This window comes from Chelonia mydas, chromosome 11 (genome assembly GCF_015237465.2).
Source record: "Chelonia mydas isolate rCheMyd1 chromosome 11, rCheMyd1.pri.v2, whole genome shotgun sequence".
Classification (NCBI taxonomy): Eukaryota; Metazoa; Chordata; order Testudines; family Cheloniidae; genus Chelonia; species Chelonia mydas.
Window position 1 is genome coordinate 78927425 of NC_051251.2, and position 60948 is coordinate 78988372.

The 60948-nt window shown below is 50.1% G+C and overlaps 2 protein-coding genes, 2 long non-coding RNA genes and 1 other non-coding gene across 7 annotated transcripts; 3 read left to right on the top strand and 2 right to left on the bottom strand.

Moving 5' to 3' along the window:
* Positions 1-1149: 1149 nt before the first annotated feature.
* TRNAS-CGA lies at positions 1150-1231 on the top strand. Its single transcript has one exon. It is a non-coding gene; the product is annotated as a tRNA-Ser (tRNA).
* Positions 1232-5885: 4654 nt separating this feature from the next.
* On the bottom strand, positions 5886-26885 carry LOC119567375. Its single transcript, XR_005227389.2, has 6 exons — positions 26513-26885; positions 25712-25836; positions 20597-20687; positions 16459-20466; positions 7363-7443; positions 5886-6203 (listed from the first exon to the last, which is right to left on the bottom strand). It is a non-coding gene; the product is annotated as an uncharacterized LOC119567375 (long non-coding RNA).
* Positions 8103-14731, bottom strand: LOC122462386. The gene is made up of 3 exons (XR_006284897.1): positions 14601-14731; positions 13806-13926; positions 8103-8516 (listed from the first exon to the last, which is right to left on the bottom strand). It is a non-coding gene; the product is annotated as an uncharacterized LOC122462386 (long non-coding RNA).
* On the top strand, positions 15776-24755 carry LOC102940178 (zinc finger protein RFP). 3 transcript variants are annotated; one of them, XM_037912659.2, is made up of 8 exons: positions 15778-16391; positions 17718-17813; positions 18599-18829; positions 19089-19111; positions 19809-19924; positions 20623-20664; positions 22263-22327; positions 22704-24755. In XM_037912659.2, exons 1-8 carry the CDS (start codon positions 15867-15869, stop codon positions 23079-23081), a joined length of 1476 nt encoding a protein of 491 aa, XP_037768587.1. In that variant the 5' UTR covers positions 15778-15866; the 3' UTR covers positions 23082-24755. The 3 variants fall into 3 exon arrangements, with proteins under 3 accessions (XP_037768588.1, XP_037768587.1, XP_037768586.1); XM_037912658.2 differs by having other exon boundaries at positions 15782-16391; positions 22263-24755; XM_037912660.2 differs by lacking the exon at positions 18599-18829 and having other exon boundaries at positions 15776-16391; positions 22263-24755.
* Positions 26886-47172: 20287 nt separating the features above from the next.
* LOC119567374 (maestro heat-like repeat family member 5) lies at positions 47173-51886 on the top strand. The gene is made up of 4 exons (XM_043525109.1): positions 47173-47550; positions 48084-48227; positions 51039-51141; positions 51517-51886. The coding sequence occupies exons 1-4, from the start codon at positions 47437-47439 to the stop codon at positions 51666-51668; spliced, it is 513 nt and encodes a 170-aa protein (XP_043381044.1). The 5' UTR covers positions 47173-47436; the 3' UTR covers positions 51669-51886.
* Positions 51887-60948: the final 9062 nt, after the last annotated feature.

Consider the following 60948-nt stretch of genomic DNA (forward strand, 5'->3'; position numbering starts at 1 on the left):
TTCAGGTTGGGGGGCTGTCTGTAGGCAAGGACTGGCCTGGCTCCCAAGATTTGTGAGAGTGTTGGGTCATCCTTCAGGATAGGTTGTAGATCCTTAATAATGCGTTGGAGGGGTTTTAGTTGGGGGCTGAAGGTGACGGCTAGTGGCGTTCTGTTATTTTCTTTGTTAGGCCTGTCCTGTAGTAGGTGACTTCTGGGAACTCTTCTGGCTTTATCAATCTGTTTCTTCACTTCCGCAGGTGGGTATTGTAGTTGTAAGAATGCTTGATAGAGATCTTGTAGGTGTTTGTCTCTGTCTGAGGGGTTGAAGCAAATGCGGTTGTATCGCAGAGCTTGGCTGTAGACGAGGGATCGTGTGGTGTGGTCAGGGTGAAAGCTGGAGGCATGTAGGTAGGAATAGTAGTCAGTAGGTTTCCGGTATAGGGTGGTGTTTATGTGACCATCGTTTATTAGCACTGTAGTGTCCAGGAAGTGGATCTTAATCGCTTCTCTGCTAAGGCTGCGTCTACACTCCCCCTTGTGTCGGTAGAACGTATGTGGCTCGGGGTGTGAATAAGCCACCCCCGAGTGACACAAGTTACACTGACCTAAGCGCCGGTGTGGACAGTGCTATGTTGCTGGGAGAGCTTCTCCTGCCAACATGGCTATGGCTGCTCGTTGAGGGTGGAGAGCTCCCTCCCGTCGGCTTCCAGCCGCTCCACTAGAGACTACCACTGTAAACTCCCCAGTGCAGCCAGAGCCTCAGGGCAGGGACGATGCCCCGGGACTCTGGGGACACAGTCCGGGCCTGTCACCTCCAGGGCACTGGGGTTTTCTTCTGCCCAGGGCAGGAATGAGCAAACGTCTGTAGGACGTGATGACCGTTCAGAAACCGGTGAGGAATGAGCTGGTTTGAGGGGAGTTGATCTCGGTCCAGTTGCAGGTCAGTGAACCTCTCCCTGTCTCCATGTCCCTCTCTTTAAACAATTACAGGCCCCACAGGAGGGGGTTGGTTTGATGTTTAACCACATGGCTGAGCAACGAGAACCCCAAATCCCCTGTGCTTTGGGAGCCAGGTTTCCTGTTTGAATTCTGTGTTTCAGAGGACTTCAGGCCTGGGCACGGTGATTATTTATCAGTTTCTCGGGCCTTGGGGGTCACGTCACTCACAGCTGTGATGGCCAAGCGGTTAAGGTGTTGGACTCGAAATCCAAGCGGGTTTCCCTGCGCAGGTTCAAATCCTGCTCACAGCGAGGCCTGTGTTTTAGCCACACTTGCTCACAAGGGCAATACATCTCCACCGACCCTGGGACGCTCTCCGTACACTCCCCACCCCAAGTAAACCCTGTTCTGCTCCTTTCATGGGGATGCCTGGGATGGTGCCTCACGCTGTGTCCCTGCGGTCTCAGCTCCCGAGGCCTCTGCCCCTCACCCAGCGCCCCCGGCTAAGCCCCACTCCTGGGTGCTGCCCCTCTCCCGAGCGTGGAAGGAGCTGAGCACGGGCAGCCCGTAGAAGAGGCCAGGGGAGGCTGAGCCTCCCCCAAAAGGCTGTCCATGTGGGGGGGAAACACTGGGGATGTGGGGCGGGTCTCCCCTCCGGAGGCCCGTGGGCCTGTGGTCATCTTTTGAGCGCTGGAAGTGAAGCTCCAGAGAAGTGGGGGCCCCGCCTGCACCCCCCTCCCCTCTGCCTCTTAGCCCGATGCCCTGCTCTTGCTTTTCCTCATCCCATCCCCCCCTCCGCCTCTTCCCCCAAAACCTGCGCCCCACCCCCCCTCGGCCTTTTCCCCGCGGCCCCGTCTTCTCGGCCTCTTCCTGTCCTGCTCCACCTCCTTCCCCAAGGACCCCACGGCCCCCCGCTCACCAGAGACAGAGAAAAGGGACGGGTGCCTGGCCCATGGCCCCCCGGTAGCCCCCCTTAGGGGAAAGGGGCAGAGAGGAGCAAGAGGGGGTGAGTGGAGTCTTGGGGGAAGAGGCGGAGAGGAGCGAGGGGCAGGTCGGGGGACCTTGGGGGCCAGAGGAGTGAACAGTGGGTGGGGGGGGCCTCGGGGGAAGAGGATGACTGGGGGCGGGGCCTCTGTGGCAGGGCCACCGTCTAGGCACCGGTGGCCCCCCAACTTCTCGGGGTCATCGGAAACCCAGGATGAAGGTGACTCAGGGCCTGGTTCCTGTTTGGGCGAAGAGTCCATAACACCTCTCCCTTCCTGGCAGTGTGAAGGGGCTGGACAGGGCATAAAGCCCTCCAGACACCGCCGGAGACAGGGAAAGGGCCGTCAATGCGGAAGAGAATCAGGCCCAGAGTTAGACAAGGGGTGCAGAGAATATTCTGGATTCTGGTCATTGCACTTCGCCCTTGCTCAAAATGCTTCCTGTATTTTCTCCATTTCACTCCCTGACTCTCGGTCTCTGCCCCTTTCCCCGTTTCGTCCTCAGAATTAGCACATTCAGCCAGTTAATCGCAGCAATCCCGCCATAACACGGCAGCCTGAAATCTCAGCTCTCCCCCGCCCCTCGCACGAGACCTGCTGCCAGCTGAACTGGAGAAAGAATGGGGAACGTCTCTGGCCGAGGGTGTGAAACAGACCCCCGGAAAAGGTGAGTTTTCACAGGGATTTCCTCAAATTAGGAGAAACTTGGGGTCCCAGTTAGTGCCCAGAAAACCCTTCAGGGATCAAACAAACCAGAGGCCCAGCTCAGCCCGATCTGGGCTTCACGTGGGAGTGAGCAGGGGGCTGCTGAGACACACACAGACTGCTGGGCACGCACGGACTGTGGCTGGGGAGGGGGCTGCCAGGCCTCCCCCCACAGACTGCCACTGGGGCGGGGGGGCAGTTGCACAGACCTGTAGTGACCACGCGGATTGTGAGGTTTGCTCCACTCCTGTCTCCAGTGGCGCTGATGTTACTCCCTGAGCCTGCTGGGCTCCACCTCTAACTCTCTGATTCTCTCTCATCCCTACAGTGACCATGACCAGGGTCGGCAACCTTTGGCTCCCAGCCCGTCAGGGTAAGCCGCTGGCGGGCCAGGACAGTTTGTTTACCTGGAGTGTCCGCAGGCACAGAGCCCCGCAGCTCCCAGTGGCCGCAGTTCACTATTCCCTGCCAATGGGAGCTGCAGGAAGCAGCAGCCAGCACATCCCTGGGCCCGTGCCACTTCCCGCATTGGCCTGGAGCAGTGAACCGCGGCCACTGGGAGCTGTGGGGCTCCATGCCTGCGGATGCTGCAGGTAATCAAACCGTTCCGGCCCACCAGTGGCTTACCCTGACTGGCCACTGTGTCCATGTACAGATACGTTGCCAACCCCTGACTGTGACTCTGGATCCAGACAGGGATCCTCCCCAAATCGGCCTGTCTGAGGATTGGAAAAGTGTTAGATGGGGACACACCTGTCAGAATCTGCCCAACAAGCCAGAGAGATTTGACTCTAGGGCCTGTGTGCTGGGCTATGAGGGGTTCACCTTGGGGAGAGGTTACTGGGAGGTGGAGGTGATGGATGGGGAGTGCTGGGCTGGGGGTGGGGGGGAGCAGAGAATCTGCGGAGGAAGGAATGGATCAGACATTTCTCTGAGGAGTGTGACTGGGACCAGTACCAGGCTCTCACCTCCCCTCTCAGCCTCCTGCCCCTGCCCCCTGAGAGGATCTGGATTTCTCTGGACTATGAAGGGGGAATGTGGAATTTTTTGATGCTGATAACGAGGCTCCAATCTTCACTTTCCCAACAGCCTCTTTCAATGGAGAGAGAATCTGCCCCTGGCTCTGGGCTAGGGCAAAGTATCCCAGCTCAGACTGTGTCCTGAGACACCAGGGAAATATCCCATGGGGGACTATCAGCTGGTCTTCTGTAGTCTCTGGTGTCCACCTCACTATGATCTGGGAAGACTCCCATCTATCACTCTAGCAGAAACCTCTTCTATCCCCTTAGCTCCTAGCCTCTGTGATCCTGAGAGTAAATTATCTCAGTGGGTCGCTCCGTCCATTGTGAAGCCAGGTGCCTGTGGGAGGAAACAGGGCTGGGTCAATGTGTTAGGAGTCCACTGAACCTCCACTCAGAGCAGTGGGAAATAAAGACAAAACCTCGCTTAACTTTGCAGAAGGTTTTTCCCACTTATAAGTGTGATGGCGCCACTGTGGCCAGTTCACCGGGGACTGACCCAGCCATCTCTAGAGCTAGAGCCGGCACTGCTCCAGAGGTCTGACTCCTGAGCTGAGGCTGTAGCAGGCTCCCCCTCTATGGCCTGGGCAGGGAAAGGGGCTCCAACACCAGCACAGGGCACAATGAGCACAGCGCAGACCAGGAGGAGACAGTGCCCATGAAATCTGGTGAACAAAGAGACAAACACAGCCCCGGGCAGCCAGCAGCGAGTGGAACGTGTTCTTTGGCAACATGGAACATGGGGATCTTTGTTGGGGTGGGGAAGAATGAGTCAAAAGAAACATGAAAGCCCCAGTGTGTGTGTGACCCTTCTGCCAGGCCACGTTGATAGCAGCAAGGGCCGGGTTCAGTACACAGGGGTCCCCTCTCATCAAAGCAAATGCAAAACTGGCTCGAGCCCCCACCCAGTGACCTGGGAAAATCCTACACACCCCCGGGTGCCTCAAAGAGGCAATACTTCCCCTCTCGCAAGCACAGGGTCTCGGTGTAGCAGAGAATCTTTAATAACATGAGGTAAACGACATCAGCATTAAATTGGGAAAACACCACAACTAGTGTTCATTAACCAAACCATGAGCAAAGACCCACCCCAGCAAATTGGGCCACATCCTTTCCCTCGGGTTCTTGAGTCCCAGAACCCAAACGTCTCTTGAGTCCAGCAATCCAAAAAATCACCCAAAGTCCAAAAGGTCCAGCCCCAGAGTTCAAAAGTTCATCTGCAGAGTGTTACTCCCCAGTCCAGCTAAAAATGTGCCTGTGGGGGGGGAAAAGAGGTAAGGGGCACCTTACGTGTCCTGAAGCTGACTGCCCCACAGGGCTCTGCTGTCTCACAAACGGCTCTGCTCCGCTCCGTCATCTCACGAACAGCTTGGCTCCACTCGCCGTCTCACAAACGCTCCGCCAGCCTATTCACAAACAGCACCACTGCACCCTAGATCTTCCGGCTCCCCACTACTTGACACAGTGCTCAGTGATTTCAGCTCAGAGTAGTGGGAGCCTTAGTGCTGGGGCACCATAAGGCCAAAGTGAATTCAGCACAGCACCTGTAGCAAGACTCTTAATAGACCCAAAATTAGCTCTGTCATTCCACAGCGGAGAGAGACAGCAGTGCAATTGGTGTCAATCCTGCCACCCAGGTAAGCATACCTCACAAAGGGGCCCACACCACCAGATGCTAATGCCTGTCTCAAGCCTCTCTCAATTCACAGAGTTTTGGAGCCCATGTCCCTTGCCTAGCGAGTGCTACTTAGTTGATGCCGAGTCCCTCCATCATAACAAAAGGCCAAGTGCAGTTCCACTGTCCTTGTTTCCCATAATCAGGGTAATAACAATTTATTCTTCCTGCCCCAGTAACAGAGACCCTGGGGATCCCATAGAAGCCCAAGTGACCATTTGGGCAGCTATGGCCTCAGTCTAGGCGGGGTGGGTGTGCCTATGCAAATGAGATCAGCCCCTGAAGTTCTTTTCCACAACTTGCCACACCTCACCACCAGATGTCAGGGTGGAGCTCATCCTGACTCTGCTTACATATGTATTTGAAGATAAGAATTTGAGCAACCCAAATAAAAACATGAGGAGTTTGATCAGCCCCTCCCACCTTCAAATAGCTGTGCAGCTGATGGAAAGCCCAGAACTCACCACAAACCCCACACACCAAATCCCCTCTCACACATGGAGTCAGTCTCCGTCGTAGCTTAGGGGCACCCAGAGGCGTCTCTCCTCGGCTGGTCTGCGCCAGTCCTGGTAGCAGCACTGCTCCATCTTGTCCCACCCCAATGAGGAGCTACCTGATCCAGGTCTGTAATTTCAGCTCCGCTTTCCCAGCTGGCTGGGCTGGGGCGCTGTGAAGTCAGTTCTGCTCTGTGGTCACTGGTCCAGCTGCTCTCTGCTGGGGAGCCAGTGCTGCTCCAGTCAGTCCTCATGTAACCTCTGCTCTACTCCACCACCATCCAGCCAGGCCGATTCCTCCATGCGGGGCTGGGGGCAGGGGAAGAGGTTTTCAGAGAGCAGGGCTCTGGAGGAAGGAGAAGGCTAGAGACAGCTGTCAGGAAGCAGGACTATGTGGGAAAAGGGGGCTGGGAGAAGTGGGAGAGAGGTGAAGGGAGATCTCAGAAAGCTGGTCTCAGAAGGGAGACGGGAGGGCAGGGAATATTGGAGGAGGATTATTTCATGGGGTATTGAATTAATGATCATTAATTTCTGTGATAATTATAAATATTTATATATGATGGGCCAAAGATATTTATTTTATTGATTACATTATGTATTTGTATTTATTATATTAATTTCTTTAATATGAGAATTTATTTTTTATATTTTCAACTTGAAATTATCTCTGGAACATTTGGCAGGGGAGGCAACAGTTCAAAAAATCAAACATTCAACCCCAAACCAGAATTTTTAAAAATATGTATATCTTAAAATTCTCCTGAATTTTAGGCCAATCTCGTGATCGTTGGTGGCGTTTTGAACTCTGAGGCACTAGTGGGCAGAAGACAGTGGGGCTGGAGTGGGGAATCTGGAAATTGAATGGAACAAAATGAATAGAAGTGAAAAGGAAAAGGCCCCGATGGTCAGACATATTTAGGCACCTAACTCCCTTTGAGATCAGTGGGAGTCAGGCACTCAAAATCCTTTGAGGAACTGAAAAGGAGTACTTGTGGCACCTTAGAGACTAACCAATTTATTTGAGCATAAGCTTTCGTGAGCTACAGCTCACTTCATCGGATGCATACTGTGGAAACAATTCAAATAAATTGGTTAGTCTCTAAGGTGCCACAAGTACTCCTTTTCTTTTTGCGAATACAGACTAACACGGCTGTTACTCTGAAACCTGTCAATTTGAGGAACTGCTTGACCGTGAGATTTGTAGATTCCATTGAAAGTGATGGTGTCGTTTGTTATTTAAAGAATTCATCACTTTAATGCTTTAGTTGAGGAGAAATGTAGCCATTTCAGTGCCTTGAAAAAGTGCTTTGTAAAAATGTTGTTCCTGGTTTCTGTTCTGATTATTAAATGATCCCTTTCGAGGTATTCAAATCCTGCACATTTCCTATGAATCAGTTTAAAATAAAATTATTTTCTGCCTGGTGAATTTTCCACTTTTTTGTTTTGTTTTGGCCAGGAGCAGGTACGCTCAGGGGATTAGAATAGCCACTGACAGACAGAGTGGCTGTGGGAAGGGGGAAGACAGGAAGCTGAAACTGTGGTTGGTTGTTGCATCATTTTTTGTACCTCCCTGGCAGGAATGCAGCTGTGAGCATGGATGGGTGAGTTAAAAGCCTGGGGGGCAGAGAGAGCTTCCACCAACATGGCCTGGATGAAAAGAGCAAAAGGTGAAGAGAGGTTAGACCAACATGGCAGCACCCTGCCGGGACTCAGAACTCAGTTATTTAAATCCCCCTATTGAAGCTGTGTCATAATGTATTACGCAATACGTAATGGAAGTGGTCCCCTCTCACATTTGGGTTTCCGTCTGGTGGTTCTTCTGGCTGTGATTCAGCAAGATCTTGGGTCTCTGGGGCTGTGGCCTGGTCTACATGACAAGGTTAGCCTGATGTCAGCCTATTTGTACATGTCTCTGTCAAGCTGTCCTGCCATGGCTCCAGACCATGCGTACCAACCTTCAGGCAGACTGTTAGTCAGCAGGGCACAAACCCCACATTGGCAGGGAGTTCTATACTTAGATTTCACCAACCGATTATCAAATGTAACCTCCTCAAACATTACAACAGCTTTAGTCTGGAAACATAGGCAGTCCCCTTTAATGCCCCAGTCTATCCTGCCACCCAGGTAAGCATGCCTTTGTGATAGATGGTCCCTTACACCACCTATCACAGCAATATTCAGGTTATGCCCAGTCCCAAAGGACCAGTCGTTTACCCTAGATCAATTGCACCTTAGATCTTACACCAAAGACAATGCTTATACCCAATCTTATAATAAACTATCTAAAGATGTATTAACTAGGGAAAGGAAATAAGAGAGTTATGTGCAAGGTTAAAGCAGGTGAACAGAGATACACACAAATGAGTTCCAATCTTAAGTCTCAAAAAGTGAAAGAGGCTTCTATAATAAGCACACTCTAGATGTGCTTTAGGGCTAGTCCAGACCAAGCACTGGGGACCTTTTGCTTTACGCTTAGTAATCCTTGCCCCTCAGAGTCCCAGCAACATAAGAGATAAAGTTCCTCCTCGTCAGGGCTTTTTATTCCATCCCCCCCTTCTGCTTTGAATCGCAAATTCACTGATGGGAGGAATTCACTTGAACGTCTCCTCTTCATGGTGGGCAGAGCAATCAACAGTCTTTTGTCCCCTGATGTTGCAGAATGGTTTGTCTGGTGTCAATGGGCCTTCTTTGTGGGTGATTTAGAGTTACAGAGCAACCACCTAAATATCACCTTATCACACGGGACACAGATATTACGAGTGAGACTAACACATGCAGAAGCTTACAAGCTTTTCATAAAGTCCAAACACTAAACATATTCTTATAAACTCTAATCCCTGTTTTAACAATACTAACAGACTGGTGCACCAGATGGGTTCCAGCTCTGTGCTTGGCAATGTTCAGCTGACACCTAGGGGCCTTGGCATGAGCTGGCACGTGGTCTGCCAGCACCACAATAAACTTTCAAATTCCACTTTACAGGGGTCCTTATGACTGACAGCCTTGCTTCTCACTGCCCAGTGCATTCTGTGCAGCCATTGCTGTACCTGTAACCTGCTCCCTTTTCCCAAGTGCTCTATTCAGTAGGGATCCTCCCAGCACCCCTCCAGGCACTGTGAATCCTTCACACCCTGGAGACTGAACAGACCTCGGCTGTGTGTTCTAGATCCCGGGCTCTAGGGCAGGCCTGAGTTCCACTCCCACCACTGGGGAAGTGAACTGGAAGACTGTCTGGGCAACTGCAGAAGTCAAAGGATCAGGGCACAGGATACCTCTTGAATGGAAGAGATTTTGAAGGACTCTGCCCCAGAAGGGGAAAACATATACAGTGACCTGGCAAAGGGCCAGGTCACAAAGAGGCAGCAGCAGCTCCTGGAGTGAGAGAGGGGCTGCAGACTGAGACTGACAGGCGGAGATGCAGCGTGCAACTGCAAGAAGGAGCATCGGCCACAGGCAGCTAATCCTCATGATAGTCAGGAGACGGCACCAGACAGTGGTGACTAGAGCACACCATCATAAGGTGCCATTGGTGGAGCACAGAAAAAAAAGGTGCATTTAGCCTGAAACTCAAACACCCCCTTTCTGGGTGAGAGCGTCTAACCACTTCGACAGACATTATCAAAGAGGCTGCTCATCTCCGTCCCCCACCACACCTTTCCCAGGCTAAATTTCATTCCTGCTGGGATGGTGCCCCCCATAATGCTTTATGGAAATATGCTTATGAGTGTACATGTGACAAAACTGGAATATGTTTTATGCTAGATACACCATGTAACCTATCTTTGCAAAGGTTCTGATCTACTGAATGTATTCCTCCTATTCGTATGCATGGATCATTTGTATATCTGAAGTTACGAGCATTGGCTCTGTGCTTGTATTGAAAGTGTTTGCTGTAGGAAGCACATCAGGCAGATTTGGTCAACATAGTGTGAAGGGGTTGTTCACGTAATTGGGAGTACTTATCTAATTGGAAGTGATTATCTAATCACGTAATTGGGAGACGCCAATCCACATCTGAGCTTTCCTGGGAATGTTCAAACTAACACGTAAACAATGGCATTGGCCTGCCAAAAGCTGAATCATTCATAGACATGTGACTTGCCCAGGTGACTGCAAAACCATCTTGTTGAGGGATTTTACACAGGAGATCGGAGGGGTTTCCACTCAGAAGAGAAAGACTATATAAGCACCTGGAAACCCCTCCATTTGGTCTTCAGCTGGCTCAAATGATAGCCTCTCCACCCCAAAGAGATGCCTGAAAGGAACTGGAACAAAGGACAGTAACTACAGGGGTGGGAGTGATTGCTGGACCCAGATGAGGAAGGAGGCTAATCTGTCAAAGAAGCTTATTGGAACATCTCTGAGGGTGAGATTTCCCTGCATTTAGTTTCCTTCTGTATTAGGCTTAGACTTGCGTGTTTTCTTTTATTTTGTTTGGTAATTTACTTTGTTGTGTCTGTTATTACTTGGAACCACTTAAATCCTACTTTTTATATTTAATCACTTTTTACTTATTAATTAACCCAGAGCAAGTATTAATACCTGCGGGGGCAAACAGTTGTGCATATCTCTCTATCAGTGTTATAGAGGGCGAACAATTTATGAGTTTACCCTGTATATGCTTTATACAAAGTAAAACGGATTTATTTGGGGTTTGGATCCCATTGGGAACTGGGTATCTGGGTGTTGGAGACAGGAACACTTCTTAAACAGTTTTCAGTTTGCAGCTTTTGGGGGACATGGTTCAGACCTGGGTCTGTGTTTGTAGCAAGCTAGCGTGTCTGGCACAACCAGGCAGGGTACTGAAGTCCCAAGCTGCCAGGGAAAACGGGCTTAGAGGTAGTCTCAACACATCAAGTGGCAGTCCCAAAGGGGTTTCTGTGACACAACCCATCACAGTGGCGTAGTCGAGCAGGATCTGTGCACAGCTGATTGCTTTGAGACACTGGTAGTGATTTTAAGTGAGTTTCGGGTGTGGTGGCTGGAGAACAGACAAAGTGGTTACTGGTTTGTTATTTTCTGTTTGTTTATTTAGGGTGAGGGAAATAAGCACAAGAAAGCAGGAAAATGACTACCGGTGAGGCAGCTACAAAACTAGAGGTGGCCAGACTGGAAGCAGAAGAGAAGGCAAAGGACCGCAAGTTTCAACTGAAGCTCAAAGAAGCAGAGTCAGCCAGGGAGGAGACTGCACACACAAGGGCTACAGAGGCAGAGGCAGCCAGGGAGGAAGCTGCTCAAAAAAGAGCCATGAAACTCAGGCAGCTGGAGGCTGACCAAAAAGGCAGGAGAAGGAGTAAGCGAAGCAGCTAGCCATGGAGTTAAAAGACAGAGAAATACAGGCCCAGAGGGAGGCCCAGAAGCATGAACTGACTGTTATGGAGTGGAAGAGACAAAGCCCTCCAGCAGCTGGCTCCACTTCCCCCAAAATCCACAAATGGGAACGATTATATCCGCAGTATGGTGAGTCCAGTGATATTGCCAAATATTTCATCACCTTTGAGAGACTGTGCACCCTCCATGCAATCCCTGATGATCAAGAAATGACTACGTTGATGGCAAAATTGATTGGAAAAGGTCTGGATATATTCAATAAAATGCCTATTGATGATGCTTCAAACTGTGGTAAATTTAAGGAACTGATTTTAAAACAGTTTCAGATTACACCTGAAACCTAAAGGGTTAAATTCAGGAATCTTAAGAGGGGATCTGGATTGAGTAAATGTGGCCTATGTAAATGAAATGAGAGATTTGTTAGACAAGTGGGTGAGGGGAAAAGGCATTACAAGCTTTGAAGGAATGTGTGATTTGGTTACTCAGGAACAGTTCCTGAATATGTGCAGTGATGATGTAAAACAGTATTTGTGGGACAAAAAGGTGGATGGAGTGGGTGGATTGGCTGAGTTTGCAGACTCTTTTGAGCCGTCACAAGCTGCAATTAAACATGAACCACTGGCAGAGGGGTACAGGGTTGAGGGAAAGCAGAATCACCATTTTACCCCTGGGAAAAAGGAAGCGGGGCGTTCACCTCCCCATTCCCCTGTTACCCGTCCCAAATTTCCTGTGCAAGCAGAGGAGCCCAAGAGGTGCTCTCATTGTAAGTCCACTGAGCACCTGAGGAATAAATGTCCCTCGCTGAGGGAGAACAGGCAGCAAGTAACACATGAAGCTGCTGCTTCTCAGAGCCAGGCTACTGCTTCTTTCCACACAGGATTTGTAAAGGTTGCTTCTACACAACCAAGCAGCGTGCACATGCATGCTGTTAAACTTAATGGGAAAGTACTTCACGGTTTAAGAGACACGGGTGCAGAGATTTCTGTGGTCAGGAGGGAGACCAGGAGAAGGATTTGTTGCCAGGGAAAATGGCAGAATTAGAACTGGCGGGAGGTTACAAAGTCCTTGCACCTTTAGCTACAGTGCACATGGAAACTCGTGATTTGCAGGCTGAACTGACTGTTGCAACAGAGGCACGCAATTTTGCACCATTTCTACTGGGGAATGATATCTTTGATGTGGCAGAATCTGTCCTAGGGTTTGCTAGCAGTAAGAAGGAATCTTGTGCTGAAAGCTCCAGAGGGGAGGGTAAAGTCACATGTTCTGCTGGGGAAATAAGGGAGTGTCTCTTTAATTCCTCTATAAGAGTGGAAAATGCAGCTTTGAGGGAAGGGGTGGTCGAAAGCAGTTCCGGTAGCCCTGGGGCTCAAGGCAAGTCCCTGCGGAAGTGGCTGGATAAAGCCAGCTCCTGTCCTGTCATCTCTCTCGGGGCGGGGAGCATCCCACCGAGGCCGTCCCAGCTGCTGGCTGCCAGGAAGCTGCAGGTCGGCAGGGACGGGTCCTGCCCTGGGGTGCACAGAGGCATGTACCCCAAAGGTGGAAGTTGGGGTCCTGGTGACCGCTGCGGTGGGAACAGAGCCCGGGGACTCTGTAGCTGGAAGGAAGCCCAATCTGAGTTGGGGGGACGGGGGGGTTTGCTGGCCAGTGAAGGGTCTGTCACAGCTGAGCCCACAGCTGGACCAGGGTCACCTTCCCTATTTGGGGGACCACAGGAGTGTCTGACCCAGAGGGGAGCCCAGAGAGGAAGCCCAGACGGACGCAGCTCTGTGACACTGAATCGTTTGTACATTAGGTTGCTTTGGCATGTTTTGTTTTTCTTTTGACAAATCCAGGTGACTTATTATTTATCATGCTTTTATCCTCTAGGTGCTCACAAATGGATTGGGTAATAATTTGTTCCAGTATCTTTTCAGGTATCGAACTCAGGCTGACTGGTCTATGATATCCAGGGGCCGCCTCTTTGGTCCCCTTTTAAAATATAGGTGCTCTGTGTGCCCTTTTCCTGTCCTCCCGGACCTCACCCGTCCTCCTGGAGTTCTCAAAGATAATTGTTAATGGTTCCAAAATTGCTTAAGCACCCTAGGACGAATTACATCAGGCTCTTCTGACTTGAATACATTGAACTTATCTAGATATTCTTTAACCTGTTCTTCCCCTTTCTTTGTGGATGAGAGAGAGATGTTTGAATCTCTGTTTCTCTTTCTCATCTCTAGAAACAGCAGAGCCCCAAGGAGTAGCTGATCTGTGGATGCAGTCAGAACAGGAGAGGGGAATGGATGTGGGCCAGAGGGCTGAGTAGAGGCAGTGACGGGCATTCAGAGATATCCTGTATATTTTAGAACAGGCCTGAAAATTCATAAGTTTTTTACTTCATGTAATCAATTCTTGTCCACTATTTCCCCTCAGTGTGCATATGTCTGGCCTCATGATTGTGGAGAGGGACAGTGCAATGACTGTCGGGGTGGGGGAGTTAAGGGGGTAGTGAAAGAAGAGAGCAAACCCAGGTTCTATTCCTTGCTCTGTCAACATTTTTCTGTGCACGTTAAGCAAATCCTTATTCACTCCGTGCCTCACTGTCCTCATCTGTATAAAAAAGGGGATAACAGCCCTTCTCTGCCTCATGCAGGTGCTGTGAAGTATGTGCTCAGATGCTATGAGGACAGAGGCTTTCTACCTACCTTAGGCAGCAGTGCAGCCCTTTCCACATCAGCAAACATCTCGCATCGGTGTTGTCCCTGGCTCTTACCATTTTATCCCAGTTCTTTCCGTTCTTTTCTAAATGCCCCAGCTCTCGGTGTGCTGTGCTTAGATGAGAAGAGCAGTTTTCTCTAAAAAAATTTAGTCTAGCAGAGAATCTTGAGAATGAAACCACAGCAACACCCAAAAGCTAACAAACAAACAAAACTAAAATGTCAGTCGAATAAAGGAAAATGTAGGTTTTGTTTGTTTTGTTTTAAATCTCGTGAGAGTTCGGATCACAGAAACCCCCTGGGAGCTGCCACCTGATGTGCCAAGACTACTTCTGCTCCTGCTTTCCTGCCCTGCCAGCTTAGGACTTCAGTGCCCTGCCTGGTTTGAGCCAGACCCAGGTCTGAACCACATCCCCTAACAGCTGTAGGCTTAATTAAAAGCAACTTAGGAAGTGTTCCTGTCCTTGATACTCAGATGCCCAACTCCCAAAGGGGTCCAAACCCTAAATAAATCCGTTTAAAGCTTATACTGGGTAAACTCATAAATTGTACGCCCTCTATAGCACTGATAGAGAGATATGCACAGCTGTTTCTTCCCCCCTCCCACCCCCCCGGTATTAATATATACTCTGGGTTAATTAATAAGTGATTTTATTAAATACAGAAAGTAGGATTTAAGTGGTTCCAAGTAGTAACAGACAGAACAAAGTGAATTATGAAGCAAAATAAAATAGAACACGCAAGTCTATGTCTAAGAAAACTGAATACAGATAATAACCTCACCAGTTCCCGTAAGCTTTCTTTTATAGACTAATCTCCTTCTAGTCTGGGTCCAGCAATCACTCACACCCCTTGTAGTTACTGTCCTTTGTTCCAGTTTCTTTCAGGTATCTTTGGGGGTGGAGAGGCTCTCTCTTTAGCCAGCTGAAGACAAAATGGAGAGGTCTCCCAGGGGTTTAAATAGACTTTCTCTTGTGGGTGGCGACCCCCTCCTCTCTCCTGTGCAAAGCCCAGCTACAAAATGGAGTTTGGAATCAAGTGGGCAAGTCACATGTCCATGCATGACTGAGTTCCTTACCAGCCAAGACACATTCCTGGGAAAGCCCAGATGTGGATTGGTGTCTCCAAGTTCATTGTTGGCTTAAGGGCTTCTTGACTGGGCACTTACTGAGAACAGTCTTTTCTCAGGAAGCTGACCAACTGCTTCACTAAAACCTACTTAGAATCAGACAAGTATACAGCCAATATTCATAACTTCGAATACAACAATGACACATGTATACAAAAATAGGATGAATAGATTCAGTAGATCATAACTGTTACAGAGATATGTTTCATGGCATATGTAGCATAAAACATATTCCAGTTATGTCATATATACAGTCATAAGCATATTTCCGTAAAATCATATAGAGTGCGTCACAGTCTCATAAATCTGAAGCCTGGGGAACAATTTCAAGATTTTTGCTTCAGCCACAAGGGCTAGAAACTTCCGCATTTTAGAAACTGGCAGGCAAGATTCTCAGCTAGTCACCATGCTTCCAGGAGCTGGGTGTTAAAGCGCCACTAAATGGCCTTGACTCATGATAAAACCATGAGAGTTGGAGACACCGGGGCCCCTTGACACTGAGTCCCAGCAGCCTTGGTGCCAATGGCAAACAGGCCTTTCAAACACTGATTCCCTTTAACCAACTTTTCAGCTTGTGAATTTAATATCACCCCTTAGAGACACAGGGGGCTGATTGCAGGACCAGAGCCTTATTAGTTTCAGAGTAACAGCCGTGTTAGTCTGTATTCGCAAAAAGAAAAGGAGGACTTGTGGCACCTTAGAGACTAACCAATTTATTTGAGCATAAGCTTTCGTGAGCTATGCATCCGATGAAGTGAGCTGTAGCTCACGAAAGCTTATGCTCAAATAAATTGGTTAGTCTCTAAGGTGCCACAAGTTCTCCTTTTCTTTTAGCCTTATTAGTGCATTCCACTTTTGTGGAAACAAAAGCTTCTGGGGTGGAATGTTGCCAGGGGGCTGGTTCCAGCTGAGCAACCAGCATGAGTCAGTGCCAGGAAGGGAAACACCCTGTTTTTATTGCAGGGGGGGTCAGTTCCACTGAGCTAAGGAAAGTGAAACTAACTCAGTTCCACTGCCCAGAGGGAGCCATGGCTGCAGAGAGCCCCTTGGAAAGTCTCCAGAATGAAGCTGCTTGTCCCATCTGTTGGGAGCTTTTTAAAAATCCAGTGGTTATAGACTGTGGGCACAGTTTCTGCCAAGTCTGCATCACCCAGTGCTGGCAAGGATCCGATGCGAATTTCACCTGCCCCCAGTGCAGAGAAACAGCTCAGCAGAGAAACCTCAGACTGAACAGGCAGCTGGCAAATGTCCTAGCAATAGCCAAAGGTCTGAGTTTCCAGGCAGCAAAGAGAGCAGGAGGGAAGGGGGTGTGTGGGGATCACCAGGAGCCTCTCAACCTGTTCTGTGAGGAGGATCGAAGTCCCATCTGCATGGTGTGTGACAGATCCCGGGCGCACCGAGCTCACACAGTGATTCCCATCGAGGAGGCTGCCCAGGAGTACAAGGTAGGGAGTCACTGTCCTGTCTGATTGATTCTATGTTAATTACAGGTTAGCTTTGTCAATAACTCACCGGTCACGCTTAATTTCTCCCTCCTACAGCTGTGGATGTAACTGCATCATTCAGCTCCCTAAAGCCTTCACAGTATGAAAAACGATATGAAAAGAAATGTACAGGGTAAGGTGGCTAATGAGACGAAAATGAAGACTTTAAATATGATGGATGTGGGAAACATTTCTCTGAGCAGCTGAAGCTATTTCAAATCTAGTTCCCATTAGTGAGATAAGTGATAAGGGATCCTACAGCCCAACTTAAGCTGCTAAATGATCAGTGAGGTTTAAATCACTAGAGCTGCAGGCTGATCTATGTGAGAGTGCTGCCTTCAGACTGGAGAAGGGGGAGTTACAAGCTGTTGCTATTACTAAATTTATTGTTGTTGTTATTATTAATAATAATTAATAATAATATTTGCATCCCAGTAACCACTACAAATCCCAGATGAGATCTGACCTGGATTCTGCAGGGCCCCCACAAAACACAAAGAGACAATCCCTGTCCTGAGGACTTTACAGTCTAAATAGACAAGAGACACAAAGGGTGGGAGGGGAAAATTGAACCATAGAGAGGGGCTTTGACGTGCCCAGAAAATGAGTGGCTGGGAGCAGAAACCGGGTCTTCTAAGGCCTAGGCCAAAGCTCCAACTGCTGGGCCATGTTGCCTCCCCAACAGTACCTGCTTGTGATGAAGTGTGGCCATTTCAAGGCCAAGGCCTTGATGACAATCCCAGACCCAGAAGGGAGATGAGGTTTCCCACTGGGGTTCTGAATTCCTGTATTGCTCCATGAGGGGTTAATACTCAGAGGCCGACCAGCAATAGGGGAGGTCACTGAGCCAAACTCTGTGTGGACCCTCAGCACCTTGAATACAAACACAGAAGGGCCCCAGACAGCGCAGGTCCAAATCAGATACCATTGGGATTAGACTGGATTGCAGTCTGTACTGTGTTATTGTGTATGTGGCCAAGCACCAGCCAAAGTTGTTAGCAAAAACTTGTCAAATGTAGGTTTACTGATTCACCACCATGTGACTCCAGTTTCTTGCCAGTTTAACTCAATGGAGAAAGAGGACAAATAATTCTAAACTGTCTGAATATAAAACAGTCCTAGTCTCTGTTAATGAGGTTTTATTTCCTTGTGGTTCCTGATGTCATGGACCCTGTAGAGCTGACAGTCACCTACAGAGTCTTCGGTTGCAATGGAAAAACACCCCTTTCCACAAACACACTCTGAACCCTCAAAATAAACTCCCTCAAATCATTTCTGTTTCTCCAGGGAAAGATTCAGGCCCATTTGGAGACTCTGCAGGAAGAGAGAGAAAAGCTGCTGGGATTTAAAGTGACTGGAGTGAGGAAAACCCGGGAATATCTGGTAGGTGCCCAATGTTATTAACCTGCAGAGACTTGCAGTGGGAGGTCTGTTGGGAAACAGATTCCACTGTGGCCTTGGAGAAAGTGGGCTTGTGTGTGTTTCTCCATGACCAGGGATTGCTATGTTAGATTCATGTTTGCACACACACATACACTGGCCCTGCGAACTCCTCTGGCTGGATCAGGACAACATCATATTCTGCAGAATCTCAACTTTCATTCCAATTCATTTCTAGCCCTTGCTGCTTTCACAAAACTCCTCCCAAGGGAACTGACCTATATCCCGGGCAGCGCTGTCTGCCTGGGTCTGCAGGCATTTCTTGCCTTGTTTAATTGTTCCATTCTTTTTTCTCCCCTAGCATCTCTGTCAATGTAGTGCTGAGTCCTGCCTCCCTCTGCTCTGGGTCTGGATTAACATAGACCTCTGATAACACAGTGTCCTGCCCATGTTAGTCATAGAAACTTCCCATTGAGAGATATTAGGGCTGGTGAGAATTAGGGTGACCAGATGTCCTGATTTTATAGGGACAGTCCTGATATTTGGGACTTTGTCTTGTATAGGCTCCTATTACCACCACCACCCCCATCCCCTGTCCTGAATTTTCACACTTGCTATCTGGTCACCGTAGTGGGAATGTGTTAGAAAATCCTCTCCCTATTAACCACGGGGTAAAGTCAAGTGTCAGACATCTTAGAGCTTGCAAAGAAATTGTGTCTCCTGCACATTCGGCACTCCATGAGAGGACCCTAGATTCTATGTCCCTGGCCTGCCATTTTTTTTAATAGATCCAGACACAGGCCGAGAGGCAGAAGATTGTGTCTGAATTTCAGCAACTGCGGCAGTTCCTGGAGGAACAAGAGCGACTCCTGCTGGCCCGGCTGGAGAAGCTGGACAGGAAGGTTGTAAAGATACAGAATGACAATGTCAGTAAACTTTCTGAGGAGATTTCCCATCTCAGTGAGCTGATCAGTGAGCTGGAGGGGAAGGGTCAGAAGCCAGCGAGTGAATTCCTGCAGGTGAGACTGAGTTAGAAACATCCCACATCCCACCACAGGGACAGGACAGATCCTGAATCCTGGGCACCGGGGTGCAGAAGTCGGAGATCTCAGTGTCACTCGTAGATATAAAGATGACATTGAGTCAGCAGATCCATGGCCTGGGCCCCGGGCCAAGCTGCTTTTCCTAATATTTGCAAAATCCCTTCCCTGGGATCCCCAGCGGGTGGCGTCATGGCATGTGAGACTAAGGTTGTTTTTCTGTCTGTTTCCTCTCTAGGATTTCAGAAGCACCTTGAGCAGGTACATGGCTCTTTCTCACCCCCCTTGTACTTCACGATGCTGTGAAAGGGCTTAGAGAGAACATTAACAGCACATCTCCACAGGGCTCTACAGCAAAACGCGTGGGGCAGGGTCACTTCTTGGATAAAAATTTCTCTGATCAACTTAATTCTGAGGGTCTCCGCCTTTTATAGAATACTCTGGAATATCTATTCAGTGGGAAAGACTGACCTAAAGTATTTCCCGGAGATGTGACGTCCTGAGGGACTGACTGCCTCAGGGTTCTGGAGATGCAATACGGGCCGTTCACCCCTAGTGTACTGGTAATAATCAGACCCTGCTCAGCAGGGATCAAGGGTCTTTTCCACTGGAAGTCTGTTTGGAGACCTGTGTGGAATGAGCTGGTTTGGGTGCAGCTGAGGTCTCAGTCTACTACCTGAAAGAAAGATCTTGTAGCATGATGCACACAAGCAACATGGAGCATACCAGTATTGGTGCATGGAGGCCATCGAGAGAATTGGCCCTGGAGACTCAACTCCTCTTTTATCCTCAGATCTGCTCTGTCCAGGCCAGAGTGGAAGAGCATGAATTGGGCTTTTGGGGGAAGGTGGCATGGCCATAGTCTGTGCTGCAGGCCCCGTAGAGCAGCGACTTCCCCTAGCAAGGGATGATGGTGAGTTAGTGACTGAAATGTAATAATGAAATTCTCTCTCTCCAGGTATGAGAAGGGGAAGTTCCAGCAGCCAGTGGAGATTTCTCCAGAGCTAGAGAAGAGGCTCAGTGATTTCTCCCAAGAAAATATTGTTTTAATGGAGACTGTGAGGAAATTCAAAGGTACTGAGAGTTGGGATCTAGGAGGGGAAATCACGGTGTGTCTCTGAGACTGTGGGAGGAGTTAGACTGGCCAATTGGTTAATAATTAGGTTATGTAGCTATTTAATAAAAAATGGAGAGTCATCAAATTGAGCAGGGGCCCAGGCACCAGGATGTCTCACGCTGATTCATTTAGAGAGCCTTGGCAAAATCATTAAGGTAAAAATATAGCAAAACTTGGGGTATCTCAGTTTCTCTCTCCCAACTACACAACTCGAGCACAGGGCATGTGCTCGAGAGCAGTTTAGAACCCAACATTTCAGGCCACTCTTGAAATGTGGACCCAGCCCACCAGCTCTGGCCCCATATGGCAGCTGGTGTTGGCCAAAAGGGAAGGCGTAAATCCTGGTGAGCCTCTCCAGCACAGGAGCCTCTTGTGTGTAATCCACAGCAGCTGGGAGCTGCAGAGGGGGCCATGCGTGTGGACGCTCAATGTAAACAAAATGTCTCGCAGCCCGCCAGCGAATTACCCTGCCGGGCTGCGTGCCAACTGTTGCTGACCCCTGAAATAGAAGGTTTCAGTTTAGTTATTATTAAAGAGGTGGGTATGTCTCTGTTTCTCTCTCATTATTAAGACATAATTATGTCAGTTAAGAGTGGGGATGTTATAAATATGACAGCATGAAATCTCACCTCTCTTTTATCCTTTCCATCTCCAGACACTCTGCTATCTGAACTGGAGACAGGAGCACACAGACAGGGTAAGATTGCAGGTGCAGGTTATCTTTAAAAAAGGAGAAAATTCCCATGAAAACATTTCCAAACCAACACCGACCAGACTTAAAAAGAAAACATTCACTGCTACGGAAATCCCACGCTGAAGGCACACAAACAGTCCTGACACCAACCTTACTGCTCAGTTCATGTCCACACCAGTGAATAGAAACAGATACTGACCAAACACCCTTAACTCTGACCCTGGGGTTTTCATAGACATTCACAGGCCCTTCCAATATTAAACTGAGAGGAATGTGTAGAGAGCACTCTCCCCTTAGGGCAGACACATCCCTCTCCTTTACCCTGGAAGAGGGGGTCTCCTGCATAGCTTTTCTCCAACATCCGACCTTTCCTTAGGCCAGGGCTGGGCTCTCCCATTAGAGCTATTCACTGCTTCATGAATTGTGCTCTGAAATTCAGACAAAAAGAGGGAAATCCCTAGGCTCATACAGACCAGGTGAGAGATTTCAGGAGAGATTAACTTTCACTTCAGAGAAAAAATGCATGAAAACAGTTTTATGAGCAAGTAGCTAAAGACACAAACCAAACCAACACCGACTGTGACACCCCCACCCCCAAGAAATAAAAATACAAACATGAAATGCTAAGGAGGTCCCATGCTGAAGTTAAACAAACAATCCTGACACCAGCCTTTGCACTGAGTCCATGAACTGATACACTTGCACTGAGCAACACACAAATGTCCTGGTGTTTCCAGACCCGTCCATGTGCCTTTGAAATATTAAATTCAGGACATTGCCACACCTCTCTGCTTTTCCCTGGGTGAGGGGCTCTCTCCCCTTGTTCTTTACCAGCATCCCTCCTTTCTCTTCAGCTGGGCAGGCTGAGCTCCCCAGTTCTTCCTCAGTTAGAGATAGTGTGTCCCTATGATGCTGCCACCTTCTTTCTTCCCAAGACCACCCCCCATTTACCACTCTCTGGGCTGGAGTGGTTCTGCCCCAACGCCCTGTCCCCTCCTCTTCTCCCAGGCCAGGGACAGGAGGATGGGCTCAGTGTACAGCTTCCCCCTGGGTTTATATCTGGTGCCTCCCTCCTCTCACTCCTCTCTGCACAACGTCAGGTTCTTCCTCTCTGACCCTCAGAGGAGCAGCCCCAGCAGGGAGTTGCAGCAGGGAAGAGGGGAGAGAGGGGCAGTTTCTGCAGCCCCCACAGCAGGTCCCAGCAGCCATGGGGAGGAGCTGCCAGGGCATCTCTGCTGGGTCTCAGGCACTCAGGGCAGAGAAGCAACTCCCCAGGTTGGCGTTGTAAATCCGAGACCAGGTGCTCTCATCTCTGTGACCCTTTCCCCCTCCAGACTCTTTGCCACCTGAGCTAGAGCCAGCTGGGGAACAGGGAGCTGCAGCCTCTGTAACCAAATGAGAACGTACAAAAGCGGGTCCCATTACCCAGACTGAGAACTGCAGTGACATTTCTACTCAGTGTCAGGTGCCCAGGACAGAGGCAGCTCCCTGGGATCCAGGCCTGTCCCAGCCAGACCAGGGCTGCTGGGGAGTGTGGGAAATAGTCCCAGCCTCCCCCAGGACTGAGCCCTGCCCCTCACACTCTGATTCTCTCTCCCTAGTGACTGTGACTCTGGATCCAGACACGGCTCATCCCCAGCTCATCCTATCTGAGGATCGGAAAAGTGTGAGATGGGGATACACTCGGCAGGATCTGCCTGACAATCCTGAGCGATTTGACACTGAGCTCTGCGTGCTGGGCTGTGAGGGATTCACCCGGGGGAGACATTGCTGGGAGGTGGAGCTGGGCGATGGGAGGCGCTGGGCTGTGGGGGTGGCCAGAGAGTCTGTGAGGAGGAAAGGCTGGATCAGTCATAACCCTGAGGGGGGGATCTGGGCTGTGCAGAGGTGGGGGCATCAGTTCCAGGCTCTCACCTTCCCTGAGATCCCCCTTCCCCTGAGCCAGGTCCCCAGAAGGATCCGGGTTTCTCTGGATTGTGAATGGGGGCAGGTGGCTTTTTTTGATGCTGATAACGAGGCCCCGATCTTCACTTTCCCACCAGCCTCTTTCACCGGGCAGCGAATCCGTCCCTGGTTCTGGGTCTGGACAGGATCCCAGCTCAGACAGTATTGCTGAGACATGGGGGGATATCACCAGGGGCGGCTCTACCAATTTCGACGCCCCCAGCAGTTGCCGCGGAATTGCTGCCGCCGCTGAAAGCCACCGCGGCGGGAAGAGCGGCAGAGCTGCTGCCGAACAGCCACCGCGGGACAGGGACGGCTGCCCCAAGCACCTGCTTGGAAAGCTGGGGCCTGGAGCCGGCCCTGGATATGACTCTGGAGACCCTGAAATCAACCTCTCTAGTCTCACGCACCCTTGTCTTTGTGACATTGGACGTTTCCTGTCTTCCTTCAGACTTTCCGCCATGCAATCTCTCTGACCCTGGAGGGCCTGATAGGTGTCTGACCTGTCAAAGTATAGAAAGCAGGGGCAGCTTCTCTACCTCCTCCAATCTCATTGACCCACGGCTTTTGCCGCCCGTATGGCACTGTCCTCTATGGCGCAGGAGGACTCTGGGAATTCTGGCTCAGACAGTGCTCCTGAGACGCGGTGGGAATAGTTCAATGGGCATGAAAAAATGGGTGTCTCTAATCACAGTCATCCTAGTCTCTCTGATACTGGAGGACTCTCATCTACCTAGCCTGGGGCTCATCTTTATGACCTTGGAGGACACCTGTCTACCCAACCCCAATATCTAATCTCTGTGACACTCCCCCTCCCGCCCTGCAGCCCCAGGGATGGCAAGGAGGGGGTGTGAATAGCTCTGGAGCTGCAGGAGGAGCATAGGGGCCCTGAAGGGCACATGGGGGGGCTGCAGGATGAGAACTGTTGGAGGGTCAGGGACAGAAGTGATGTGGGGCTTGGGGCTGTAACTACTAGCGGGTCTGGGGGACGGGCAGATGTGGGGGTGGCAAGGACACCAAATTAATTGTCATTTGGGAGGTTTGGGGAGAAGGTGGATCCTCTGCACCAGCAGGGAGCCTGGGAGATAGAGACCCAGTCCCAGGGACTGGGAAGTGTGACCTCCAGGCTACTGGGGAAGGGATGCTGTGGTGAGGAGGAGGGGCGGGGGGGATGTCATTTGGATGAAGGTGAGCTGGCTGCACGGAGGAGAGAGGCAGGTACAGAGCAGCTTTAATCAGAAGGGAGAGAAGAAATCAAAGTGGGGGGGGCGGAAATAAAGTAAAACAAGTGTAAATAGAGAAACCTGGGGAAAGGCATGGGGGGTAGGGAACTAATGTGAAAAGAGTGAAAGCAAAACAATCCTGAAACCAGAAAAGCTTGGGGCAGAGGAGAGGAAGGGAAGAGCTCGGGGAGAAAACTGGGAACCTGTGTTGGAATGATTTGTGATAGGAAATAAAAGAGATTTAGGGGCAGACAGAGAAATAAATGGATGGAAAACAAGTGCTAGCTAAAATGATGTGAAAAACTGGGTGAAATAAAATAAAAGGGAGAAGGAAAGAAAACACGAGAGGGAGATCTATAAAATCTTTCTGAATGTGTGACTGTAACTCATTAGCAGGGGTGAAAGTAAGCAGAGGGATTTACTGGTACCCCGGGTCCCCCCTGGGCAAGGTGTGGGGGGGTGGCTCTGGCCACCGGAAGGGGGGGGCCTCGTGTGGAAGGGGGGGGGCGGGGGATCAGGCTCCCCCAGGCAGCCCTTCACTGCCGCCACTGTGATTTGAAGGGCCACCCAAGGCTGCTGCCCCTTTTGGTCCCCCCATCAGGGGCCCTGCCGGACCCTACCGCAGGGTTGCCGACGCGGGGGAGCAAAAGTGGCAGCGCTTTAACGTTGGCCATGTGCGGGCTGGTACCGGCGGCCAGTTCTCACCAGTACGCCAGACCGGCCTGCACCAGCCCACTTTCACCTCTGCTCATTAATTCCTACCCAGAGTTCATTTGCAATATTTCCACTTTAATGCCTTTCAGGACAATGCATCAAATTTTTGACTGTTTTTACCACATGGTCTGGTTATGAAAGTTCCCTCCCAGTCTCTTTAAGCCTGACATTTACTTAATGTAAATAAAGCATATAAAAATGTTTCCTTGTTTATATCCCTTTCATTTTCCAGGTGTGATTTTTGAAGATAGTCCTGGATTTTTTTTTCTCCTGAACTGGTTGTGTCACCGAACACTAATGAGGATATGCATGTATGTCACTCTGGGATTGTCTACAATGCAATGTAAGCCCAGGGTTATTGTGTCTGGAGTCAGCTGGCCCATGTTGGAGAACCCTGGGCTTGAGCATCTACACTGTTTCTTAACCTTACATAAAGACATTTCTAACCTAGGGTCAAACCTAGGTCTCTGGTGTCCACGCTGCAGCATGTAGACCTGAGTGAAACCAACCTTATCCCAGATTCCGACCTGAAATGTAGCTGCTGTGGCTCTTTGACCATGTTTCAGTGTAGCAAAACTTTTCTGCCCACCCTGCACTGTGGGAAAGCCTCCATGAGAGTTCAAATCCTAATATACATCAGACAATCCACATACGAGAGAGACCCCACAAATGCTTGGATGATGGGAAAAGCTTCAGTTCCAGTTCATACCTTCCTAAACATTTCAGAATCCACATAGCACTGTATTTATAAATGCCTCGACTGGAAAAAGTTTCATTGATGATCAAACCTTACTTCACATCAGACAATCCACACAAGAGAGAGAACCCATAAATACTTGGTTTCAGAGTAACAGCCGTGTTAGTCTGTATTCGCAAAAAGAAAAGGAGTACTTGTGGCACCTTAGAGACTAACCAATTTATTTGAGCATGAGCTTTCGTGAGCTACAGCTCACTTCATCGGATGCATCCGATGAAGTGAGCTGTAGCTCACGAAAGCTCATGCTCAAATAAATTGGTTAGTCTCTAAGGTGCCACAAGTACTCCTTTTCTTTTTTCATAAATACTTGGAATGTGGGAAAAGCTTCAATAACTGCAGGAAAAACTTCAGTCTGAGCTCACACATTATTCCGCATTGGATAATTCACACAAGAAAGAGCTTGAAGGGGTACCTGCATTTTGTGCTCACATGGCATCAAGCATCAGCAAGTCCATACAGGGAAGAGCCCTCTCAGATGTCCTTAACCTGGAAAATGCTTCAGTTGTTAACTAACACCACATTGAACATCAGAGACTCCTACACATAGGAGAGAAATTCTCTTAGTGCCTTGACTAGGCAACATACAAGTTGTCAGTCTCAACACACACAAGTTCAGGAATCATTTCCTTCTGGTTACGTTTCCACACTGTCAGTGGGCAACACAATCAAATCACTTTTATGCTTTCCTTGTGCCCTGGCTAGGGTATCAACTTGATTAGACAATGTTGCTGCACCCTTTCCCAGCAACACACTAGCAACAGGCAAAGCAACAGTACCAGAGTCATTTGGTCTCTGGGATTTTGTTAGGACACTAACTGGATGCAACCTAGTTACAGTGTCACTCTCCCTAGCAGACAAAAATTTAGGACCATTTCCTTTCTGGGTGTTGGTTGTAACCAGAACCAACTCTGAGACAACTGCACTACCCTCAACCATCACAGGCTGAGAGGCACCTTCTGTCTGCTCCACAGACAAAAAAGAGCTGGAGAAACCTTCCCCTTTAACAGACACTTGGGATATTATTTCCCTTATCCCAGCACACATGGCTGTTCACAGACAATTGCTTTTAGACTGGGGTAGCTCCCTCCATGGGCAAGTCTGACATTTACTTAATGTACATTTACCCCTAACAGAGACAGGAACATTCCCTTCGCGGTCACAATCCTCCACACAGGTAACAGGTAAGGTACAGGGACACTCATCTTCCACTAACCTTGCCTTCCCCAACTGGTTAGACAAAGTCATCAGCTCACACAGCTGCCTAGGCTCATCAAAACTTTCCATGCCTTCCTCTCCCCTGTCCCAGCACTCAGGGCTGGTTACAGACAAATACTGAGATAGTGGGGTGTTGTGTATTTGGTTGTCATGGTAATAGAATCTTGTTGTTACTATGGCAACTGAGTTAGGTTATTAGGGGATAGCCCAGCTGGTTTTGGCTGGTTTTTGGTTAGTTCAGTGTGTGGCAATAAATGGATGCCTTTTAAGGTTTACAGCTCTCTGTGTCTCAAGTGATTTCTTCCTAAAACTGTTGCCCCCAAGGATACAACAACGTGGCGACAAGGATGGGATTCCTGTGCTTCCCCAGCAACAGAAGAAAGTAGAAGTCAAGTACAACACCCCCCACCCCAAACTGTCGGAAGGGGGTGAGAACTGGCTTGTTTGCACTGACGGTGCAAACTGAAACTAAAACCAGGGGTACACTTACGGGCCGCTGGAACCTTTTGAGGAGATTCTAGTGCAATGGCACATATATACTGAGTGTTTTGAGCTTTTTGTTATGGCAAATGACATTACAGAAGAGAAGGTGCCAATATTCTTAAGTGTTGTAGGGGCTAATACCTGTTCCCTGCTGCGCAGCTTACTACACCCTGTTAAGCCTGAGACCAAATCTTACAGTGACATTGTGGAAATCCTGGGGTCCCATTTTTCTCCAAAACCATTGGTAATTGCGGAAAGATATAGGTTCCACAAAAGAGACCAAAAAGAGGACGAAATAGTTATGCAATTTGTAGCAACTTTGAAAAAGCTTGAGGAACACTGTGAATTTAAGGAGCTATTAAATGACGCCCTATGTGACAGGTTAGTTTGCGGCTTGCACAGTGAAGCTATACAGAACTGCCTATTGACAGAGGTTCAGCTTACCTTACGGAAAGCTGTTGATATTGCAGTCTCCATGGAACTGGCTACAAAGGAGGTGCAATACAGGAGGTGCATCCCCTAGGGTGCATAAGGTGTCACAAGAACCTACCCACAAAACTGTGCGGAGTCAGGAGTGTTGCGGCTGTGGTAAGCCGGGTCACCAGGCATCAGAGTGCTGGTGTCAGGACCTGGTGTGTCGACAATGGGGCAAAAACGAACACACTGAGTGTGCCTGTAAACAAAGGAAAAAGAGGCCTGTGGTCTGGCCGACCTAAAAGGGAAATCTGCATACCCTAGAGCAGACCCAGGATGACCAAGGAGACACCACATCACAAGAAGAAGTGCCGCTCCACGTTTTGTCTTTGGCAGTGGGCTCACATGAACACTGGGTAACCCCGTTGTTGGACGGCAAACCGATATGCACGGAACTGGACACCGGTGCAGCCGCCTCGCTGGTCTCCGAGATGGTGTATAACAAAAAGCTAGAGCATCTTCTGCTTCAGGCAACGAAAACTGATCTGAAGACGTACCCGGGAGAAGCTTTGCCCATGTTGGGCACTACTGAGGTTAAGGTGGAGCTCAATGGACGGGCTGCTAAATTGCCACTGTTTGTGGTGAGAGGTAATTACCCAGCCTTAATGGGTAGGTCTTGGCTTGGGAAGATCCAGCTGAACTGAGCAGAAGTGCACCAAATGACTAAAGAAGAAACCGGTCTGACCACTGTACTAAGGAAACATGCTGCTGTTTTTGGAGAGGATCTGGGAAGGGTGAAGGGAATCACTGTGACATTGAACATTAAACCTGACAGTCAACCAGAATATCTGAAAGCCAGAACTGTGCCATATGCCATCAGGCCAAAAGTTGAGGTGGACCTGGAGCGCCTGGCCACAAATGGAGTCCTAATACCAGTTACCTATAGCCCATGGGCAACTCCTATTGTTCCAATAGCGAAGAAAGATGGCTCCCTCTGGATTTGCAGTGATTTTAAAGTCACTGTCAACCCGGTGTTGTGTGCAGAGCAAAACCTGCTTCCTCGCATCGATGACCTCTTCACGGGCCTGGCTGGGGGACAGAAGTTCAGTAAGATTGACCTGAGTCAAGCGTATTTACAGATGCACATTGATGAAAAGTCCCAAGAGCTGTTGACTATTGTGGTGCATAAAAGGCTTTATTGATACTGTCGCCTACCCTTCGGAATAACGTCTGCTCCTGCCCTATTCCAGAGGGCTGTGGACCAGATCTTGTGTAGCTTGCCAACAGTCCAGTGGTATCTGGATGACATCCTGGTCACTGGAAAGAATGAGGAGGATCACCTAAAGAATGTAGAGGCTACCCTACAAGGACTGGAAGAGTATAGCCTACTAGTCCGCAAAGACAAGTGTGAATTCTTCCAGCCCTCTCTTGAATATTTGGGACACATCATTGATGCTATGGGTCTTCATAAGGCCCCTGCAAAAATTAAGGCTATTGTGGAGGCTCCCCCTCCTCAAAATGTTAGCCAGCTTTGCTCATTTCTAGGACTATTGAACTATTATGGAAAGTTTATCTCGCAGTTTGCCACACCGCAAAAACCACTCCACAGGCTCCTTGGGCAGAACAAGGCCTGGAAGTGGACTGAAGCCTGTGATGTTGTATTTAACAAAGCTAAGGGTGCATTGCTGAATTCTGAAGTTCTGACGCACTTTGATCCATCCTTACCCCTACAGTTGGCCTGCAATGAGTCCCCTTATGGAGTGGGAGCGGTCGTGTCACACATTATGCCTTTGGGAGAAGAGACATCTATTGCTTTTGCTTCTCACACCCTAAGCAAAGCAGAAACTAACTATGCCCAAATCGAATGTGAGGTATTGGGAATTGTTTTCGTAATTTGGAAGTTTCATCAGAACCTGTTCAGATGGAAGTTTACTCTTCTCACAGACCATCAACCTCTGACTTCACACAGGCATTCCCCCATTAGCTGCTAGTTGTATTTGTATGTCATGTTTTTATGCAGCATTGGGCATTGTTGCTTTCCACGCACACATATGAAATCAAATATCAGAAATCCACTCTTGATGGCAATGTGGATTGTCTCCCAAGGCTGCCTTTGCCTGTCAAAAGTCAAGATATTGCCCAGAAGGAAATCTTTTACTTTGAACAGGTAGAGAACACACCCATCACCACTACTCAGGTAAAGAAGGCAACCCGCGTTGACCCAGTATTGTCCCAAGTTACGGACCTGGTGATGCATGGAACATCCCTCCGGTCTCACCCGACCTTGTTACCTACATGTCCAGGAGGATGGAGTTATCAATCCAGGGGAAGGGATAGCTCAGTGGTTTGAGCATTGGCCTACTAAGCCTAGGGTTGTGAGCTCAATCCTTGAGGGGGCCATTTAGGGATCTGGGGCAAAAATTGGGGATTGGTCCTGCTTTGAGCAGGGGGTTGGACTAGATGACCTCCTGAGGTCCCTTCCAACCTTGATATTCTATGATTCAGTCTGGTTGTTTGTTTTGGGGAAGACATGTCATTATCCCACCACCACTGAGATCACAGATGTTAGAACAGCTACATTCCGGTCACTGTGGAATAGGGCGCATGAAGGAAATTGCACTAAGCTATTTTTGGTGGCCTGGATTGGACAGTGCTATTGAAGAGAAGGCAAGAGTTTGTATGTTATGTCAGGATGTGAGGAGTGCACCCCAGTGGGCACCTCTACACCCATCGGACTGGCCTGACAACCCGTGGCAATGTATTAACGTTGACTTCACTGGCCCATTTGAAGGAAGCATGTTCTTGGTAGTGGTAAACGCCCAGTCTAAATGGACAGAAGTCTCTCTAATGCAGTCCACTACTGCAGAGAGTACTATCCAAAAACTATGGGGACTCTTTAGTCATTTTGGTCTGCCAGAACAACTTGTGAGTGACAATGGACCGCAGTTCATCTCTCAGGAGTTTAAAAATTTTATGAAGGCAAAAGGGATACACCACATCACTTCAGCACTATACCATCCATCCACCAATGGATTAACTGAAAGGTTTGTGCAGACAATGATACAAGTTTTAAAATTGGCAAGGGGACAATTATCCATTCAAAAGCTTCTGGACACCTTCTTACTATCCTACAGAAACACACCTCATGCTATGACCAAGGCATCCCTAGCCTTTCTAATGATGGAATGACACTTGCTTTGATCTGCTGAAACCTTCTGAACCCCGACAAATTGTGCAACGTCAGCAGCAAGATCAAGTCATCAGGTGTGCACCCAGAGCAAAAGACCGAACCTTTAGCCCGGGACAGCCGGTTTTGGCTGGGAATTATACTGCTGGAGCTAAATGGGTCCCTGCCACTGTCATCGCTCAAACAGGACCTGTTTCCTACACTGTCCGGACTGCAGAGGACCTCACCTGTCAGCAACATGTAGATCAGCTGTTGCCAGGTCATACCAGTCCTCAGGACACATCTTCAGTTGAGTTGCCTGACTTCACCACTTCCGGCGAGACACCGAATCAAGAGTCACCTGTTCCTGACTTTCCCCCTCTATTACTGCCTGCAGTGGAGATAGATCCCTGCCTGGAACGAGCTGATACCACATCCTCACCCGTTCGCGCTACAAACCCTGAGCCCATTGTCAGGTCTGCGCCCAGGACACTGTCAGGTGCAACAACACCAGAAGTCTGCTGTAATCCACCTAGAGACAGAAGGCCTCCTCAATGGCTGGAGCTTTAGCTAGGGTGAACCCATGGTTACAGGGTGAAATAGTCCCTGGGGTTTAGCCGGGAAGGAGGCAGTCTACCCTCCTTCTCTAGTTTCGTGTTTGTTTTATTTAGGGGATGTTCTCATTAAGGGAGGAGGAATATGTTGTGTATTTGGTTGTTATGGTAATAGAATCTTGTTGTTGCTATGGCAACTGAGTCAGATTATTAGGGGATAGCCCAGCCAGTTTTGGCTGGTTTTTGGTTAGTTCAGTATGTGGCAATAAATGGCTGCTCTCCAGGTTTACAGCTCTCTGTGTCTCAAGTGATTTCTTCCTAAAACTGTTGCCCCCAAGGATACAACACATCTGAGTGTTGGTGGTCACAGGTGTCCTCCAGAAAAGGCCAGGCCAGCTGGTCCTATGCTCCAATGGCACTCAGAACTCCGAATCCTGTAATCCCAATTCAAATCTTGGTGGGACTTCCTGGCACTGCATTGGTTTGCACAAGAATTTGTCTTTTCCCTACTGCTGGGTTCCTCATGCCTACTCGAGGGAGGTCTTTGGTCCAACTGGCTTGAGAGGATGAACCCATGCAATAGCTTGGGGTCCCACAACTTGAGTGTCTTGATAGAGATACCTGATGCTGACAGGCTTTTGCCATTGCACTTGTCTCCACGCTTTTCCTCTTGCCCACCTCATCCTTAAAAGAAGGAGCACCATGGCCAGGCTTCAAAATCAGGAGAAAGAACCAGGAGCAAGTGTTAGAGAGCTTATTCCTTCACTCTCCCACTTCCCTGGTCCTTCTCGCATGAACAGAGAGCAACAATACCCGAAGTCCAAAGGTGCAAACAATTCGATGTTTATTGGGGTGAACTTCCAGCAAGCTTAAATACAAGTTCCTTTTCCTTATTTTCGAATCCCAACTTACTTCCTGTTTGCCCCTAATTTATATAGTAATATTCTTAGCTATACCTTAACCAATCATTCTACTTGAAATTTAACTAACCAATCCTAACATATTGTAACATGATTAGCTAACCAATTATATCCCACCACCTTAATTAGATTACACCCAGCAAAATTAATTATACAGCAGACAGAAACAATCACAGGACCAGACAGAGATTATACAGACAAACAATAGCAAAGTGGGAAAACAATACAGAAGTGAGGATTTCACATCCCAGCTATTGATAAGTGAGTTCTTGCCAGACAGGATGCTATCAAACTAAGTTTCCTTTTACATTTTCTAGGCACTTCCCTTTCTTTGGAGGTGATAGGAATTATCAGGACAGGATTGTATTCAGGACAGGATTGTATTCCTAACAGCCCAATAGCACCTTCTTTCAATGTGGCTAGTTTGGAATGTGAGGATGTGACTGTTCGCTTCCTGGCTTATGGCTGCCTCTGCTGCTTAGCCAAAGGCCTTAGCCTAAGAACAGGGCCTCAAACTGTCACAGTAAGAGAAGGCCCTTACACCAGCAGACAGTGATTTTGATTCTTTCTTTTATACCTCTAGAACTAGCCAAGTAATAAGAATACCCCTAAATTCTTAAAGTACAGGCCTTTACAGACAGGCCTGAATATCTATATCCTAACAGCAAGAGTCACGGGCTGGAGTCCAGCACCACTTTCTTCCTCTGGGCACCTACAGCAGGGGTGGCTGGGGCTGACAGCTCTAAGGAAAGGCTTCCACACCATCGAGCTTCAGAGGGTGGGGCAAGAGGAGGGGGGACCATGCCTAATTGTGGTCTGCAGACAGCTACAAAGACACCCGGCCGATCTGCTCCCCGCCTCCTGGTGCTTCAAACACCCACTGCAGGCCAACCGCAGACCAACTGCTGGCGTTCTGTGGCCAGCATCAGAATGTGGTAGGAAAGCAGGGCCAGCCCCCAGGTGGGGGCTTGTACCGTTCCCACTCAAGGCACTCACTCTGGTGGGAGATTTTTCGCCAATCAGCTTTTCACCGGCTGGCGAGAAGCAGAGAAATACCCAGGGCTCCAAAGGTGCTAATTAACCAGCCCCTGAAGCACAGGAACTGGCACAGATTAGGAGGAGGGAGACTTCTCTACACACTAACCCAGGCATCCACCCACTTTCTTTGGCAAGCTTGGAAGCCCAGAGGCTAGACTGGGACTATCTAGAACTCACATGCCAGTCTTTGCTTTCCCTGGCCCACCTGGATCCAGAGCCTTTGGCCAAAGTGAAAACTAAGGAAGCAGAACTACCATGGGACTCAAACCCGCAATCATTAGACTCTTTATTTTTAGGACACACAATGGTTTGAAGCTTGTCTTTAGAACCATAAATGGATTCCATTGAGAGGACCCCTAAATTATGGTTGGGGTGCATGGCCTTGTTCTTTCTTCCCCTCATTCCAGCTCAGCAAGAGCACTGGGGGAGAGTCAGCTGCACTTTGTAGCAGGGGACATGGTGAAGCACGGGAACCTCAGCTGTGGGTTTCACCCAGGAAAAGGCAGGTAATTATTGGTGTGAATCTAGAGGGCCTGCTATGAGATGGCTGTCTGTTGCCCTCTTAATTCTGCATCACCCCTGCCCCTTACTCTTCTGCTTCACCCTCTATGATAGAAACCAGCAAGGGAAGTGGAGTCATTGCCTCTTCATCATGTACCCTGGAGAAACATTGTTGCTTACATCCTCCTTATTAAGAACATAGAACATAAGAACGGCCAGACTGGAACAGACCAAAGGTCCATCTAGCCCAGTATCCTGTCTTCCGACAGTGGCCAGTGCCAGGTGCCCCAGAGGGAATGAACAGAACAGGTCATCTTCAAGTGATCCATTCCCTGTCGCTCATTCCCACCTTCTGGCAAACAGAGGCTAGGGGACACCATCCCTGCCCATCCTGGCTAATAGCTGTTGATGGACCTATTCTCCATGAATGTATCTAGTTCTTTTTTGAACCCTGCTATAGTTTTGGCCTTCACAACATCCCCTGGCAAGGAGTTCCACAGGTTCACTGTGCGTTGCATGAAAAAAAACCTTCTTTTTGTTTGTTTTAAACCTACTGCCTATTAATTTCATTTGGTAGCCCCTAGTTCTTGTGTTGTGAGAAGGAGTAAATAACACTTCCTTATTTACTTTCCCCACACCAGTCATGATTTTATAGACCTCTATCATATCATAGAATAATAGAAGATTAGGGTTAGAAGAGACCTCAGGAGGTCATTTAGTCCAACCCCTTGCTCAAAGCAGGACCAACACCAATTAAATCCCCCCTTAGTTAACTCTTTTTCAAGCTGAAAAGTGCGAGTCTTATTAATCTCTCCTCATACAGCAGCCGTTCCATGCCCCTAATCATTTTGTTGCCCTTTTCTGAACCTTTTCCAAGTCCAATATATCTTTTTTGAGATGGGGCAACCACATCTACACACAGTATTCAAGATGTGGGCATACCATGGATTTATAGAGACAATATGATATTTTCTGACTTATTATCTGTCCCTTTCTTAATGATCCCCAATATTCTGTTCACTTTTTTGACTGCCACTGCACATTGAGTGGATAATTTCAGAGAACTATCCACAATGACTCCAAGATCTCTTTCTTGAGTGGGAACAGCTAATTTAGACCCCATCATTTTATATGTGTAGTTAGGATTATGTTTGCCAATGTGCATTACTTTGCATTTATCAACATTAAATTTCATCTGCCATTTTGTTGCCCAGTCACCCAGTTTTGAGAGATCCTTTTGTAACTCTTTGCAGTCTGCCAGGAGCGGAGCAGGGTGGTCCTCCTTCCCACCCACCCCCGCCTCCTTGTGTGGGCGCTGGCCTAGGCCCTAGTTGCATCCCCAGGAATGTTCCCCCAGGCCAAAGTAGGGGTGAACCCCACAGATTGGGACCTCTGACCTAGATAATTGTTTAACAAATAGGGGAAACTGAGGTATACACAATATGCATACAAAACGTTCAGAAAATCCCACTTCATCACAGGCGTGTCAGTGGGGTCTGAGCTGGGCAACAGCACAGGCGAAGTGGGGAGGTTTCTCTTTGGAAAAATTAAACTGCAAAACCTCTCCCTGTGTTCCAGCAAAAGCCTCTCATTTATCCCTTAACCGCCCCACCCCACCATGAAAATCTCCACCCCTGCCCTGGAATTCAGAGACCCCCTCTTGCCAATGCAGATTTTTAACTTTTCTTACTTTTCCTTGGCCTCCTACAAATCTTTTTCCCATCAAAATGATCAAGGACATTTAAAATGAGAAAAAGAAAACACACTAAACCAAAACCAAAGAAACCCCCACCAATCTCCCCACCACACACAATTTGGGTCTGAAATTTTCTACTGAAATTTTGCAGCAATAGACCTCAGACCTCTATTGTCCATAAAACAAATGCAGACCTCCCATGCAGTAACTAGGACTTCTACTACAGAGCCTCCAAAGCTCAAGCTTCTCTTGTGAGATTTCCAGCTGCCCAATACAGCTGCTATTCCAGGGGAGCAATTCTTGTTTCCAGTAAGCATTTTTCTCAGCCTCGTTCTGTGCATCACAGGTTTCTCTAATGAATGGTTCTATGGTCCAGTGATCCTCATTCAGAGCAAGTTAGAACCTGAGAATCCTTGGCCTTTTCCAGGCTGTGGGAGGGGAGACTTTTAAAAGTGCTCTCCGAGCTATTGTACATGGCTAAGTAAAAAGAAAAGGCCCTATTTTCCCTCTGCTTTAGGAGCTGGGTTTACTGTTTGAATTCCATATTTCAGATGACTTCAGTGCTGGGCATTGTGGTTATTTATCAGTTTATCTGGAATTGCAGCTTTTATTTCTCAACAGCTGTGATGGCTGAGTGGTTAAGGTGTTGGATTTGAAATCCACTGGGGGTTTCCCTTATGCAGGTTTAAATCCTGCTCACAATGAAGACTGAGTTTCAGATGTACTTTCACTTTCATGGAACAATAAACCTGTACAACCTTCTGATATATTCTCAATTCATCCCCCTCCCAAGGAAACCCTATTCTGCTCTCTTAAGCTGTCATGGAATAAAAGAGAAGGTTGTCTCATGGATCAGTAACTGTTTCTGAGATAGTAAACACAGGGTAGGAATAAATGGTCAGTTTTAGGATGGAGAGACGTAAATAGTGGTGTCCCCCAGGGGTCTGTACTGGGACCAGTACTGTTCAACATATTCATAAATTACCTGGAAAATGGGGTAAACAGTGAGGTGGCCACATTTGCAGATAATACAAATACAAACAAATACAAACTAAGATAGTTAAGTCCAAAACAGACTACAAAGAGGGGATCTCACAAAACTGGGTGCCTGACTGGGCAAGAAAATGGCAGATGAAATTCAATGTTGATAAATGCAAAATAATGCACACTGTAAAACAGAATCCCAACCATACATATAAAATCATAGAGTCTAAAATAGCTATTGCCACTCAAGAAAGAAATCTTGGAGTCATTGGAGTCTTCCAACCCCCGCTCCACCCCCTTCCCAAAGTCCCAGCCCCACCTCTTCCCACCCCTGCTCCACCCCCTTCCCTAATCCCAGCCTCACCTCTTCCCACCCCTGCTTTAAATAGGGGAAAGGGGTTTAAATAAACTGCAGCCTAAATTTGTCATGGGTCTCAGTGTGATTTCTTTGTCATTGTTTGGGTGGCCTATTGTTCTGATTGGACGTTATAAATAGTGTGGGAAATTCTTCAGTTAAAGTTTACTGGTTATTTTCCCCCTGCTAATACAGTCCAGATTTTGGAATAGTTGAGAATAAGTCAACATATTTGCAGCTGCTAATCCATCCTTCCAGACCCTCAAGCCTTCTAGATGACAATCCTTTGTTCCTTTTCCTGGCTTCTCTGGGAACAGAGGTGTCTTGGTTTTCAGCTTGGCCATGTCTGTTCCCAGAGTCCCAGCATTCTGTGCACAAAGGAGTGGGGTTAATAATGAAGCATTTTTGCAGCTAGGCCCAGGCAATGAGCAAAGAAAACAGAAATTGACCTTGGCTGTTTCCATGTCTGTCCATTGGCAAAGGAGGCGTGAGCTCCATGGGGTGAGAGTCAGGCTAGGAACTGGAGCCAGTGACTGGGCTAGGACGGGATTACAGATCTGGTGCGTGGAGGTTTCTTGTTATAGAGCAAAAGGGGAGAAGCTGTGATGTGCTGTGTCCCAGAAAGGCTGTGACAAAGGTGGAACGGGGATCCTGGTGCCTCTCCCCAAGGAAACCTCAACGCATCTCCTCTGGGACAGGAGCAGCAACTTTCATACTAGCTGTTAAAGGCAACTTTAGGTTCATAAATTCACAGTTTCAAAGGCTCTGAGGCCAGCCCTGATCATCTAGTCTGACTTCCTGCATAACACGGGCCCTGGAACTTCCCCAGAAGAATTCCTCTTTCACCATGGTCCCAAGTGTCTTCACCTGGGGCTGGGTCTAGTCATGGGGGTAGAGCTCAGTGATCGAGTGTTTGACTGCACATTAAGTGGTCCTTGGTTCAACTCCAAGTGCCCCCTTTGAAGCCTTTGTTAATATGCAGCAAATTGCAAACAAACAAAAGGAAGTATTCTTTCCACACAACACACAGTTAATCTGTGGAATTCTTTGCCGGAGGATGTTGTGAAGGCCAAGACTATAACAGGGTTCAAAAAACTAGATAAATTCATGCAGGAGAGGTCCATTAATGGCTATTAGCCAGGATAGGTATGGATGGTGTCCCTAGCCTCTATTTCCAGGAGCCGGGAATGAGCAACAGGAATGGATCACTTGATGATTTTCTGTTCATTCCCTCTGGGGCACCTGGCACTGGCCATTGTCAGAAGACAGGATACAGGGCTAGATGGACCTTTGGTTTGACCCAGTATGGCCAGTCTCATGTTGCTTCTGTTCTTGGTTGTATGAACCAGTCCTGGCTATTCAGATGGCTTCAAAAGACCACGATCTTGGATCTGGGAATCCTGGGCAGACTAATTCCCCTCCTTTAGAGAATGACAGAAAAACCCATTTCCTCCTTCCTTCTATTCCAGGCTTCGTTCCTTTTTTCAAAGACTCACCTCTCGGGAGCACAGAGAGATCCACGTGCACAAAGTGCTCGTCCAACCTGCAGCCATGGAGGCATGCTCTGTCCTCAGCCAGCAAGAGCAGGACTTGCCAGAGAAGCCCAAGAGAAGCAAATGCTCATGGACCATCCTCTCAGGCATGAAAAGACTGTGTCTGTGGCCAATCTGACCATTCGATGGCCGATAGGGATGAGGAGAGAACAGCTTCCTCTCCAAGAAGGTGAGTTTTGGGCCCCACACTACAAGAAGGATGTGGAAAAATTGGAGAGAGTCCAGCGAAGGGCAACAAAAATGATTAGGGGTCTGGAACACATGACTTATGAGGAGAGGCTGAGGGAACTGGGATTGTTTAGTCTGCAGAAGAGAAGAATGAGGGGGGATTTGATAGCTGCTTTCAATTACCTGAGAGGTGGTTCCAAAGAGGATGGGGTTCTAGACTATTCTCAGTGGTAGAAGATGACAGGACAAGGAGTAATTGTCTCAAGTTGCAGTAGGGGAGGTTTAGGTTGGATATTAGGAAAAACTTTTTCACTAGGAGGGTGGTGAAACACTGGAATGCGTTACCTAGGGAGGTGGTAGAATCTCCTTCCTTAGAAGTTTTTAAGGTCAGGCTTGAGAAAGCCCTGGCTGGGATGATTTAATTGGGGATTAGTCCTGCTTTGAGCAGGGGGTTGGACTAGATGACCTCCTGAGGTCCCTTCCAACCCTGATATTCTATGATTCTATGATTCTAAGGTGGACGCACTTGTCCCTGAAGAAGAAAGCAGCTGAGAACCAGGTGGAGGCAGAGGAGGTGAAGCTGCAGGAGACTACAGGCAAAGTCGAACTGGTTCTTACAGGTGAGATGGTTCAATCCACATGGTTCGCGAGGAGCATGTGAGGAACACTCACGCCAGTCACTCTACCAGCCTTATACATCAGGGCCGTCTCATGGGGCAGTGATTGATGGGTACCTCAGACTCTGGAATCCATTTAGTGCCAGATCCTCTGGGATAGGGTGTCAGAGGACCATCGCTGAGGTGGGGAGAGCTGACAATGTCAGGTCACCCCCCTCTGGGGGTCTGGCCCTGTGCTGTGGGGAGTACTAACATTGCTCCAGGCTGTAAGGGGAACAGAGAGGCTGGACGTTGAAGGAAATCATTTCTTTTCTCCTGGATCGGGTCCATTTCATCAGTAACATGCTCCAGGGGTCTCAGCAGGTCACAGCTGGGAACCGTACCAGAGCTGAGTCATTGCTTCTTGGGGGGTTAAATGCAAAATGAGGCCTGTTGCCCGTCACTGACAGGAAAGGTGGGCAAGGGGAGGGGAAGAGTAGAATAGAAAAGAAACCGGCCCCTAGATAAGAGGAAGCCTTGTTTGGTAAAAGCCCCCAGCTAAGAGTCATGAGATTGGAGTTCTCTGCTCAGCTCTGCCAACAACCTTCAGTTTGACCCGGGGCAATTCGCTTCAGGGCTCTGTGCCCAACTTCCATCCTCTGGAAACCAGGGATAAGACATGGAAAAGCAAAATGTTAAGAAGGTTTCTTTCTGCTCCAGGGATGAAGAAGGAGCCATCGGAGACTAAGGAGAAGTGGGAAAAAGGGAGCCCAGAAGAGCAGGAAGAAGAGCGCACTCCCATCCCCTCATTAACGAGCAGCTCCCATATGACGATGGTAATGACGCTTTGTGACTGAGATAATGGAAAGCATCCCCTGCTGTGTGTATTAATATCTTCTGGTGCTGGTATCTCTGACAGAAGAACTACCTGCCCCTTGCTCAGGGAGCTGAAAAGAAACACTCTTCAAGTGTGATCAACTCCAGCCAATCTTTACAAGTTTATCTGGGTTGCTTGAATGAGGCCCAGATTGACAAAGGGGTTGAGGCACCTAAAGAAGTACGGAGGTGCTTAGTAGGATTTGCAGAAGTGCCTGACTCAGGTGCCTGATTCTGATGCACTTTCCATGGGACACAGGCACTGCTGAAAATCATACGAGGCCCATCCCTGCACTCATAGGTGTAACCCGCACACCTCCTAGGTGTGGTGTTCTGTCCCATTTAGTGACACCAGGACCACTTAGAAACAGAGAAAAGGTGAGTCATACAATCATAGAATATCAGGGTTGGAAGGGACCCCAGGAGGTCATCTAGTCCAACCCCCTGCTCAAAGCAGGACCAATCCCCAACTAAATCATCCCAGCCAGAGCTTTGTCAAGCCTGACCTTAAAAACCTCTAAGAAAGGAGATTCCATCACCTCCCTAGGTAGTACATTCCAGGCTTCACCAGCCTCCTAGTGAAAAAGTTTTTCCTAATATCCAACCTAAACCTCCGCACTGCAACTTGAGACCATTGCTCCTTGTTCTGTCATCTGCTACAATGGAGAACAGTTTAGATCCATCCTCTTTGAAACCCCCTTTCAGGCAGTTGAAAGCAGCTATCAAATCCCCCCTCATTCTTCTCTTCTGCAGACTAAATAATCCCAGTTCTCTCAGCCTCTCCTCATAAATCATGTGCTTCAGCCCCCTAATCATTTTTGTTGCCCTCCACTGGATTCTTTCCAATTTTTTCACATCTTGTAGTGTGGGGCCCAAAACTGGATGCAATACTGCAGATGAGGCCTCACCAATGCCAAATAGAGGGGAATGATCACGTCCCTCGATCTGCTGGCTATACTTCTACTTATAGAGCCCAAAATACCATTAGCCTTCTTGGCAACAAGGGCACACTGTTGATTCATATCCAGCTTCTCGTCCACTGTAACCCCTAGGTCCTTTTCTGCAGAACTGCTGCCTAGCCATTCGGTCCCTAGTCTGTAGCGGTGCATGGGATTCTTCTGTCCTAAGTGCAGGACTCTGCACTTGTCCTTGTTGAACCTCATCAGATCTCTTTTGGCCCAATCCTCTAATTTGTCTAGGTCCCTCTGTATCCTATCCCTACCCTCCAGCATATCTACCACTCCTCCCAGTTTAGTGTCATCTGCAAACTTGCTGAGGGTGCAATTAATCCCATCATCCAGATCATTAATGAAGATATTGAACAAAACCGGCCCCAGGACCGACCCTTGGGGCACTCCGCTTTATACCAGCTGCCAACTCGACGTGGAGCCATTGATAATTAAATATTCATGGTAAATAGGCCCAATGGCCTGTGATGGGGTTATTAGATGGGGTAAGATCCGAGTTACCCAGGAAAGAATTTTTTGTAGTATCTGGCTGATGAATCTTGCCCATATGCTCAGGGTTTAGCTGATCGCCATATTTGGGGTCGGGAAGGAATTTTCCTCCAGGGCAGATTGGAAGGCCCTGGAGGTTTTTCGCCTTCCTCTGTAGCATGGGGCACGGGTCACTTGCTGGAGGATTCTCTGCTCCTTGAAGTCTTTAAACTACGATTTGAGGACTTCAATAGCACAGATATAAGTGTGAGGTTTTTTTGTAGGAGTGGTGGGTGAAATTCTGTGACCTGCGTTGTGCAGGAGGTCAGACTAGATGATCATAATGGTCCCTTCTGACCTAAATATCTATGAATCACCACCCATTGAGCCCGATGATCTAGCCAGCTTTCTATCCACCTTATAGTCCATTCATCCAGCCCATACTTCTTTAACTTGCTGGCAAGAATACTGGGGGAGACCATATCAAAAACTTTGCTAAAGTCAAGGAATAACACGTCCACTGTTTTCCCCTCATTCACAGAGCCAGTTATCTCATCATAGAAGGCAATTAGGTTAGTCAGGCATGACTTGCCCTTGGTGAATCCATGCTGACTGTTCCTGATCACTTTCCTCTCCTCAAAGTGCTTCAAAATTGATTCCTTGAGGACCTGCTCCATGATTTGCTCTATAGCCTCAGCTAATAGCCATTTGGGTTTTAGTTCATGCGGTAGAGCAGAGATGGGCAAACTACGGCCCGTGGGCCACATCCAGCCTGCAGGACCCTCCTGCCCGGCCCCTGAGCTCCTGACCCGGGAGTCTCGCCCACAGCTCCTCCCCTGCTGTTCCCCCTCCCCTGCAGCCTCAGCTCACTGCACCGCCGGCGTGATGCTCTGGGCAGGGGGCTGCGAGCTCCTGGGGCAGTGCAGTTGCAGAGTCACAGCCTGACCCGGGGCTCTGTGCTGCATGGCCCAGCTGTAACGCCGCCAGCCACTGGTGCTCCAGGCAGCGTGGTGAGGGGGCAGGGAGCGGGGGGGTTGGATAGAGGGCGGGAGTTTGAGGGAATGGGCGGGGGCCGGGGGTGTGGATAGGGGTCGGGGCGGTCAGAGGGCAGGAAATGGGGGGGTTGAATGGGGGCAGGGGTTCTGGGGGGGCAGTCAGGAATAAGAGGAGGGGTTGGATGGGGTAGTGGGGAGCAGTCAGAGGCAGGGGATCCGGGAGCGGTCAGGGGACAGGGAGTGGTGGATGGGGCAGGAGTCCCCGGGGGGCCGTCGGGGTGAGAAGTGTGGGGGGGTTGCATAGAGGTCGGGAACCAGGCCACACCTGGCTGTTTGGGGAGACACAGCCTCCCCTAACTGGCCCTCCATACAATTTTGAAAACTCGATGTGGCCCTCAGGCCAAAAAAGTTTGCCCGCCTCTGTGGTAGAGGCTCATGCACTGAGCTCCCGAGGTCCCAGGTTCGATCCCGCCTGCCAACATCTGGGCTCCGTCCGAGTTACAAAGGCACCTCAATGCCTTGTGACCCTTTCTGTCAGTGACAGAGCGCCCTGCAGCGCAGACAAAAGTCTGCAATTCTGGGAGCTCCTGAGGTGCCGGGGGGCTGGAGTCTGTACGCGAGTCGGCCACTCCGGTGTGCTCTACTGCGTCCTCAGCTGCGGGCATCCAGGACAGACGGTGCTAATCCAGCGCCACGCAGCCCAGCTGCAGCAATCCCAAGGGGCTGCCCTGAGACACCAGGGCAAAGGCCTCCAGCACCCCAGGCCCTGGGTTTCGGTGACCCTGGAACCGGGCCCCCTGGAGTAACATTGTGCCCAGTGAGTTCTGACCCACAGGGCTCTGGCCCCGGAGGCCCACGGTTTGGGATTCTCCTCAGCCAGGCAGACTCGCTCCTTCAGTCTCAGCTACTTTCTCTCCTGCCGGCGATTCCTGCCTGTTTCCTGGCAGCGCCACACGCTGCGGGGTGGGGAAGGAAGAGGGCGTTTCCGTTTGGGCCCTATTCTTACTCCTTTCCTCGCAGACACTGTGGGCTGCCAGAGTTGCTGAGCCAATCTGCTCAGGCGCTCGGGGTGGGATGGGACAGGGGGCAGGTTCTCCAGTGACCCCTCGGCGACACTCAAGGAGCAACTCGAATGGGCTTTGCAGGACATTGAGGTTTTCTCAGCAAAAGCTGGGCGTCCTGGGAGGAGGGGCTAGAGAGGGAGGAAATGGGATGGCCCTTGGGGTCCCCGCACTGCCCGAGAGGCTCCCGTCTCTTCTCAGGAGAGGGGGCCAGAGAGCGGAGGAAAGGCTGAGGAAACCTTGGCACCTGGGGAGGCTTCTGAAGAAACGGGCTCAGCCGGAGTCTCCAGGCTCCCTCGGCGCTGCCAGCCTCCCCCGGGGACAGACTGTTCCAGGGCAGCTGCCCGAGGGAAATACTCAGTCCCCACAGGCTTTGTCCCTGTTCATTGCAGACCCTCGGGGAACACCCTTCCTCAGCCCCGCTCCACACCCTGCTGATGACAGCCGTGCAGGGTCTGACAACACCCACCCTGCAGAGATTTAGAGCCGCAGAGGAAGAGCTGAGGGCCATCGTATCTCTCCACGGAGACAAGATGGAGAGAGTAAGAGACGCCCGCAGTGGGGCAGGGGGATGCTGCGCAGAGATGGGGACGGGAGAATCGCCTCTCCTAGGAAACCGTTCCTGGGACTCCCTAGCATGGTGCTTTGAAGGTTGGCTCAGCCCCTTGCCATTCAGCGCTTGGCCGCGGGGATCCGCAGCGTCAGGTTTTGAAAGTGTTCTCTGCCCGCTGGAGCCCTGACACTTCCCTGAGGACGCCCAGCCACACTGAAGGTGTGGGACAGTCCCAGCCCTGGCAAGGCAGCACTTACCTAGTCTGCTGACGAGCCTCCACATTAGGCTCCAGGAGCAGACATGGTTTCCTCAGACATGCTGCAGGGCCTTGTTTTCCAGCTGAAGTATCAGGAAGAATTTGGCTTTGCACGTCTCTCTCTGTCTCTCCCAACCTTTCAGCCTGTTGCCCAACCCCACAGAATCTGAGTGCCTGCCCCATGAATTAGACTGGCCTAGGGAGGTTTCTCGCCGACGTCATTTCTACATCCCCTGGGTAGGAGGCTCTCAGCGTCATTTACTCCCCCTGATTAATGATGCTCCACCGCCCCCCTGGGAGGTAGGAATTCTACCCATTTGACACCTGGGGAATCTGAAGCCCAGAGAACTCCTTGAATTGCCCAAGCTGGCGCAGCTTCTCGAGAAAGGAATCAGGGTCCACGTTCCCTACAGTCCTTTCAGCGTTGCCTTTAATTGCTCGGCCTGGAAATAGGTGACATTCCTGCCCTTCTCCAAAGACCGCCTGCAGGTGGCACGTAAGTGCAGACTTATTCCCCTTTCCTGGAAACTCTGAGACTAATTAACGAACAGAACCCTCAGCCTGAACTTCCTCCCCAACCTGCCTGTTCCTAGGGTTTCCTGCAGGTCGTCCCTGTCTCTGCCCGAGTTCCTTCTTTCCAACAGGTCCCAGCGGGAAGTTAACAAATGGCCCCTCAATCAGCAGACTGATTTGTGCAGGGCTCTAACTCCCGCTAGCAGAACAGGTCAACAGAATCCTCCACCCAGCGTTGTAGCTCCTGCTCCTTGTTCGAGAGAGGCAAGAGCAATGACCAGTTCCTCATGGAAGAGCCCTCGGGGGTGGCTTGTCCCTTTAGGGTCTGTCTACCCTGTCTTGCAAAGCCTCCTGGCCCTATGGACTTGGGCTCCCAGGGCTGGCACTGTGGGGCCAAAACAGGAATGCAGACTCTTCTGGGCTTGGGCTGGACCTTGATCTCTGAAGCCCAGGGAGGAGGGGAGCTTCAGAGCCTGGGCTCCAGCCCAAGTCACCATGTCTACACTGCTGTTCTTGGTGCCATAGCCTGAGCCCAAGGGTAGACAGCCGGCTTTAAGATTTGTTACGGCAGGTTTTACAATCCCGCAGCACAGAGGTTCTCCTTAGCGCTGGGCCTGGAGCTGGCTCGCCCCATCCAACTAGCCCGGCCTGCCATCTCTAGGGTGGGCTCTGGGGTCTGGAGCAGTGGCTCTCAACCTGCGGCCCAATCAGCACAGAGCTGCGCCCCATGGGACATCCTCAGGGCCAAACAGGTAGGATTGGATGTGGCCCACAATGGAAACTAGGTTGAGACCCCTGGTCTGGAGGAACTGATTGTGCTAGAAAGAGCAACAGGAAGTTGCAGAGACTGAGGAAAGGCTCCTGCAGGGAAGCCTTTGAGAGCAGGGCTGAGAGCAGTTTGCTATGGCAGGGAAGGCCCTGGGACATCAGGGGAGTTTGGGCTGTGCCCACTGTAAGGTTTTGGGGAAGGCTTTTGTGTGTGTTTCTGAGCTTTAAGGTGCTAAACCAGACCTCAGGAAGACTGGGGTTCCTGGACTTGTCAAAGCCTCTTTCTTCAGATTAGGGAGGAGCCAAGATGGGAAACTGAGGTCAGAGGTGGCTTGCAGGGCTGCCAGGAGGGCTTCCCTGGGAGGAGGCCACTCTTTGATAAATCCATCCCTCAACTTCCTGGCATTCTTCCAGGTTGAAGACGTTGTGGGAGGGATCTTAATCTGGCTTGACAATGTCTGCGATCCCAGAGCCAGAAAAGCAGCGCTGAGGGCCACGGCCTTGCTGGCTCGCTCCCACCCCCAGGACGTGGTTCTAACCTGTGTGGCTCACACGCTGTCATCGCACAGGTAGGGAGCTGCTCTGTTATCACCTCAGTCCGTTATTTCTCTTCCTGCTCCCACTGACAGGCCACAGGCCGGGGAGGGTCCGTGGGGCTCACACAGTTGGAGCGAGTTTCCTGCTGTGCAGAGAGCTGTCCATGCTTCCTAAGAGGAGATGCCCAGGCCCAGCCGCTGAGGAGCCAACCCCTCCACCTGCACTCCCCGGGATGGAGACATGCCAGTTTTCTGGAGAATTCCAGCATTGTCCTGATTTCTATGAGTCACCCCACTTCCTCTCAGATCCAGTACAGGGCCAATAAATGACTTTGGGGCTCACTCAACATCCCTGGCTCATGAGGTCTGGCTGCTCCTTAGTGCGTGAGAGAAGGCAGAGATGGAAAAGGCCCATGAGGCCCATCTGTCTATCCCCTGCAGACCAGTGCAGGATTGTTACCTGTCATCAGATCCCTAGTTATTCCATGGCTGAGGAATTGGTGAAAAAATACACTCATTCTTCTGGAGCTGTGCAGCAGAGGTAAATCTCTGAAGACAGAAATTTCCAGCCCTAATTGTTGCAAAAAAAAAAAAAAAAAAAATCATCCACACATGACCAGAGCGTAAATGCAGTGCAGCCTTCCTGAGTCTGCAGACAGCCGGCAACAATAGCTCTGAGAGGGGTGAGTGCCTCTTTTCATCTCAATGTGTTGTAAACTCTGAGTCCTGCTGGTTATTGCTGATCAGCGTCACAGGCAGACAGGAGGAAGAGGGACCAGTTCAACTGGCTCTGTGGGCACAGTTAGGGGCTTCCATCTATAGGGGAAAACAGAGCACCAGAAGACACCTCAGGTAGTGTAAACTGACATCGCTTTGCTCGCTTACACCAACTAAGGATCCGACCCCACATGCCCGCTTGAGTCCTGTTACCTGTCACAGTAAAGAATCAAATATTCAACCATAGTGAGTGATGACACCAACCATCTTAGGAAGCTACAGTGTCACTAATTGGTTAGAAACTCAATAAAACGGCAGTGTAGACAGGGCCCATTGGGCAGGGAAGCACCATGATATCACATTGGATCTATCCCCGGGGAGGCTAGCTACTGCTGACCACGCTGTGTGTCCCAGGGTTTGTACTGATTTGCCATGCTTGGGGCTGATCTCGTTGCCTGATACTGGTATTTTTTTCTCTTTAGCACATCAGTGGAGGCTGTGAAGACTCTTTTCTCCATGCCCGGAAGCTGGAAGGAATTTGCCAGCCTCCAATTTCAGCAGGGTTGGGACACGATAGCCTCCCGATATTACTACTTGCAGGGTGTTGGCCTGATTGCAAGGTAGGAGCCCAAAGTTTCCTCTTCATTGGGTCACTCTTGGGAATGGGATTTCCATGTGAAATATCCCTCTGTTCCAGGCTGCTATTTCAGCCCAGCAACTGGAGAGGAACTCTCTCTCCCTCTTGAAAATCACAAGGGACTTTCTGTTCCGTGTTCCACAGCCATGATCGAGTTTGAGAACCCTCAGCTCCCTGCAGTTTTCAGAGAGGCAATCACCATCGTCCAGAGTGAGAGGGAGGAGGAGCAGAGAACGATCGCCATGGCTTTCTGTATTGAGGTGAGATTCATTAGTTGACAGGCACAAGGGGGCTTTCTGGAGAGCAGCTCAGGCCAGTAAGCTCTGGGGCACATTGTCAGCAGCTCAGCAGCCTTACCGCCAGCTAGCTCCTCTCTGCACATGGATGGTTGTGGGGCATGGCAAAGAGAGGGAGGGAGAGACCGGGTGAGATTGCTCCTGGCTGGATGTGCTGAGATGGGATTATGGGACAAGAGGAGAGGTTTCTCCAGTGCCCCAAGACCATGCTTCTCTCCTCACCTTTTCCTGAGGCTCTGCTTTTCTTCTGTCCCAGGGGTCTCTGCATGGCACTCAATGAGGCCTGGAGACGCCCCTTTCCCTGGGGGTTGATTTGTGATTTGTGCATGAGTCTAACTTTTGGGAATGAACCAACTGAAACAGCAGCAACTGGCTCCCGACGCACCAGAGTCTTTGGGTGGGAGTAAGTGGCCCTTTGGTAAAGACGACTGTCCAGGGAACATACCCCACAGGAAGACCTCTGCTCCTCAACCTGATGTTGATTTGGCTCTTTCCAGTTTCTCCAGAGTCCTTCCATTGAGACAGTGCTGACAAAATCAGAGCTCCGGGCGCAGCTCATGGAATGGAGCAAAGACACAAATCCCGTCATACGTAAGCTCAGTCTGCGAGGCCTTGGCAGTATTGTGTTCCAGCCAGAAAAGGTAAGAGGCGTGGATTGCCCAGGGGACCGAGGAAGCCGATGTCTCTCAGATAGCTCGGAAATGAGAGCCAGATCCCCACACAAGCCTTGTTGTTTAACACACAGCCCTCAAATGGTGGAGGTGCTTTCCTGAGCAAATCAAGGCATGACGTGCTCCCTGCTCCCGTGAGCGGAGCCCTGATTGCAGATGGGATGCAATGGGGGAGGTGGGGTGAGCAAAGACAAAGGTTACAGTGAGCAGCTGGCACAGAGTGACAGGAGAACGACTTTCTGCCCCGTTGGGGGGGCTGTGCCATCCGTGGTTTCTCCTAGGTGGGAGTGGTCCAGCATGTGCTCCAGGCTGTCACCCCGGAAAGTAATGAGTTGCCTTCTTCATTCCTGCAGGTGAGATGGTTACAGGCCCAGCTGCCAGGAACCGTGGCCAGGTTTTGTGACCGGGATGGAGGGTGTGTCAAGGAGGCCATGCACAAAGCTGGAGACATCATCTACCTCCTCAGGAGGGAGGGGCTTGGCTCCATCTCCCAGGACATTGCAGTCAGCCTTCGACCCTTCATTGATGACGTAAGGCTTGGAACCCCAGGAGAAGCCCATGCCCCCCTCCACCTGTCTCTGATGCCCTTGTCTCTCTCTCCCCATCTCCTTGGCTCCCGCCCCTCAGGCCTGCCATGGAGCCTCCAAGGAGCGCCCCAGCCATGGGTGGGGAATCTCCTGCTGAGCCACCTCCCTGTCAGAGCTCTTCTCGCCAAAGCTCAGTCTCAGCGCCATGCTCCCAGCCCCTGCTGCAGTCTGGCCTGGGGGAGAGGGGGCCTGGCCCTGGGCAGATGACCAGCTGTCTGGAGAACACAGGCCCCCAAAGAGGTGGAGATTCTCAGCAGGAAAGAGGTGGGTCGGGAATGGCCCAGCTCTCGGGGGCACCGAAGAGCAAAAGAAATGCTGTGTTTTGTAGCAGCGCATCCCTGCAAGGCTCCAGCAGCGGCTTCTCCCCTTCCCCAGATCAGTCTCCACCAGACTTCCCTCCTCTCCCCAAATCTTCTCGGGTTCTGGGATTCTGGGCTCTCCAGACAGAAACTGCCTCTGGGACACCCTGGGGCTGCGCTGTCCTGCACAGGGTCTCAGGCCTTGTGCAAGATGTCTATGGCGCTGGCCTGGTGTCCGCCCTGCTCCCACCAGCCAAGTCAGTTCACACAGGGGAACCGGAGCAGCGGGCGGATTAGGACTCTGTCGCGTTCTGCTCTGATACTGCCTGGCTTTAACCGGGCGTCCCCACCCCCTGTGTGTCATTGCCAGGAGAGGGGCAGTGTGCGCTCAGCTGCCATTTCACTGCTTGGCAACGTGGTGAGCAGGGTGCAGGACCCGGACAAACCCCTCGTTCAGCAGGAAATCATCCACTGCTTGCTCCCGCTGCTGCTGCATCTTGCAGACCAGGTCGAGAGTATGACACTGCTAAGTGCCATGGTCATTATTTCCTTAAGAGAAAAGAGCCAGAATCCCCTGGGGCCCCCACTGCATTCATTACCAGAGCCCCTTGCCCAAGCAGAGTCTTCTCCTCCCGGCTTCACTCCATGCTGGAGCCTCGTGCCCTATCCATCCTCACAGCACACAGAACAATTGGGAAGAAAAGCCTTCTTCTGGGAAAGAGCCCTGAGTCTCTCCTGCAAAGACAGGCCTCAGGCCTTTGGGCTGCTGCATCCAAAGATTCACAACAAGAGGCAGCAAAAGAAAAGGGAGCAAAGATCCGTCAGTGCCCCGTCGGTTCGGGGAGCTGATATATGCCCACAGCCTTCTGGAAAGTGGGTGCAGCTGCCCTGCCTTCTTCCCTGGAGCTCCTGAGAGAACTTCTCTAGGTCCTAGTTTCCCAACCTTCACCGGACGTTGCCCTCTTTCGTTGGGCCAACTGGGATGTGGAGGGAAGCCTGATCTGAGGGCTCCTTTGGTCAGACTCTTTGGGATCCCAAAGCTGACGCACGCTCTCATACAGTCTCTTTGTACAGAAGGACTGAGCTGAAGGCAAAGCGTAGCGGGGCCAGGAGTATTGCTGCTGGCCCTGGCACGGCCCAGGTCCTGCTTCCCGCTAAAGTATGGGGCCCTGGGTAACTGCCCCAAACCATCCAAAGGACAGGACGACCCTGGCTCTCTCCAGCCAATTCTCAGTTTCCTCTCCTGAGCACAGTCCTGTGTAGAACAAATTACAGGAATCTCCACTAGCAGGAAAAGCAGGAGAACAAGGGACGGGGAAGGTTCGATGTCCCCCAGACTATCCCTCTCGCAGTGAGAACCCTCTTGGTCTCCCTTCTCTTGCAGCGATGTAAACTGACGCTCTTCCGCTGCGCAGTGTTTCTCGGCTGGGCTCATTTGAAGAGGCTGTTCCGCAGCATGGCCTGGGATGGCTCCTCACAGCTCTTGAAGTGTGTCGGGAAGTGCTTGGTAGGTGAATTCCTTGTGCCTTGAGAGGGGTGAATGGGGACTTGAGGGAGACCTTTCTAACCCCACACCCTGAGGACCCATCCGCTTCGGTCGGGTTGCAAGACACTATTCCAGGCTCTCTGCTGGTTCATTTCTGCAGGAGTTACAATCTGTTCACATTGTTGACAGTTTTCTCCACAACTGTCAGACCTCCAAACTTTTGTCTTTTCAAATGAAAGCGGAGGTTCTGGAGAACACAACAGTGACTTCAGAGAGGTGCTGCTCTGGTGTATGGGTTCGTATTGGCGGCTGCCATGGCCTGGCTCTATGCTTTGGCTTTCCTGGACTATTTGCTGTGGGGAGAACATGTCATTTGTATATTGTGCATTTCTTCCTTCTTTCTTTCCAGATGCAGAACAACAAGAGCCACATCCCCAAATTCCTGTTCCAGGCCCTAGAGTACCTGGAAAGCTCCCAGACAACAATACGACACTCTGCAGCCTTGTTCATTGGTAAGCAGAGGAAATTCACTTGAGCTTTCTTAAATGTTTCCTTCAAAGCCCTTTTCTAGACGGCTGCTCTGTTCCTTCCGACAGCACCAGAATCCTAAAACTGTGTGTGTGGATACCGCACCAACTTCCCCTGCCCACAAGAACTTTTTGGCTGCACCTAGGAGAAACCAGCATGATGTGAATTCAATCTCCTTTGGAAATCAGCCTCTCAGTAACTTCTGGGCGTCTGATGCTTTATCTAATGTGCTTTGTGAACAGATGTAAGGAATGTATTTAATTTCCGAAGGGTGTCCTGGGGGAATGGCTGCATCTTCAGCAGTTTTCAGCGAAGGATTTGAAAAGTAATGAGATCCATTGTATTCATTGTATGTCTAGGAAAGACTATCCGCCATTACTACAATTTGTTGTCTGAAACAGTGAATGAAGATGGCATCTCCCGCCTGTATGAAGGTAAGGAAATACCTCTGTGTGTTTGTGCCTCTGTGGGAAGTACAGGGGTGCAGCACAGGGCCCGAACACAGGTTTGAATGTGGACACAGGGCCCTCTCTGTCTAAGGACAGCGTTTAAGGAAGAAGGATGGTCATGCGAGCTTCATCGAGGTACCACAATATGTGTACAGGAGCAGGGGAATTCCATCCCTAGCTCCTAGTATAGACGTAGCCTTAGAGCTGTGTGGTGAAACTGTCTTCATAAAGGTCAGAAAGTCTGTAATGGAAGGCCTGACAGAATTGAAAAAAGCTGTTGTTATTAAGGATGATGATGATGGTGATGATGACGATTACCCTCTGTAGGGCAAGATTCATCACCTTCCCTCCCTGTAATGGAGTGATTGCAGGCTAGGGAGATTCACTCTGAGATTGGTTATCAGCTCATAGGAAATCCCATGAGTGCACATGGGAAACACTTTTCCCTGTGACCTCTTAAGGAATGAAGGCACAGGGCCACAAAGGATTTCAGCAGACATTAGGAGCCTAAATCCCTTTGTGGATCTCAGCCTAAATGTTTGATGGTTTAATGTCGCTACGGCTGTCACTTTCCTGTTCCATCAAAACAAAAAGTGCCCCCAACCATCTGTGTGTACGGGTGTGTGTACGAGTGTATGCCAGCACATGGGGAAGTTACGCAAGAATGGGGTCTCCTCTCTGTCCAGGGCTATTTTGGGAGTAGCTGTGTTATTGTTGTTGTGCCCTTAGAATCTTGGCAGGTTTCAGAGTAACAGCCGTGTCAGTCTGTATTCGCAAAAAGAAAAGGAGTACTTGTGGCACCTTAAAAAGAAAAGGAGGACTTGTGGCACCTTAGAGACTAACCAATTTATTTGAGCATAAGCTTTCGTGAGCTACAGCTCACTTCATCGGATGCACTGATGAAGTGAGCTGTAGCTCACGAAAGCTTATGCTCAAATAAATTGGTTAGTCTCTAAGGTGCCACAAGTCCTCCTTTTCTTTTTAGAATCTTGGGTAGCTAATAGCAGGGGGCAATGGCCATCTGAAGTGGAGGTTTCCTTGGCACCAGGCACATCAGCACCATTGGGTTTTCAACCTTTTTCCTCTGATTCAGCTTTTCAGGAAGTGCTTTTGAAATCTGACATGGTGGTACATCAGATGGTACATCCTCAATACATAAAACAAGTGGTTACAGAAGCTTGGAAATCTTGTGTCGGGTTCTGCATTCGACTACGGAACTGGGACCAACACAGAAGACCTCTTTGTCCTGCTATGGTACGTACAACAGATCCTTATCAACTCTATGGAACTAAGGCTGAACAGTGAAGTGGATATTGGCAGATGACACAAAATTATGTTGGTTAGTCAGGCCTAGAGAAGACTTTGAAAAAGTTCAAAGGGATCTAACAAAGCCATGTGACTGGGCAGCACAATGGCAGATGAAAACCAGTGCTGACAAATGCAGGAAAGCAGTGAGGTGAACAACTCCTACACATCGCTGGTGTCAGAAACCAAAGCATGGATGGTTGGGCCCAGTGGTTGGAGCAGTGGTAGTGGGGCCTAGTGGTCAGAGTGGTGGAGGTCGAGCAGAGGAGAGCCAAGGGTTGGAGCTGGAGTCAGAAGTCAAAAGCAGGATTGGAACAGCCTGGGGAGTATGGCTGGAGCAGGCTGAACCATGGGCAGTCTGTCACCACTGTCAGACAGAGGAGAGTTCCAAGCCAGGAAACAACACTGAGCAGACTGAGGTGCTGGTTCTCCTCTGTGGTGCTTATGCCTGCTCTGAGGGTCACCAAACCAACTCCTGGCCTATGCATTGCCTGGAGCCTAACACAGGAAAATGCATCCCAGCATGTGGCTTCATCAGGCTTGACTCCTTTCATGAGTGCATCATTGCCCCACTTCTGCCCCATTCCCACACACTGTTACAGGGCAGCACCCTGGAGCTGATCTCTGACATCTCTCTCTCACTAGAATGAAGTCACTGCAGAGTCAGGACAACCCCACCTTTGGGCTCTATGTAGGACATCTCACCCCACTGCATAGAGCCCTACATTCACACAGCTTCTCGCATGTGATTCCCTCACTCATCAGAGCCAGGCAGAGAGAGGAGAAATTCTCCCAGACTCCCTTTAACCATTGCCAGCCCCCAGGGTAGTGGAGGTTGCAGGGGGTTGGGTGCTCTCTTTAAGAAATGCCAGCTCTCAGGGAAGTTACAAATGAACATTAGCAAAGTGGGGTGGTTTTGTGCTGTGGAAAACTACCCAGCTTGAAGGTTTTGTTTTTCTAATTTGTGCTCCTGCCCTTTCTCCCTCTTCCAGACATCTAGAGGCCAACAGGAGCCAACTGAGCCCACCACTGATCCCATCTCTTGTGAGATGGCAAAGCAGCTGTTGCATGGGAAGGAGGAGATAGAAGAGGCCGAGCAGCGTGTGCCGCGGTGTACCAACCCCACATAACCCCACAGTCTAGGCGGAGGAAGCCAAGCCCCTCCCCAGCCCTGCTGGACACACTAGAACTGGAGCACCAGTGTGAAAGGGAGCAGCTCAGCTCACACCAGGCAGAGCGCCGAAAATGGAGGATGCACATTGTAGGCTCCAGTCCAGAAGCAGCTGAAGCCCCTGACTGCAGAGCCCCGAGGCGCCGAGACCCAGCCGCACCCCCGGGGGCCTGCAGACGTGCGAGGGAGATCGGAGTGTCTGGGAGTTTCCCACGCCGGGAGCCCAGAGACCCCCAGCCCGTGGCCTAGAGACTTCTCCTCTGAAGTAACCTGGGTGAACGAGCCATTGTCATGCTGAGTGACGTCAGCATGTTCTGGCTGGATCCCCACTGACTCAACGGCAAACACATTGGCCATGGACAAGGCCCTGAGCTAGGACCTAGTTGAGTAGCGAGGCCCCTGGTCCCCCTGCCCTGGTAACCATCCATCCGTGGGTGGCAGTCCACCTCCCCAGTGTGCCACAAGACTGCACAGCCCCAAGAGGAGAGGCAACCATCTTGTCTCTGAACTCTCAGCCACACAGCCCCGACGGAGAGGGCGGCCACACGGACTCTGGTCGTTGGGCCACACAGCCCCGACGGAGAGGGTGGCTGCACAGACTCTGGTCGCTGGGCCGCCTCATGATGTATGATGTCTGGGGTCAAGATGCCAACGTGAGCGGAAGCAAGGAGTGGCATGTGACCCCTCTAAGAGCTTCTCCCACTCCTCTACCAATCTGGGGATGTTTTATCTGCATCGATCTGCCTCAGGAATGGATTTGAGCAATGGGGGAAAGTTCTGGGGCAGAATGACCCATCCGGAAGTGGGTCATGTGACCCTTCCGAGAACTTCTCCCAGTTGGGGTCGGCCTCATCCCCTTAGAACCAACCAGAGGGGGGATTTCACCAAATAGGGTAAGTGCCATGGTGGGGTGACCTGCTCGCAAGAGGGGCCCATCACCCCTTCATGAAATCCCCCCACCATCCTCTACTAATCGGTCAGGGTTTTACACACACCCCATAGTCCATCCCAGAAGGGAAACATACCGATCAGAATAGGCAGTGCCTGAAGGTCTAGGCCCGAAGCTGCCAATCTCTGGAGCTCCATGTTTGCGTGGCTGGCAGCATCACCCTGGAAGTCACAACACAACACTGCGTGGAAGAGGCCATCTCGTTCCAAGGATGTGTTTTGTTGAAATCATGGCCCAGACCTTCTGGCTATACCTGTTCTGATTGGTACACGTTTCCCTTCTCAGATGGCCTAAGGCAGGAGTGAAACCCTCACCAACTGGGTGGAGGGATAGCTCAGTGGTTTGAGCATTGGCCTCCTAAACCCAGGGTTGTGAGTTCAATCCTTGAGGGGGCCATTTAGGGATCTGGGCCAAAAATTGGGGATTGGTCTTGCTTTGAGCAGGGGGTTGGACTAGATGACCTCCTCGGTTCCCTTCCAACTCTGATATTCTATGAAGTGGTAGAGGGCAGTGTGGGAACATCTTAGAGGGACCACGGGATCCTGTTGCAGGCAGGTCACTCCACTATGGCACTTCCCCTATTTGGTCAAATCCCCTCTCGGGGTGGTCCTACAGGGCTGATGCCCACTTCAATTGGAAGAGGACAGAGGGAGGAGTTCTCAGAGGGGATATACAACCCATCATTCGCACTGACTTTTGGTTTTGCCGGCAGGTGCCACACCCTGGCTCTGCCTCCTCCCCCCGAGGCCAGGCCCCCCCTCTGTGCCTGAGGGCCCACCCCCACTCCACCTCTCTGTGCTCCCCACCTCCTGGTGGCTCTGTCTAGCACCCACCTCCACCCCCGCACTGAAAATGGTCCAGGAGGTTTCTCCTCCCCATTGTAGGAAGGATGGCCTAGTGGTTAAGGCACAGGCCTGGGGCTCGGGTATGCTGGGTTTAGTTATCTGCTCTGCCACAGACTCCCTGCTTAGCCTTGAGAAAGTCACTTCACCTCTGGGTGCCCTAGATCCCACCTGCCAAATATCCCCAGGATCCATAGACCAATTGAAGAAAGCAAACGTTATTTTGGGATTGAGAAGCAGAGCTCTGTACAATAACTTCCTCTGATTTCCATCAGGAACAACTGAAATGTCTATTTCACCAAAATAGGACTGAATTATTCTATTATAGACTAAATAGAACTGAAATAGACTCTTAAACTGACAATAAAACTGACCAGCTTTGTGGGAGAGCCTTAAGGAGGTCAGCATCATCAGGTCCCTTCTCTCGGCCAAGGCTTGCCGGAACCTGCTCCCTCCTGACTCATCCTATCATCTGGGTGACAAGGAGCTCTTTCCCCAGACAGTGCTTTGAGTGCCCCTCTGGTCCCCGGGCTGCTTGTGCTGTTGCTGGCTGCGGGGGCTGGCAGGGGGGTTTCTAAGTGGCACAGGCTCTCAGCCGCTCAGCTGGAGGGGGCATTTGAGAACCTCATTAAAGACCCTCTGTGTGCGAAGGGGTGGGAGTGGACAGAACGGTACAGCTCTCCCCTCCCGCTCCCAGCCACGGAGCTGCAGCAGCCTGCACAAGGGGGAATTTACATCTCCCAGCTGCTGCTCTGGGGGACAGCCCTACCAGCAAAGCAACTTCTAGCTCCTCTCGCAGCTAAGGGCTTCCGGATCCTCCGGTGCCAGTGGGGACGGGGAGCAGCAGTTCATTTTCTGGCTGTGCTAGGAAACTCAGGGAGGAGCAGAAGCCCTCTCTGCCCGCCCTAAATGGTGCCCAGCTCCCTCTGCCCTGGAAAGGGACCACCTTTCCCTGCTGGGGGACCCGGCGAGGAATTACAGCCACACACTGCTGCAGCAGAGCTCATCTGCGGGCTCCGTGGTCGGTGGGTGAACAGCTGGCGTGGGGAGGCTAGCTCCCCCGCCCCTTCCACCCAAGACCCCGCCCCTTCCACGCCCCCTGGAGCCCAGTCCCCATTGAGGCTGCTGGCCCCTGCTCCAGGCTAGAGGCCCAGGTGCTGGAGCGCCAGGCATTGTGGCCCCAGGCCCCAGAGCGCAGGGAGGTCAGGCAGCACATCCCCAGCCCCAGAGCATGGGGAGGCCAGGCAGCAAGCCATGGAGCGCTGGAAGCAGGAGGGGGACTGAGGGCGGAGTGCGGGCGGGCCACACCTGGATGTATGGAGAGGCTCAGCCTCCCCCTGCCTCTGATACCTGCTGGCCATGGCTGGCTCCCTGCCAAACAGCTGATAGGCAGCTGCATGCTATTGCTGATTGGCTGGAAACAGCTAATTCCGGGAAGGGGTGAGGGGGCCCCGCTGCATGCGCAAGGGCTGACTTGTGGCTGCCACAGCTGATTATCCCGGTGGGTGCTGAGCACCCACTAATGTTTTTCTGTAGGTGCTTCAGCCCCGGTGTGCCCACGGAGTCAGCACTTATGAGCAACACCCCAACATACCCTAGCCCTCTGCCCTTCCCCCCCACCCCCCGAAGGCTCTGGGAACAGAGCACAGGGGCAGTACAGCGCAAAGTCTAACATCGTCTCTTCACTAAGGATTTAGGTTCAGCGTAACCAACAGACCCTTCCCACCCCTGGCTGACAGTCAAATGCTGAGCCTGCTCCATACAAACCAGCTCAGACCTGCAAAATAATACCACTCTGTAATCCTGTGGGGCCGCCCCTCCGGGTCTAGCCCTGAGGAAAGCCACACAGAGCCCTTAGCACTGCAATCAATTAGTGGGGAAATGAGCAGTCTTTAGAGCTCAGTCTGCTGGCTCTGGGCTGGGCAAGAGTGAGTCAATAAACCCTGGCCTAGTATCCAGCCAAGTGCAAACCAGACGGGTTTCCCTGGGCTACTTGCTACCTCTCCTGGGTTTGATACTTCTGTGCTGTAGGTGTCCTGCTTCCCCCTGGAATCGGTGGTGTGATAAATGAGGCGGGGGGTACCACTTTTGTGTAACTCCCCAGCCATTCAGTTAGTTATAGAATCTGCCTTAGCAACTGTACCCTAACTGCCTTCCTGTAAAGGGCTAAGAGGTAAGCTTAAAATGGGTTGGCACCTGACCAGGGGAGCCGATAGGAAAGCTGTACCTTTTCAAATTGGGAAAAACTGCTGGATGTCTTTTTTCTTTGTTCTCAGAGTTGCAGAGAGAAACCAGACTGCAAATATACTATAAGGAACTTGAGCCAGGTATGAGAAATAATCTATATCATACCTAGAAACTACTCATTTGAACCCCAGATTTGTAAGTAGATTAGGAAATTTTAGACAGATGATCAGGGATCTTTTTGTTGTGGTCTGTGGATTCCCCTGTGCTAACCCCAGGTGCTTTTGTTTTGTTTGCTTGTAATCTTTAAGATGAACCCTAAGAAAGCTATTCTTGATGCTTAATTCTAAACCTAGCAATAGCCTGAGTTCCAGATTTATTTCTTTTCTTGTTTTTTTAATAACATTTACCCTTTTTAGAAGCTGATTGGATTTCTGGGTCCTAAGAGGGTTGTGCACATGTTTTTAGATAGCTGGTGGCAACGGCTGATTTCTTTTTTTCTTTTCCTTTCTCAACTCTTTCCCGGGGGGGAGGGGGTGAAAACGCTTGAGGGTACCGCACAGGAAGGAATTTCCAAAGTGTGCCTTCCTGGGCTCTCAAAGGGGTTCTACACTTGGGTGCTGGCAGCATTACCATCCTGTAGTGGCCAGTATTAATCTTTGGAGTCCTTGTGGGGCCCCACCTTCTGCACTCAAAGTGCCAGAATGGGGAATCAGCCTATGACAATGTTTCTCTCATTTCCAGCAGTGTTGGTACCCAAGGGCTGACAGCCCAAGTGGACGAGCTCCAAGTGGGAAAGAACTGATTTTAGAGGCAATGCCTGGAGGGGCCCATCTGCATAGAATCATAGAATCATAGGACTGGAAGGGACCTCAAGAGGTCATCAAGTCCAGTCCCCTGCACTCATGGCAGGACCAAGCACCATCTAGAACATCCCTGACAGGTGTTTGTCTAACCTGCTCTTAAAAATCTCCAACGATGGAGATTCCACAACCTCCCTAGGCAATTTACTCCAGTGCCTTCCTGACAGGAAGTTTTTGCTAATGTCCAACCTAAACCTCCCTTGCTACAATTTCAGCCCATTGCGTCTTGTCCTATTGTTAGCCGATGGCCAGGGATGTTTGGTGAGGTGCCAGCTATGCCCGTTTATACCATCCGTGACTTTAACCGCTAGGACGCACTGTCCCTTCGCGGCGGGCAGCCCGGGCTAGGCTGACGGATGCCCCAAGGTCCTAACCACCTGTGACTTTAACTGCTAGAGCTCAGAGCTCCTTCGCAGCGGGCAGCCAGGATTGACTGACAGGTGCCCCAAGAGTTTGCCCCGTGGAGGCGGCACAACTCAACGCTAGGCTCTTAGTACTCTCACCTAATGGCCAGGCTTTATAGCCAAAACGGCTGAGGTTCTTTAATTGTGTTGGCTGCTTTACAGTAAACCAGAGAAACAAGTCAGGCTTATGCACAATGGTTACCAAAATTTATTAAACTAGATTCTAATCATGTGGTTACAAAATTGCTAGTGCCTACTTAGTTAAATGTAGAGATGTTAAACACATAAACAAGTTACAAAAACTGAAGCCACAATCCCAAAGAAAGAAAACAAAGTATAGAGCTCTATTTCAAAATATGTGTACACTAACGATAGGAGATCAGGTGTGGGTGCTTCTTACCCTCCTTGCATCTCTCGATTCCAGCGGTGCCAAGCCAGGATCGGTCACTCAATTCCGCGGAAAGACGAATAAGGGACAAGGCTTAGGGACCCCCTTAGCTGCAGAAGCCTTGGGAGGCTGTCACTTATCTGACCAGCAGATAGATAGTGAAAAGCACTCAAAAATCATGGTGCTGTAGGTCCCCTACTTATACCTCTGTACTCCTTTATTCTCTTTCTCCTTTCTATGCTAAATTGGGGCTGGTCTGTCGGGGTGACGCCAGCTCTCGCAAGAGTAGTTCACACTTGCAAGGGAGAAACAATAAGTTTCGACTACTGGACACTTCTTTTATCAGGGTAAATATTTTCCCACCTAGGATGTTGGTGTGTGTGCATCATGCTGTTTTAGTAAGGGCTAAGAGCCATGTCTGTCACAGGGCCTCTGCCTGCTGTGAGCCTAATTGTTGTATATGTTCCCAGACCTCATTTTTGTTGCTCTTCTCTAGACTTTTTCCAATTTGTCCACATCTTTCCTGAAATGTGGCACGGTGAAATAGAATGGAAGAATTACTTCTCTAGTCTTGCTTACAACATTCCTACTAATACATCTCAGAATGATGTTTGCTTTTTTTGCAACAGTGTTATTTAGCTTGTGATCCACTATGACCCCCAGATCCCCTGCCGCAGTACTCCCTCCTAGGCCGTCATTTCCCATTCTGTAAGTGTGCATCTAATTGTTCGTTCCTCAGACTAGATGATCACAATGGTCCTGTGACGTTGCACCCCATAATGCTTTATGGAAATATGCTTATGAATGTATATATGACATAACTGGAATATGTTTTATGCTACATATGCCATGTAACATATCTCTGCAAAGGTTATTATCTACTGTATATATTAATTCTATTTGTATGCATATATCATTTTTGTATTCGAAGTTATGAATATTGGCTGTGTACTTGTTTGATTTTAAGTAGCCTTAGTAAGGCATTTGGTCAGCTTCTTTAGAAAGGAATTTGCAAGTTAAGTGCCCAATCAAGAAACAATTAATGGACAATGCACCTTGGAAGACTCCAATCCACATGAGAAGTCTACCTGAGGACGTTCAAGGTAGCATGTAAACAATGGCTGCCACTTGTAAGGAACTGAGTCATGCATGGACATGTGACTTGCCCATGTGACTCCAAAACTCCATCTTGTAGCTAGGATTCTACACAGGGGGAAAGAGAGGTGTCCACCCACA

Coding starts and splice junctions, on each gene's coding strand:
- LOC119567374 (XM_043525109.1), top strand. CDS start 47,437: ATGATCGAGTTTGAGAACCCTCAGCTCCCTGCAGTTTTCAGAGAGGCA. Junction 47,551..48,083: donor CCATGGCTTTCTGTATTGAG/GTGAGATTCATT, acceptor GGCTCTTTCCAG/TTTCTCCAGAGTCCTTCCAT. Junction 48,228..51,038: donor TTGTGTTCCAGCCAGAAAAG/GTAAGAGGCGTG, acceptor CTTTCTTTCCAG/ATGCAGAACAACAAGAGCCA.
- LOC102940178 (XM_037912658.2), top strand. CDS start 15,867: ATGAGTCAGTGCCAGGAAGGGAAACACCCTGTTTTTATTGCAGGGGGG. Junction 17,814..18,598: donor GGAAAACCCGGGAATATCTG/GTAGGTGCCCAA, acceptor TTTTTTTAATAG/ATCCAGACACAGGCCGAGAG. Junction 19,112..19,808: donor TTCAGAAGCACCTTGAGCAG/GTACATGGCTCT, acceptor CTCTCTCTCCAG/GTATGAGAAGGGGAAGTTCC.